General features: G+C 32.1%; 1 protein-coding gene across 1 annotated transcript; it reads right to left on the bottom strand.

Annotated features, from left to right (window-relative positions):
- Positions 1 to 36,227: 36,227 nt before the first annotated feature.
- LOC124358894 lies at positions 36,228 to 56,734 on the bottom strand. Its single transcript, XM_046811143.1, has 5 exons — positions 56,587 to 56,734; positions 39,276 to 39,512; positions 38,106 to 38,226; positions 37,809 to 37,933; positions 36,228 to 37,311 (listed from the first exon to the last, which is right to left on the bottom strand). Exons 2-5 carry the CDS (start codon positions 39,493 to 39,495, stop codon positions 36,485 to 36,487), a joined length of 1,293 nt encoding a protein of 430 aa, XP_046667099.1. The 5' UTR covers positions 39,496 to 39,512; positions 56,587 to 56,734; the 3' UTR covers positions 36,228 to 36,484.
- Positions 56,735 to 72,089: the final 15,355 nt, after the last annotated feature.

Consider the following 72,089-nt stretch of genomic DNA (forward strand, 5'->3'; position numbering starts at 1 on the left):
CATTATCATACCGTTATAAAAATCCCTACTTTTCACGTTATAAAGCAAAAGAGTATTATCGGTTTAACTGAAAAGTTTAAATTGTATTTCGAAGCAAGTTGTATACCATGCATAGCTTTATTGGTTACGTTCCTCTGCTCATTTTTTAATTCATTGTATTCTGGTACAGTACGAAATCAATGTTATAATACGAGTCCGTACATATCATAATGTAAAAAGAGTACTTAATAACAAATGTAAAAGTAGAACAATAAAGGTAGATAAGTATAATCATACTTTGTTTTAATTAACCATTTTCATTTCATGTAAAAAAAGGAAACCCAATATACCTCCGTTTTTAACCTTGCCAATAGTGGTCTAGCTCATAATATTGTCAAGGTTAGCTACATCGCCCGTTGGTGCAGGTAAATTTAGATAAGAGCTGAACTGTTGTCATATGCGATCATGACCTCTTAGAGAATATTATTTTCACAAATAATATTTTGCACGCATCTTGACTTTAGACTAGATTGAAACTACCACTTAGTTATTTTATGTTTAAGGTTAAATTAAACCGATTCCGTTTGCTTATCCATGAGAAATTTAGGGAATTGACCACCTGCCTGAAATTTGAAAAAAAATTATACAGGTAAGTAATAAATTTGAATACACATATATGGGACAATAAGGTGTCAAAAGCATTTCATTTTTATTGAGTAGTTTATCAGTAAAAACTAGCAAATAATTTATAGTGAATTAAAAACCAAATATTACTTGTATAAAGTAATTTACGACCAAACAATAAAAAATGACTATATTTAAGAATAACGCGTTTTAATACCAATATATGTGACTTAAGTTATAAAAGTATTTTCTAGTGAATAGTATGTAACTGAGAACTACAATTACTTTACATTAAATTGAAAAGTAAATATTTACTACTATACAGTTATTCCTAACGAAGAATTCTATTCTGAAAGCACTTTGGTTCATTTTTGTATTTTAAACTAGTCAAATATTATTTCCCTGAGTCATAATTAACTCATGCATATAATAAGTTTGCTCAGCAGCTTTAAATATTAAAAGCATTTTATTTTATATCCAAATTGTGTTAACAGAGAAAGACACTATTTGTTGACTTTTGATGTCGTTCAGTGATACAAAAATCAGCAACACAGTTTCGAGATGAATAGTCTACTCTCTTCCTCAATTGAAATGTAACCTTGCACATAACTACAATGTAGATACATTGTAAAACAAACAAATCATATCAGAGCGTTGTAACAAGCATAAGACAGGAATCGCAACATGCGTGTTTATGTCAACCGCTTGCATGCTATATTTGCTATATTTAGCTTTACCCGAAACTAATGTTATAATTATTATACACTGAACTAACTAATATTTAATATTCACAATGCAATAATATACTCGTAATCACAAAAGCACTGACAATTTGTCAGTTGCCTGTAAAAATGCTTAGTCATTACGACAGAAACAAGTTGGTGGTAGATCAGGGAACGGTGGTCGGACATTTTATTATTGTTTAATTTTAGAGGAACTTTCTATAAAATAAACATAGAAGCCTATTTTGGTAAAAATGTCTATTTCCAACGTTATTGTCTGAGATATTTCTTGTGCCCTAGTTGAGTTTGCCTTTTTTTCCTGATATAAATCTACTTGGGCATACACAATCATATAAGAATTTACTTCATTCTGCCAACTATTTTGCCCAAATAATTTTTTACGTCGTCAAGAATACAACCATTTTAAATTTTTGTATTTCTTAAACATGAATATAGATCTTAAAATTTACACGAATCGTTTGAGTATCGAGCAAATATTTCTCAGATGAAAGAATATCTTGAATACCGTATAGCAGAGAGCAGTGAACCGTTTGTAGGGCTATATTGCTGTCATTGTCACCACTACTGCGGTTGCAGTGGACAGAGTGAGATATTGGAATTTGCTTCTGTGTACACTGTACCCAAAGCTCGGATACAAAATATAATATTACAGGATTCGTAGAATATATTACTTTGCCAATTATTGACCTTATTTGTAACAAAGGTGTTTTATACATCAAAATGAAACAAAAATGTAAAACTTCTCAAATTGGACTTGAATCAATTAAAATAATCGAAATCAAAATTTCTACTAAAAATGTATTATAAATCTAATAATTAAGTAAAATATCTTTCAGGCAGTTTCTCTCAAGCCGTCTAGTAACTTCTGATCTCCTCAACTTCATAGAGCGGTATTCCAATAAACGTTTTGGCTGCAATGCATACTACTTACTAAATCTTATTTCTGATTTATTCTTAGTTATTTCTGAATTATTTCCTTAAGTTACTAAGGAAAAAAGAACACATTCAACAATTCTACATCAATATTGTGTTATGTGGAACATATTTTTTGAAATTGCAAGCTACAAAATTTTGAATTTAGTTTACATAAAAACCTGGGTAACTAAATATATTAAAATGTGAGGCGCAATATAAAATTTGATAATACTAATATGGAAATTGCTTGTGCGGTGATGTTTAGCACGGTCAAGATGTCAATCAGAAAAGAAACAATAGCAAGAGACAGACTCTGAGTCTTCTTACTCAGACTGATTGCCCCGACGCGCCTTCCCATTCCGAGAAAGTTTTAACAGGGAACCGAGCTACAAGAACCAACAAGATCATCCAAGCTCTCTCGTCCTAGATCTCGGCAGCGAACAACCACAAATTATTTAATTTTAATATTGTCTCTTAGAGCCTATTTTTTTAGGGGAAAACACAAAGTTACACGATGCGTCACAATTACTTTAACCTGCAAATTGTGCAAAACTTGTTTCTATTTGCACTGAATATACTGTGAGATTACCTTATACTGGTTAACATCATATGTTACAACAATAGCGTACAGTGATCCTCAAAATTGATTTATAACATTTAATGAAATTACATTTTTATATGCCAGGATCGCTGACAGAATTAACTGTGGTGACTGTTAGTAATTATGAATAATTGCTTTAGAGCTGTATTTATTTGTTGTTTTATGTTGATTATTGGCTATGGTTAATAAATCAAAGAATTTTTTTAAATTTATAAATCCACAAGTTATAATAAATTTGTTATTATCATTAGTTTTCTTATTTTTATACCGGTTCTCACACTCTCTTTTACTTCCCAAAATGTTTTGATCTTCCCAAAATGTCTTGATTTCAAATCACCATTGAGATCTTTACAAATTGATTTCCTAATCTTGATTTTCTAATTCTAATTAGTACAGTTAAAACTACGGTTTATTTATAAATAACATTTATTTTCCAATGTATTTTTTTATCTTTGGGATGAGGCTTTCCATAACCAATAAATCCATCGTCAGGCAACTCCACGCTGGTTTTGCTTTGTTGAATTTTGGCTTGTCTCCCATCCAAAAATCATCGGAAATAGTTTTTATTATAACTACAACTAATTGCTCGATGGGTCTTTAGATAGTGTAATCATTTCAATGCAGCTATGACTCATTAAATACTACCATACGTCTTATACCTACATCTGCATTCCTTAGAATACATTTTATATTGAAAGAATTCACAAAATTTAATGAATTGAAGTAATTCTAATATTTAAAGTTGGAGGTGTGTAAACAGAAAGTATAGAGAATTTCCAGCTAATTATTATAAACAATATAATCAAAATTTATAAATGCTGATTACGTATGTTAATATATAAATTAATTTACAAATATAGCCAAGCCTACACAAGCTGGATAGAAGTAGACTTAAAAAAACAATGGTCTAATTTAAAACAGATTTTAAATTAAATTGAATTCGTAATAAATACGGTTTACTGTTATTTATGGGTGGCCTTAATGAATAGCTAATTTACGAGTATATGAGATGAGATTATTCAACTGTTTAATTTAAGTTACTTGCTTGGAAAATTTTACGCTATGTTAATTTAAAAGAAATTTATAGCGGGTAGAAAGAAATTCATAAAACGAGGCAATTAAACTGTCAATGTGCTAAACGTTATGATGTAAAGTAAGAATAAACTCAACTTACCGAAGTCTAGAGAAGTGGTTACGAAAGAGAATTGACAATCAAACAGCAGCAACGCTCTGTGGTGTTCAGCACATTAATGAGTATTTGTTGGTAATCGTGTTCCCTCTCCAGAATTTGCCGAGTACACTTCAGCATGAATAAGCCGATTATTGGGCTATAGACAGCCCACACAATTCGTAATTGCCGATAATATTGTTTCAAGCTCTGGCATCCACCCATACGTACTCTGAGACACTAATCTGAACATATTGTGGTAAATAACGAGGCGTAAAACAATTTTCGTTTCAGTCAGTAATTGAAAATATCTCATTCACTATTCACAATTCATGAGACTAATATTGTTCTTAAGTAACTGAATGCGTTTGTATATTTTACTCGTCACATTGCTTGTAGTCTTAGCTTTTGATGAATAAGGTTACTGCAGCAGTTACAACGTTGTATTGCTGAAAGTAGTGCTACCACAATAATGTTGAAATTTCCAAACAGCTATTTAACTGTAGTTTACAGTAAAAATATATTTTTTAATTTTTAAAACATAGTTCCATAGTGTGGGTGAAATAATGTTACAAATATCTGTGATTTTCAATTTCATGGTGTGTTATCGTTACTTCAACACTGTTTGAAACTAACCTACGCCTCAAAAAGCAATATGGCATTGAGTTACTATGGAAGAGGTTTACTGTTTTCGAAACTACTACTTTAAAATTGATTTTTAATCGGAAATTTTCGATAGAATTATATTGGTCACCAAATTTACAGTAGTAGTTTTACAAATGATATCAGCACAATATTCTGTACGTAAGCTCATTAAAGCTAACAAATCCAAACAGTTAATTGATACACTTTACACTGCCTATTATTAAAATATCATTGTATCATATTAAACTGATAACAATTAATTGTTGAATCGCCCAACTAGTTGTTTTGGAACGGTAACTTTATAAACTGGTACTATACAATAATAATTTTTTAACTAATGAGGTAAATAGTTTCATTATTTAAACGTTCAAAAACTACAATTACGAATAACAAGGAAACTATATATATTTGAATTTTACACTTGATGGGTTGTTAGATAAAACTAGTTAGATCAATCCTGGCAATAAAATATGTAATAAAACTAATATAATAGTATTTTTAGTTTTATATTATTTTGATGTTTATTCTATATATTATAAAATGAATCTTTTTATAAAATTAAGTACGAAATGGTTCAAATTGAACACTATTAGGATAAGGGTAATCTATTACATCGGGAGACGAGTGCTGATTCTCATTGTATAAAACGTAAACTAGTTTTTCGTGGAACTGATAGAGCAATTTCCTCTACTAATTTTAGCTGCGCTAGTTTTAATGAGAGGGTAGCGTGTGGATTAAACAGTCTTTAACAGCCTCAATTGTTTCAGCTTTATTAACACAAATTTGTTTGCAAAATTAGTAATTTTAGTAAATTATTTATTAAAATTAGTAAAATAGAAATTTCAACAACGTTCAACGCTTATGTTTCGATGACATATAACGTTGGCGTTTCTTTTCCTCATGGGTATAATTTTAAGCAGAAACAGTTTTTTTTTTCATCTTCTTGAGTTATACGATGTTACAATGTTTCATTATAAATATAGATTGCGTACGTAAGCATTCCAAGCATTCATTATATATTGCAATAAATTTGGTAGAGGTTATAAACTTCTGTTGTACGTTGTAGTCTATAAATATTTAAACCCCCCATATTCATGGTGAGACGAGGTTCTTGGTATTTAACAATGAGTTAAAATTAATTTGGGAATACTTTTGGGAAATAAAGATAATGTTAAAAATATAAATTTTAGAAAGATATAACTAGTTTGTAAGTAAATGTATTATAGATTGGATTTTGTAGCTTTGTATTTCATAATAGTATCTAATTGCAAATCGAGATAAGTTACACAGATACATGGAGGGTAACAAGTGAGGATAATAACTAGTAAATACCGCCCAGCTAGAGAGACGCAAGATGCAGTACAAGAAAGTTATTAACAGAAATATCTAGATTTATATTTACATAGAGAGAATTTGTTTAAAAACAATGTCATAAACAACTGTTGTCATATCAGTTCTCTACTATGGTACGATGACTATTAATAATGGGATAATTATAGTTAAATCTCTTAAAACATATTCCGGTCTAGAATGTCTATCAGTGATTTACAGAATTAATTTCCAAGCCCATGCACTCTTTAGTTAAAATTTTAACGTATACACCATTACGTTCTGATATGTATGTGAAGTTGATTTTTCAAATTCAATCCTGATTTTTCAAATTCAATCCTGATTTTTCAAATTCAATCCTGATTTTTCAAATTCAATCCTGATTTTTCAAATTCAAATTCAATATTTCTGTCTTCGATAGTAAATCATAATTTTCCTTAACCGGTATTTTAAAGCTTTGTTGGATTTTCTGCATTTAGTGAATTTTACCGTTCGTACTCCAAAAAGGGAATCGCAGTTAAAACGATTAGATCACAGCACAGAATTTGAAGAAAGAAAAAGGAAGCAATAAAACTAAGAAAAACCGGAAGAATCCAAGAAACTTTGAAACTATAAACCCACCTCAAACAGTGTCCAAACTATTCCTAATAATATTATAAATACGAAAGTGCCTTTGTTTGATTTGGTTTCACGCTTAGACTATTCAACTGAGCGTACTGAAATTTCTCATGAGCATTCTTATAGTCCCCGGTGTGAGTTTGGGTTTATTCTTATTTTGAAATATCCCCTAGGCTACGCAGCACTAATCTTTAAAGTAGAAAAAAATCCCATCTTGTTCACCCAACCTATAGGATATTAATTGAAAGAGCCTGTCAAATGTAATCAACTGTTCTGTAACAACATTATTAATGCCAACAAAACTACATGTTTAATTCGTTTAACCACTATTTTAAATTTGTTTACATTCATATTGAGTACATTTTCTAAGAAGAAACCATTAGTTTTAACGTTTTTAGATTTCAGCGATTATGTAAGTATTCATGAACCTTAGAAAATTTCTTCAAACATAACATGGTCAAAATTATACTTCGAAGACGCTCTTTGAAGTAGTTGGTAGGAACTATGCTAGATGATGCTAGATGAAAGTTTTCTGGAATGTGCTTTTGAAATTATTTACCCAATTCCAGTTCTAAACGTTCTAATCTAGTAAAAATCTTCTTTTTATAAAAAAGAAAACACATAAATCGTGTCATCATTATGATGACAAGATTTTGGACATTATACATCATTATATGTTATGCCTTTTGTAACATACAGTTATTCGAAACTACTACACCTAACGAAACAACTCAGATTTACCTCTAGCTGATACAAGCTAATTGCTTTCTAACCTCATTTTGACCGATAGTAATAAGTTATTCAGCTATGAAAAAGTAATATAAGAGACGTCTACTATGACGGTTTCATTACAACTAATGAATTTGCTTTATAAGATATAAATGTATCATATTATATTTCAAAACATTTGATGACTTAAGTTCAATATATATCACCATAAGTTTTAAGTTGTTCTTGAGATCGATTTCACTAAGTGTTATTCTTATATTTTCTTTAGATGTTTTCGGAAAGTATAAAGCTAGTAAGCTATAAAATGTATCGAAAATCCACTTCAGATAGCAGTTTTACTTGAGTGATGAGACTCCAGAGCACCATTTTATTGTGTATCTTGGCTTTTTATGGATAGGAAGTTCCACATTTCGGTTTCTGAGTTGTTTTCCATGCATACATTATATAATGTATTCTCAGTTCTTGTTTTATACAGTATAAAACAACTTAATGAAGGAAATTGAGTTTGCATTTCCCCTACCACTATCATATACTAGATAATCTACTCATAGTTCACTATAAGATATATTTCCATATACTCAGAATACTAAATCTATCATTACGAAACCGATATCAACAGTATAACATTTTTATTTGACGCATTTAAAGAAAATTACCTCACTGTTAACTTCCCCAAACCTTTTGAAGTAAATTTATCAGTTAAAGGAAGTGTCAATGCAGCTCCCGAGGTTGCGGTTACGGTTACAGATGTGGTACAGAATGTGGTTACCATTTCCACGCTGCCTTTCAGCAATTATATGTCTTTGAGACTCCTCTCGCTTAATGAAATAACTGAAACACATCCTGGGTTTTTGTGTGGAAAACACATGTTATCCAGGTATCATTGTGCCAAACAGTGTGTTTAGTTGGACTATAACTTAATTTTCTTTATAACTTCTGATGTTTTAAATTTTTTACTTAGTTTTTTAATTTAACGTAACACTACGTTTATAGAAACAAACATTTTTAAACTAATAAGAGGTTGAAATAATTCTTGCTTACTACAAACAAAATTCGCATTTGTGAAACTTTGCAGCAGAATAGAACACTTTCAACGATAAATTGTCTACAAGTTTTAGGTGCAAGAGGTATTCTCTTTGTTTTAAGGGTGTAATTAACGAGTTTGAAATGTTTATGTCTATATTAAAACGAATACTGTAATAAAACTAGACAGTGAATAATTTTCAATACATTTCAATATAGTAATCAGATCAAGCAAAATTTAAAAAAAACTGCATAAAAACTAAACCTGTATAAAAAGTCATGTAAATGACGTATAATAAAAAATAAAACCTCATTTTCACTGTTAAATTGCTCAATTACACAAATGTATTGCCCATTAGTTCTGAGCTAGACTACACTCAAAATTATAAGTCTCTCCTTATTTTCAAAATTAGTTAAAATTAAATTACTTAATTTCACTAAAAAATTTTAAAAGAAATACATTTTATTAAAAAACTTTACTTTTGGAAACGCTGTACGTGGGACCCATGATCAATTACATTTTGAATCATTAATTACAGTGAACATTATACTGTAAAAATAAATTTTTGCGGTTGGATAATATTTAAAAAGTTGCAATTTTATCCAATATAATCCAATGACGTTGTCGTAGCCATTACAGCGTGGACTGAAAATATAAAAGGATAATTGAAATATCAAGTGAAGTAGGTTAAATAAAAATATTATATTTCCTTATTTTACAGTAAGAAATGTAATTGTTATTCTAGGAGCACGAATTCTACTTGAGTTATATTTGATAGTACCATTACACTATGATCCAGAAAACAGCATATGACCATAATGTACAGTGTCCACAACAGAACAGCTTAGACACATTAGTCTCCCACAACTACGCCATATCACGCCACTTCTTTGTCACTGGCAGATTTAGTGCTAAACTTGGGCCACTTGTATTTTTGTAGAGAAAGAAAATAAAATTTATGACTAGTACTTTGTATTAACTGAATAACGTGTACTGACTGTTTAAATTTGAGTTGTTGCCTAGCAATCTTACGTACTACAAAAATTGTTTTTATTTTTGTTTATTTATGCTGTATAAACAATATTTAAAAACTTTGCATGAATCGTTTCTCTAGAATATATTTCAGAGTGCTGTGTCCAAAACATCTGCCAGAACTATTTTGTTCTTTTTTTGACAATATAATTGGTTAAAATTTTTGCTTCAATACTCAAACCACTTAATTTTAACTGAGTTTATTCACTACCTATGAACAAGTCTGTCTCTGTACCAAGATTACTCTGAATCGGTTAAAAACTTTAACAGTTATCATTTACATACATTTCCACGAAATTGTTCTATATTAACCAAAACTTTACACGACCGCTATCCGGAAATTTCATGAAACTTCAAAACAAACATAAACAAACTACTGTAATTAATTTTCTCACTGAAATATGAATTTGAAGTAATACACTCACTGCAACGTAAATGTCCATCAAATGTTATGGGATGTGCGAATACTGATTAATATTTGGTGAGATCTGCAATTCATTGCGGTATTATTAGGATTTCATTTATTATTGTTTCAGAATATTAATGTAAAGCTCCTATTATACGCATATCTGTTAATGAATAATATTATTAATGCGAAAGTGTCGTTGTTCGTTTGTTTTGCTTTCATGCCTAAACTATTAAACCGATTGTAATTAACATTTACAAGGACTTTCTTGCGGTTCTGGTATGAATATATGCCTATTATTATTTCAAAACCCTTCCAGGCTACGCGCCAATGGTATTTAAATTAGCAAAAATCTCATCTTGGTCTCTAAAACTGCGAAGCATTAATTGAAAGAGCCTGTCAAATTTATTCAACTGTTATTTGTAAACGTTGTTTTTTAACAACACAACCGTATGTTTAATTATTTATCCACTATTTTCAATCTGTTTACATTTATAGTTTATCCGTTCTCTAAGGAGTAACCATTAGTTCCACGCCGTTTTTAGATTTCAGCGATTAGGTAATTATCATAAAATGTCCTAGGATATGAGATGATCAGAATTTGACTCCGCATATTCACCTTGAAGCAGTAGGGAAGAATTTTGCTAAATGAATTCGCTTGACTGTTCTTTTGAACTAATGTACAAATTTCCGCTGTAAATGTTTAAAAACGAAAGAAATTGATCATATTATATAGAAACAAACGCTTAAATAGTCAATAAATAGCTTTAATAGTACCAATGCACTTCTAATTGTGTATTATTAGCAAATATAGAATATATTTATTTTATGAGTATATCCAATAGGATAATCGAAATAAAAATTGAAAAAGTTAGATTGTCTGCCAAATTAAATATTATTTTTTGAGAATTGCTATATGCATATTGAAACCATTTGTAAGTATTATACAATCTATAAGGTCGAGTAGAATAAGCTGAAAAAGATCAACCTCTCCTTAAAAATCTATGCACAACATAGTTTGAATCAGTTTGAAGCACTTTTTAATTTTGTTCCTAAATTCCTTAGATCCGAAAACTATCACGCCTTTTCATTGAATAGCCACTGTCTTAAAATCTTTCCCGATACTGAAAAAACACGAGAAAAATTTTTTTAATATCCTGAGAAATTAGAAGTATTCCTAATATTTCTTTACGTTGAAAATTGTTTATTTTTATGAACAGCTATTAATTTTTGTTTATTCAAATATTTGACGCACACAGATTATACTAAGAGATTGGTTGCAATATACATATCTCTGATAAATGCACCTGAAACCTATAAGAGAAGTGTCCGTTTATTATTTAAATTATTTAACCGTAGCTTTTGGGAAAAACTGAATATTATTATCATTTTCAAAAAATATTTCAATAGAAACTAAAAAGTAAATTAAATTTAAATAATTATTTGAATATGGTGTGGATCAAAAGGCTTTCAAACCAATTGCTGAGAACTAAACCTATTTATACACCTAGCTTACTTTGAGAGTTCGCAAAATTACTCACACAAATATACTATTCGATCATGTATACGTCGTTTCACATGAAATGTAGCTTTCAAGTGACGTAAAACTATAATAAAGCTACTGCATAATAATACTTCAGACGATCTACCAATAACCACGCAGCAGAGAGCGAGAGTTAAGTGCCGGGTCTATTAACTAACAATACTAGCTGTTGTGAATGACATGCTGTCTTCAGTATATTGTTTTACGCCTATATTGTCGACCACCGAATACAACACCGATAGAGCGCGAAAATCGATTTATCTCAGTTACTCCAACACGGTTCAAAAGGCAGCATCGTTTCGTAGATAAACGTATTTTGACGTTTTTTGTAACAATATACGACGTTTCTTTGTTATAAATGTCTCAAATTTTTTGAAAGGAGTGACCATCTCTGAGAAAATCCAATTGCGTGGTCTCGACGATAAGCCATTAGTTATTTTAAGAATATGGTCCTCTAGTATGCCTTAGTAAAATTTGTATTAGTAACAAAGTAAGGTTACATCACTGTCACCTAACAGGCTTCGTTAAGGTTTCGTCTACAATCTGGATTTAATTTTCGAGAGATCTCACAGTCAAATTGAGAAACAGGTTGTAGGTTCTATAAGCTCCTGATCTCACGCAAAACTGCCGTAAATTTACCTCTCCCATGCACTCCTATAACTTAAATCTCTAAAACACCCATAATGTGAGTGTCCGTGGTCTTTAACACGCGTTATACCTTCTTTAAACCTTAGACTAAATTCTTACGAAATTTAGTTAAAAACTAATTTATCTCTGTGTGTACATTTCATAAGTTTACAGAGCCTTTATTTTCATTGATTGATATATTTGAAATTTCCTTACTAGTCATTGAGTCCCTTAGAGTCTGGAAAACTTTAAAACACCGTAACTAAATAAATATTAATACATAAATAAATTAAATATAATTTTCTTTTATATAAAAAATTATGGTAGATTTGCTACAGGCTACTGGAACACATACTCTTCAAGGCTGCTTGACTTAATAATTCTTGTTGAAGCACATCAATACTTAGGGCCATGTCATGGAGTAGGGGCGTAACGAAACTGGAGCCACAGTGTAGTAACCAACGTAAGTGAATTGATTGCTCTTTATATTGCTTGCTATCTGTATAGTAATACATTACATTTTAGTTTTAATTCCTTGGAGGAAAATATAAGGTAAAAAAATTACTAACGGTATAAAATTGAGATGATTCCCTGCAATAGTTTCAGGGATAATAACTACTTCTAGGGATTATGTAATTGCAAATATATTACTTTTGACTTCTTAGGCATTTGTAAAAAAATACGTTACCTCATAGTGCAAGACATCGCGTTCTGCGCCTTAATTAAGGTAGGATATATGAGTCCAATTCGTTAAGATTTAAAGTTCAGCTATTTAATCAGCGATCATATAATTTGGATGTTTTAACAATGTGCGGCTTTCTTCATTACACACCCGACGGCACAACGCTAGATATCATAAATGAATTTTTACGATGGTGGTAGTGAACTAAATCTCTACCTTTTATTCCAAAAGAAGAAGAACCCTTACAAATATTTGATAAGTCCTACGGCGGCTATCACTAAATAACCAAATCAGCAATATCGAGTGTGGCTGCTGCTTGGAATGGAGACGACCGCTGAGCGATCCTGTCCTTGCGAGCAGCCTGCCTGCCCGGACATTGTTGGTGGTGAGGAAATCACCTCTAAGCCGTTGGTTTCCAAGTAAAGTGTTAGAGAGGACTTCTTAGTCCTAAATTTGCTTTACACTTCTCTTAGGTGTATCGTAAATGTACATAATCACACAATCGCACATACACAATTAGTGCCATTGAATCCCAAGGCAATTCCCTTCTCAACCGATTCATTGTAAAATAAATTTGGGTGCACCACTTCCAGACATAGGTAAAGATAAGAATACCAACATTTCATTCCTTCCCCACATTTTACTTTCATATAAATTGTTTGGGAAGTATTCATACGATATATTTCTGAAATATACTGTTGTACCTATTTTAAAATAACTTTAACAGTATTTTTTAATTGATGGTTATAATAAAAACAAATAAAGAATTGAGTTACTTCTTTACTCCAGTTAACCCTAAGTCTTGCTCTAGTTCCTAAGAGATTTTAAACAGAAGAAATAATCTCCCCCGTAGAAACTGAGTGATACCTGTGGAAGCATAAGAGATGATAAGGCAGGATGACTCAACTGTACTAAGAAATCGCCGTCACTTAAATCAAATATGTCCAAAGACTAAGGAAAAGATCTACCCCCCCCCCCCCCCACCCCCCCCCCCCCCCACCCCCCCCCCCCCCCACCCCCCCCCCCCCCCACCCCCCCCCCCCCCCACCCCCCCCCCCCCCCACCATATTTGTACTAATAACTTGCCTTAGATATCAATTACGAATTACATTTCAGAAAAGAGGTTTTTTCTGGTCCAACAGAAGGTGACCAAAACCAAAATCATCCATCAATACGAATTTCGGCAAAACTTTTTTGACTGAAGTTTTTACACTATAGCAAAGCGTTTAACAGTCCCAGCAAAACGAAGACAACCTCATAATATTTGGCGAAGATATTCTTGTGTTGTTATAAATTGCACCCTGTGCTTGTGAACCATATATAACAGAATTAGAAATCATTAAGGTATGATTTTTTATTTATAAATACAGTATTCTGGAATTTATATTATATTCTCACCGAGCACAATGTGCAAATAGTATTATTTTAATTTAAGCACAAAGCTGTTATATAATTTTTGTCTTTATCTGTGTAATTAGGGATACATTTTCTTTCTGGGTTTTTCTTTGATGAGTCATATCAACTGGGACAGTATGGAATTAAAATTACCCACAAGAGCTGAAAGGACTAAACAAGTCTTATTAATGTGAGCAAATCTAATATGTTGTATCACCTTTTCAAAGTTTTAATGAATGTGTTATACCGAGTAAACACGACCATTATTGAATTAGTCCTATAAAACTTAAAGTTTTAATCTATAGGTGACTATTACCACCGAATTTTTAAACAGAGCTGTAACTTTGATAACCTTTGTTAAAAACAAGATTTCATTCACAGAAAAAGGCCTTAAAGAAGTCTGTAATGGAAAACAAAGGTCGGGCCAGACTCCCACGTCAGAGGGCTCCCTTCGCACCCAACAAAGTGGTTGGGGAGATTATAAAATCCCTTGATGCGCCTATTGGTCTCTGTTATTCTCCTCACTCCTCCCCATTACCTCTATCAATTTAGTGTGCATCTCAGTAAGTAATAGCGATGTATTCATTAATGACTCCTCTGACCTTGCTCATTAAATGTAATCAGACAAATTCTACCTTGATTTTTAAACTGAACAAACACATTCAAATAAAGACTTATATACTTGATAAGGCTATAAAATGTGTAAATACCTTATTCGCTAAAGTTAATATTTTCTGTTGTCATAGTTAGTACTTTGTTTTTTACTAATCAATTAATCACGGTACTACCCAAACCCACATTTCCTATCGTTACTTAACGTTTGTGTTAGGGGTGTAAATTGAAGAATGCCTTGTCTAACAGCTAGGTTCGAATTAAATTTTTGACAATATTTTGATCTAAAGCAGATGTTTTGATCATAAATACAAAAAAATCAAACGAAGTAACAAAAAACCGTAGTAGTAACTAGCACTATCTGCATTGTAGAGAACAAAGATGCAGTTCAGTTGGTGATTTTAAAACGCACCTTATGAACCAATTCAGGAGTCACATTGTAATATTAAACTTCACTTTATTGCCTACAAACATATATATTTAAATGCCATCCCCTGAGGACTTTTTATTCGTTCCGTTTACGTCAAACACTGCCCTTTCTTTTAAAATGCTTAGTATATTATTCAGTCAGTTTTGTAATACGAACATAGAATTAACAAACTATATTAGAAATTGAATAAATGAATAAATGATTTATTCCACCAAAAAATATCTACAAATATTACAAGGTACAATGACGTGGGAAATTTACCGACCACTGTTTCAAGTAAGTGTGGCCGGTGATAAAACATAATGAAAACATTATTATCATCCACAGTCCAGAGTACAAAATTATAAAAACACGTTAGCCTGCGCTCTGTGACGTCTGTCAGACACAGCTTTTTTGAACCCCACAAAACTTACACTGCATAATACATATTATACAAAGGAAATGAAAAAACTAAAGCATTTACTTGTTTATTTTTTACACATTTACTAATACTAAAACAATTTACAGAAAAGGAAAAAGATCTCACTTACCAAATATACACCATAGACAAGGGAGACTACAATTTAAAAATAGAATTAAATTCTGCTGAGTAAACAACCATACTCTTTAATCTGTTACAAAATTTACTAATATTGCTTAAACATTTTATTTTTCCAAAGGCAACTTATTACAATAAATGTGGTCCTGCGAGATAGACAAAAAGAGTGTTTAAAAAAATGATTTGTTAACTTTAGGCATTCTGAAAATTCTACCGGTAAATATTTCTTGTAGCATGATAGTCAAACCAAAGTTCCGTGGATTCCCGCATCTTGAATAAAAGAGTCTTAAAACTTTTGAACACAAAAAGATGCTTGAAGGGGCAAAATTTCCCTAACTCATAAAATATAGGGAAAGAGCTATCCCTTCTAGTTTTTTTTTGAAATTATTCTTAAAAAAGTAGTTTTGAATAACTCTTATCTGTTTGAATTAGGTACCTAAATGTCCGCGGCCCCATCAAACAAAACCGTATTGTAATGCTGAAGTCAATTAAAGCAAAATATCAACTTCTCAACAAATCTTATTAGGAACAAAAATTTCGGTAAAAAATCAAAATTTCCTAATTGAAGATTAAAGTCTTAGTCTGTAAAGTTGTTATGTGTTTATTCCAAGTAAGTTTGGCTGTCCAAAAATACGCCAAGATATTTGAATTGTGAGACTTTACTGATCGTTTCACAGTTGCATATAATTTCATTACAATTTAAGAATGTGATATTTAATTTCTTTTTCAAGTTTAAAATTTTTGAAAATCAAAATTGACATATATTGCGTTTTTTTTTACATTCACTTTGCATTTTATTTAATTGACACCACTTTCTTAGAGTTTTTTCGGCAAATCTTCTTCCTAGTATGTAATTTAAACAAGGTCATTATATTTTTGTTGTGAATAAAAAAAGGACTACGACATCAGCAAACGCATTTGGCATGCCCTTTAGGTTCATTTCCAGGATATCGTTTATATGAATATCAAAAACATGGTTGCAGATATGACGGAGCCCTGAGGCACACCACCCTGACTAGGAGCGGTCCGACTCAGGAAACTCGCCAAACCGCACCCGCTGTTCGCGGCCCAAGAGGAAACCGCGAAACCAGCTGAGAGCAGGATCCCCACTACCCCTCCTAACAATTCCAGTCTTGTGTAGCACAATCACATGTTATACTAAATCGAAGGCGGATTTAAAATCAATAAACAGTCCTGTTGATTTCTTCCCTGAGTTTTAAACTTGTCGTAAATCATATTAGAAATGTTTTAGAAGCTCATCTTCGGTAGATTTTCCCTTTCTGAAACCGTACTGAATTGCCATTGAAAAACCCTATTGTTATTCAAATATGCAAGTAAGTCGTCCATTCATTAACCTTGTCAAATATTTGTAGAAAAAAACTGTTAACAAGCTGTATAGGTCTTAGATTTTCTAATTTAATCGAAGACTAAACCCCTTTTTAAGTATATGAACTTACACACTGATTGTTTAACTTATCGGGAAAAACGCCCTGAAATAAAAGTTTAAATTAAATGATGTGTGACAATATGGGTGATAATTTACTTCTGCAATGATTGTGTTTTTATAAGTAGCTGTACTTAAACCATCGATACCAAAAAGATTTTCTTGTGTTTTTAAACTTTTATATTGTTTTTAAAACTTCTACATTGTCTTGTGGTTAATTATGAGAAAAATGACGTGTTTCCTGTTTGCCGACAAATATGAGTGGGATCTAAGTTCGGAACACCGCCTGTCCTGACCCGACCTGTAACAGCGATAAGATTTATTTACTTCCTTCCGCAACAATATGAGGTTTTCCGTAATGACTGTACCATTGTTTACGTCAAACCCCGTACAACTCCTTTTTCATCTGCGATTTTTCTGGTTAAAATTATTTATAATTTTCCACTGAAAGGTTTCGTATCACCTTGCCAATTTGAAAGTTGATTTGAGATAGTATGAATGTTTTACGTTATACTGATTTCATGCTTTTAAGTTTCTTGACAATAAACTATGATTAAAAATTTACAAAATGTCTGTCATATACAGTCTCCTTCTAAGAATATTATAACAACCGTTTCCTTCGGTCTATTGTTGTGATAAAAGGCTTAATTTATCCAAGGGCTTTATCGATTTAGGCTTTAGATACTTACTATTGTTAAATTTCTACAGACTTTTTACAGCTATTAACAACATTACAATAACATCTCATGGAAATATTAAAACAATAAATTAGCAATCTTCCAATTAAATAAAAATGATTCATATTTGGATTTTTGAAAGACTCTCTTTAAACTAAGATTATAATCAATAAATGAATTTTGTTAGGTTGTTTCAAATTTACATTTTGAGTTTAAACATAATCATTTTATATTTAATTTTTATCCAAGTAAACTAATGGTCTGTTAAACCAATGTCAAGATACTCCTGCATTAAATATCAGATAAATCTTCGATGTCTTACGAAAATATGATCCAAACAGGATTTAGATTCATTTGTAATTCTTGTTGGAGAGTCAAATAAATTGGGTGAAGCCGAAAACCACTCCATTAAAGAAAGATAGTTTTGTGTGTTTTGAAGACTGTCCAATATATTTAAATTTCACATCTCCTATCAATTATAGAGTTATTTGGCAAATTCAGAAAACTTTAATGCTTAACTCATTAATAAAGTCCTGTTTCAGAATGACTATGCAGCCTATACTTACAAATCAAATTGAAAAAATAAATCCTTTAAGTCGTTACTTTTAGAACGAGTGCACTCGGCAGGTTAGTTATAAGTTATAATTTAGATTTATGAAACATCTATATCATTATGCTACAAAACAACACACACCACCTGACCTATAGAAATCGTTACAACAGTGAATAAGCAATTATTAACCGTCAATATTATTACATTCCTAGCTGCCTTGTCATTGCTGTTTATCCAAGTTTCACAACAAAAACTAAAAATATCAATTTTTGTTTTAGATTTGACTCAACTCTAAAATAAGACCTATTATAAATTCTGCACGCATGCTTCTAATTTTTTGCATAGAATTATTTTAATAACTATTATTCTTATCTTTGGAGGGAAAAAAACTATTTAAAGAATTTGAATCTATGAGTTATGATGTATTAATCATTTTTGAACGCACTAAAAAACTAAAGGAATTATTAGTTTTTTAAATTTTTAAATGATGTAGCTTGAACTATACTATCAAAACTAAACTATATTTACACCAACTTTTGTACATCCTCGAAGCGGTGATTCTCTTGGCCGCCTCGCCCCCTGACTTTTCCTGGCGAAGAATCTCCCATCACGTGACCAGGCAAAGCGTAACCGATTTTTTTTTTCTCCTTACACATCGCTGCTTGATTTGGAGAGAAGTAGTTTTAGTATCGTGGTACAGAGGTGGTCATTGATGTACACACGCTGTGGCTGGGAACTTCTTGTTCACGTCACGCGGCTGTCAGGTCGTCTTGATCTGTCGATAATTCTGCCTGATCCAGTCATCTCTCTTAGCTCTGTTGACAAACTGCACCGATGACGCTGGTGTCCCGGTCTCTCATCCAGAAGGACGGCACGCGATGTTGCTGGCCGCTAATGGTTCGTGGTTCTCATACATGTAGGGACCAAGTAGTCTTGTAACCAACATCTCGCAGTAGGTCAACCGGATGTTTTCCCCTGCAGTAGAGGGTAGACCGTTGATCGTCAACATTATTGTCACGAGAGTATTGTTCTTCTGTAGTCGCATCCTGTCGACGAAGAACTGTGAACTTCCATTCTTCAGAACCGCCTCACGGTGGATTTCCAGGTTTCCTCATGTTTCTTTCCTCAATTCAGCGAATTGAACAGACCACACTTTCCATTAATTTGTTTAAGAAATCTCCGATTTTTATTTGAGGATAAACTGCACCGAGGCTGACAATTCGATTCATTTCAGACCGAAAGTACCCCAACTCCCGCAAACACGTTCTTTTTTAAATCCGTCCTAGGAACTGCAATAATAGAATTCTTTGGTGAGAACATCAGTCTACTGGAAGAAGACGGAAAAACCCCCCCCACTCTTATTTACGCTAATCTGTTGTCGAAGGTACCTGCTGCACATTCGTTGCACTTGAAATCCCTTCCAACCTTTGGTTTTCTTTTCCCTTCTAGGTCGGTTTTGATACAGGATGCGTGAACACAAAACCGCACGTACCCGAACAACTTTATGTCAGTCGCTTCGACCAGAAAATCTCTTGCATGACGCCACAATATTGTGCCCTTTGTATCACTTAAAAACGTTAAAAAATTCACTTCTTTATTTTAAAAAAAGCTTTGAAGTAATCACGCAGATATAGGGCAAACTATCCACGTGCACGCACGACCTTGAAACTATAGATACGGAGCGATAAGCAATGAGAACCTATCGGCTCGGCTGAACTGAGCTGGACTAAGTTATTTATTACTTACATCCAGATTTCTAAATAATTTAGTTGAATAATTACACATTATTTTATTCCTTTATAAATCTTATTCTTAAGTATAGCCATATTGAAAATCTAATTATATCCTTGTATAAAACAGTTTCATAATAAAACGATATATTTCAAACATTACGTTTAGCGTATTCGTTTATTTTTAAACTCAAATTTAGAAAATATGTCGTTGAATTGTTGTATTTTATAAAATTTTAAACTTTTAGTAATAGTTAATCGCTAATAAAATGAAAATTATTTGAGATTGAAGTCTTTTATATGAGGCAAATTCAGTAATAAACGTTATATTCCAGTCATTGCGTTTACCGTGTTAGACCAGCTGGTGTGCTCTAACCATTTAAGAAGTTATTTATTACTTACACCCAGATTTCTAAATCATTTAGTTGAATAATTACACAAGATTTTATTCCTATATATATATATATATATATATAATATATATATATTATTCTTAAGTATATCCATATATACTTAACTCTTACTCCCAGGGCCATTTATATCGGAGGTGATATTTAGCCGCACCAACAAAGCTCCTCCATCTTGAACGGTCCTCTGCATCTTCCTCTGAAGCGCCCACCTTCTCCATATCAGCCTTCACCTGGTTCCACCATCTCACTTTCGGTCTCCCACGGGGCCGTCTTCCTTCTGGGTTACCGTACATTACCCTCCTCAGTTTGCATTCCTCTTCTCTTCTGAAAACATGGCCTGCCCAACGGAGTCTTCTGCACTTTATTTCTCCTATTACATCCGTACTATTGTAGAGCTCCCTGATTTCTCTATTATGTTTTCTTCTCCATACCCCTTGTTCATATGATGGCCCATAAATTTTACGTAAAATTCTATTCTCGAAAACTAGAAGCTTTTTCTCATCCTTCTTATTTAGCCTCCACGTTTCGGATCCGAACAAAAGCACAGGACATATAATTGTTTTGTATATTCTAAGTATAGCCATATAGAAAATCTAATTATATCCTTATATAAAACAGTTTCATAATAAACGATATATTTTAAACGTTACGTTTAGCGTTATTCGTTTATTTTTAAACTCAAATTTAGAAAATATTTCGTTCAATTATTGTATTTTATAAAAATTTTAAACTTTTATTAATAGTTAATTGCTAATAAATTAAAATTATATGAGATTGAAGTCTTTATATGAGGCAGATTCAGTAATAAAACGTTATATTCCAGTCATTGCGTTTACCGTGTTAGACCAGCTGGTGTGCTCTGGTACCTAACGACACGTGAAACGTGCAAATATAACGACTGGTATGATGAGCTGTTGCTTGCTGTAAAAGATGCTATAAACAAGATATCTATAACTCTCACATTCTCTGACCATTAACCTCTCACATTATTGGAATATTGATGGCAACTCTAGGAGTTTTCATTTTAATTCTATTTTCATAAACCCAGTGTTCAGAATATGTTGCATTATATACATATAATTAATGTACTATACAAATTTTGCTTATCCTATATTCTACTTACTTACTTCTATGTAGGAAAAACAATATACTAGAGCTTACCATTTTACGCTTTTAAGGTTATATGTATGTCAGTACTACACACTCCCATCACTATATTTGGATGAGATGATCGTTTCCCGTTTTCTGCCGCGATAACACAGTCTATATGCCCCCATTCCCCTACATACCGCGAGTAAATAGTTATCTTTGTCCCACCTGTTCTCCATCTATCTATCAATCATCCTCAACCCTAGATCTGTAAATTAGAATTTTCTTTATTACCAGAGCACTTTTTCATGTGTTTGAAGTGTTCTTTCAGAATTTTTAGTATTGTGTATACTAAATTCAAATATTTGACATTAATGTTTTCATAACACTCTGAAATATGACGTATATCATATTAATGTCATGGAAATGATCGTTGCAAACAAAAACTTAATGTTTGGGCCTTGGGAAAAAATGTATAAAAATGTCTTGCAAAAGTATTGTTTTTACATGTTTATTAAAAAGACACGAATAAAAGGTGAGAAACATTTCTTTATCAAATTAAAATCACCATCATTTCTTTTAACTCGATAATTATAAGAATATTAAAAGTTAAAAACTGATAATTATTTAATATTTTAAAAATTTAAAATGCTTTGTTCATGATTGGAAACAAATTTACTTGTTAAAATGGTGTTGTTAGAATAATATACAATACACTAACATTGTAACAATAGTGGTAATGTCCCATAATTTCTGGCCAATTCTAATTAAAAATTAGTACACAAGCAATACTTTACATATTGCTTGGTTGAGTTCTTCTCCAATAAAAAGGATAATTTCTCAAAAAAATGAAAGATTTTAAGAACTTGACTATCCTCATATGCACTAAATCACGAAATGATGCTAATTTACAAAATATATTTTCAACAAGATATTGATTATAAATTAGTGTCTAGTCAAACGCATTGAGCTCCTGTTGTATTTTTAAATCTGCCATCGACCATAGATAGTAATCAATTATTAACGACCAATTTAGTGCTTTTTAAAAAAATCCTGGTATATTTTGAAGCTGACTGAAATAATCTGTACGAATTAGAATGGTCACTATAATTTAACTTTCTATTGGGTGAGACTAGCTAAATAGTTTATCCAAGCAATATATAAGTTCATTTTAAATCCATAAGACATTGACACTACAACTGGTAAAACGAAATATTTACTACTTGGATAAATTCTCCACCTATAAAACGTTTACTCTCAATACTAATACAAATGTTCTAGGTAGTGGCAATTTGTGTTTGTGAACGATTTCACTGTAAGGTATTTCAAAATACAAACCAATATTTTAATATTCAAACATTTTAAAGGTTTAATTTGATTATTTCAACACATTTCTTTTATAAATATTAACATTACAAAATGTGAGCAATATAAAGTTTGTAAAATTACTGCTAATATATCAGTTGTCATCCATTACACGTCCAAACATTTTCAGAACATTTAAGTATTTCAATATTTTGAGTAGTGGTAGAATGTGTTATAACCTATTCGTTTCACTGAAATTTGGTATTTTGGTTTATAACAATTATTGTACATCTTTGTATGAGTAAAAATATTGATATAGCTTTAAACCGGTAATCCTGAGTGGGTTTTAATCAACACTATGGTATAAGGATATATAGTTTACATTATAATTTTAATTATACCAGTCTCCAGGATCAACATTTATTTTACCATGAAATAACGAGGAACTTCAATGACGCACAGTCAAAACCCCATGCATTGATATGTCACTTTATTAAAATAATTCCTTTCTATGTAGAAATGAATTTCATACAAAGCTGGTTTAAAGATTAATTTAGTCTTGAGGAATTTTCGGAAACAGAGACACATACAGAGAAACAGAAGAGGAATGTTGCTAAAACTCTTATTCTTCATAAACAATATACAACATTTCATGTTTTTAGCTCCATTCGTTCACGTTCAAGATGACGTTCAAGATGACGTTCAGAAAAATTCTCTTGAAGGATACCCACCATCATTGAATTTTATCTCGTCGGCTGAGCGTTAGCAAAGTTTAATCATGTGATGGAGGATTTCATTTATGTCAGTATGACTGTTCACAGGATATGTGAAACACGAACTGACAATAGACTTGAAAACTTTCCATAAGGCTTCATTTCAAAATAAAAAACACTGGATTGAGTGTAACCATTTTAAATTTGTATTTGTGTATGCCACTCCATCGGAATGGGCTGAATGTTAGCAAATCTCTTTACATTGGTCTCATGGGTAACCAAGATTGCAACGAGGAAATAGCAGAATAAATAACTTTGTAAACAAACTGACTATAACCACATGACATTTTAACATGTGACATATTAGTACATGTAGATTATTCATACAGAAATGTGAAAAAATAATATAGTGAAAGCAAATCTTAAGAGTTGCTGACACGATCTAATTTCAGCGCCCTCTTGTGTGGTAATAGCCTTTCTACCTCACAGGAACGTTTTATTTGTAATCACTGCTCTAAAAACCTAAGTAGTAAACAAAACTGTGAGCATGTGGCAATAAGTGTCAATAAAGCTCATTTACATTCCTTAATACTTGACATTCCAGATAGACAAGATTAATTTCTATTACAATTCATGGCCAAATATGGAAATTCGGCCGCGCGTCATACAAGCTTTTTAACACAATTTATTGTTGTCTCCTATTAAGTATTTAAAATCTGTCTGTATGGTGTATGTCAAGACGTCTTGAGTATGAAATGAGCCAGAGGTATGCAATTTACTTAGCATGGTGTACTTCTTCCATCTATATAAACAAAGTAGGATTACGCCACACCACGTGTCGCACATTAAGCTTCGCTGAGATTGCAGTTTAAAATTCCATAGTCGGTGTCTCATTTCATTTTTTCCTTGCGGATAGTCAGACAGGCAATAATACAGAAAATAACTTTATTATTCATTTTACAAAAGGGATATTATGTCTACCTACTTAGTGATAGACTTCAATGACGCTCAGCCAAGGTCCATAATTGGTCCATAACTATGCATTATCGTAGAATTGATACGTATGTATCAATACGTATGTATAAATAAAGTTTTATGCTCAATTTAAAGTCTACAGATTAAATCTATCTTTGCACATTATACATTTCGATTTTCAAATTCGTTCAGTTGGGATTATTTGTAACGTTTAAATAATGAGATTAAGATACCAAATGATGATGTGTGTGTTGGGGATATAGTTATTAAAATATCTTGATTGTATTCAGTCAGTTTACAAAGTTTGGTTAATTTATGATTTTTTCATTTCCATTATGGTTACCTACCAGACCAGTGTAAATACGTTAGTTATCTCAGCCAAATCTCTTGGAACTACACTTATCAAGTATTCATTGTCAAGTATTCATTTTAGCCAGGTCATTTATATTCAAGCAAATAACTATTTTTTTAGGAGTAAAAATAATAGCATCCTTCGGAAAAATTCTGCAATCCTGTGTAATTCTGGAAATAACCAATTACTACTTAACGATGGCTTCTATTGAACATTTCACGACACAAAATTATAATTAATTATAAACAAAATTATAATTTCAAACTGCCATAATCACCCATAGAGTCTATCACCTCGTTTACTTTGATTTTTGTGTTTATTATCTTCCTGGATAGTTTTATCCGTTTAAAAATTATAAATAATCCTGTAGATTAGCAATTCTAGAAAAAATTCAGAAAATATTTCCACTCCTTAACGCCAACAGTTGTTGATGTTATGAATTGTTTGTAAAACGCTGTGATTTTAAAAGAAAAACTTTCTTTAAATACCTGGAAAACCATGATATGCACTTTTAACTGTTATTACAACCACCCTCCAACCCATATCCTACAACTGTGGCAAACTTTATTTAATAATAAAGATATAAATAATTTATTATTCAAGCTCCATATGTCTGTACTTGCTTCCTTCTTAACATACAGGGTGAGTCAGAAATATGGTATAATATTTTAAGACGTGATTTTAGAGCTAAAAATAGGAAAATAAATTATATAAAGGTAGGTCCGGAAACGCTCCATTAGTGAGTAATGTCTGGCGAAAGATTCTGCTTTGTTTTCAGTTCACCTGTTGAAATTAAGTGATTCTGAAATGTTTTGTTCTTACATTTTATCTCATATAAGGTGGATTTATAAGGAAAATCACCGGAAAGATCAAATAAAACCACTCTAGAAGTTGTAGTATGAACAGTTTTTGAGAAAAAGTATGAAATTTGCCTAAAATCTAATAACAAAAATACCTTCTTAAATGCTTGTTGTACAATAACATTGTAAAATACCAATACACAAATTGTTTTTCCTAATACAAATTGTAGAAAATTTAATTCTGAAAATAACCACAATAAGCACAGTTAATTAAATGTGTAAAGAAGTTATGAAATTGACTCCTCACGTATTACACTACGCACCAAACTTTTGCTGTTTTATAATAAGGAATGAGTATCTGATTGGTAACAGCTGGTGAAAAACAAACATATTTTTAGTTCAATATTTTAATTTTAAATACAATAAACATATCTACAATCGCTTTAAATCTCACCGGAAGATTAAAGATGATGCTCAAAACGACCTGCGTTGTTTAAAATGCACGCTTTCTTCTCATCGAGTTTCGGACCCGTTCAAAAACTCCAGGTGTCTGCTTAATGGTTTCTATTCCATTAGAAATGTTTAATCGGAGTTCTTGAATGGTATCTATTGGGGAAGAGTAAACTAATGTTTTTAAAGTCCCCTAAGATAAAAGTCCAAAGGATTTAAGGCCGATGATCTTGCTGGCAATGAAACTGGCCACCTCGGCCTATCCATTGATTTGTGAAACTCTCATTTAGGTTTCCACGAACAGCCAGAGAGTAGTTCGCAGGTGCCCCGTCATGCATAAATCACATGTTTTGGCGTAAATGCAGAGGTACATCATCAAGCAGGTTAGGTAGCTCGTCTCTTAAAAAGTTCAAGTACACCACGCCATTAAGCCTGGGAGGAAGCAAGAATATGACTTAATGATCTGCTAAGATTCCAGCCCAAACATTTACTCAAAACTGATGTTGTGGCCGATTAGGTTTGATAGCATGAGGATTCCGGTCTGCCCAAGTCTGGTTGTTATGGAAGTTAATGATAGCTGTTCTTGTAAAGTGAGCCTCATCGGTAAACAAAATTGTATTTAAAAAGTTTGGATCAGCACATTTTCCCAGAAGCCATGGACAAAAAGCAACACGGGGAGCGTAATCTTGTGGCAAAAGGGTTTGGACATGCTGGCAGTGGTATGGGTGTAACTGGTACTCGTGTAGTATTCTCCGAATACTAGATTGGCTGGCATTGAACTGTAGTGACAATTGTCTAGTGCTCTTTTCAGGATAATTAGAAATTTCATTAAAAACCAACTCTTCTAATTCAACAGTCCTACATGATCGGGCGATGCCTGCATTACTATGCTCCGAAGACTTCAAAGAACCTGTTTCTCAGACAGGCGTTGATGAATAGTGGAAAAAAAATCTTACGTTTGGACACCTGCGGTTAGGAAAGTTCTCTTGATACAGACGTCTTGCTGCAGTACTATTGTAGTGTCCCAAACCATACATTAAATGCATATCTGCTAATTCAGAGGTTGAATACACATGAATATTAACTTCCATTTTTAATACATGAAACACATCACACAAAATCACTAGTAAAATGGATGAAAATAACTAGTTAAAATACTTAACACAAACACACAGTATCTTTACAGTTTGTTATTTTGTTCAAAATAGAGGTGACATATGTCATCTAATAATAAACGCCCAGCTGATTATGTATTATTTAGAAATATTTATAAACATCTGTTGTTTAAAAGATTAATTATTACCAGCTGTTACCAATCAGATACTCATTCCTTATTATAAAACAGCAAACGTTTGCTGTGTAGTTTAATACGTGAGGAGTCAATTTCATAACTACTTTACACATTTAGTTAACTTTGCTTATTATAGTTGTTTTCTGAATTAAATTCTCTACAATCCATATTAGGAAAAGCAATTAGTTTATTGGTCGTTTAACAATATTATTGGAGATCAAACATTTAAGAAGGTATTTTTTGTTATTAGATTTTTGGCAAATTTCATACTTTTTCTCAAAAACTGTTCACACTACAATCTTTAGAGTGATTTATTTGATTTTTTCAGGTAATTTTCCTTATAAATCCACCTTATTTGAGTTAAAATGTAAGAACAAAACATTTCAGAATCACTTAATTTCAGCAGGTGAACAGAAAACAAAGCAGAATCTTTCGCCGGACATTACTCACTAATGGAGCGTTTCCGGTCCTACCTTTATATAAGATTTTCTTCTTATTTTTAGCTCTACAATCACGTATTAAAAATATTTTACCATATTTCTGACTCACCCTGTATATGAGGAAAGAAATGGATTTAAAATTATGAAATTTGATTTATAAATTATAAAAATACGATATGTAAATCTTTAATGCCGGGTGTCTTTAAAGCCCCCAACCTCCTATTAACGTTCTTATGAATAGATATAGAGTGACTTATTTTGGGAAATGTTTTCTATGACAAACTGAGGAGTCTCTTTTGAGGTATGAAAATGTTTGACCCTCCCCTTTCAACAAATCAGACAACATTGAGACAGTTACTGGATGAGTCTCACATACTGACTGGTAAACAACAAGAGATGACATTGCAAAACCAGCTGGTATTGGTATTCCCAGGACTTATTAATGGGCGTATTAAGAACGGTGTGGAACATGGGTACAGCAAAAGAGTTGAAATGAACATCCATATAAATTCGTAATTAAATAAAATAAAAAAAAAATTATAATGCTTCTTTCTATACTAAGAAGAAAATTAACTACCATTTCTATCGCCACTAAGATTACTAGTTTCTCACACAGGTATGGACTTTTGGAATTTTACATGAACTAATGACTCAAGTAAAATTAAAACAAAACCCAGTAGCCTATGTGATAAAGAAGTGTGAACAAAGTAATATATTCCAAGCTCCTCTGTCATCATCTCCACTCCTTCCCCAACCGGCACTAGGATGTTGGTAATGACCATTCCCTTCACCCCCCCCCCACTATTTTACGACATTTTAAATGTGTAAATTATAAGGCGGTAATGTTGGTAATGGAGAACCGTCCCCTCCCTCAAGCTACTTTTTATGTAGTGTGCTTGTAATGTCCCAGAACGATGAAGCAATTTACCATTTTTTGTGAAGCAATGACACATAGTGTACAAATGTCGCTACTAATTTTGTATGCAATAGCCAGGTTTTTATCTTATCAGTAAAAAGGCTGGTAATTTTTCAGAAGAAAATCTAAAATTAGAGCATAGGTTTACATGATCATCAAATAAAATGTCTGTTTTATAACACAATACCGCAGAATGGACCCAAAACGTTCATCCTATCTAATAACATGGCGGCGTTTTAAGTTTTCTCATAAATTAAGAAAATTTGTATTACTGATTGTGTTGTAGACAAAAATGCCTTTAATTTGATTGATTTTGACCTTGATCTCAATCTATGCTCTAATTTAAGATTATATTCTGACTCTTTGTAGCCCGTCACTCAACAAATAAGATTGTTTTTGATAAAATTGATACTCATAGGTCTCATTTCTTTCCAAGAAATCGTTATAAAAACTATTTAAAAGTACCGGGACATTTGACGCACACCATATAGGTAAAATCCATCAGTACTAAAAAAACGCTATAATCACAATATTAATATCAAAACATATGAATTGTAAAACTTGTCAAGACATTAGTGCAACCTACCTCTCGATGGACTTGAAATAAAAATGTCTCTATGTAAGCCTGTCCGCACGATATCTCGTAAAATGCTTGTTACAGATTTTAAACCGGTTAAGATGCTTCGATGACATAAATCGGGAGGTACACACGAAGCGATACATGACACCTGATATGGTATACCATTGGCTGGGAGCTGGAAAGATTATCGCTGGAAGACCTTCATATACATATGTCTGTCTCTCTGCATGATATGCCGATAAAAGGCTTGAACTTTTCCATGAAGTTTTTTTATATATAGGCGACACTTAATTGAGTACAACCATTTGAAATTTCATAGGATATAGTGACATATATAGCATTGCAAAATGAGCTATAAAATTGAAATTTTTCAGGCGACATCAGCGAGGCTTGTTACGCGACAAGTAGTGAAGCGTTTGCCTACCTTGTACGTATTTAAAATGGGTTTAAATATTTTTTTCCTTATAAGAGCGCAAAGTTTTTACAATTTGGTAGTATTCTTTTCAAATATTATTGATAAAATCTGTACCGTTTTGCAATTATTTCCGAATTTATAAATCTAACTCTATAAACAGGATATTCAGAATTAAAAACTTTAATCAATATGTTTACATGCAGCCAAAGCTCGTAAAATACACGAGCATATGAACACTTTTATTTGTCATTTTCAATTTTAACGAACACTCTTAAACCTCATTGAAAATTGCTACTCCTCATTTAGATGATAACTACGTGAGTATACTTAACTTAAAAATTGAATCTATATTCTTAGACGTGTTAGATTGGGATACAAAGAACGGAAGCGAGATACAAGTAAAATTCAATAACAACCGCGAACACCTTTGCAAAGCGGCGCCGCATAACTGACTGTATACAAAGGTGAACCGGAGTCCCACAAGGTTCAACTTTTGAGGCGATTACATTTCCATTGCAAACACGAAAGGGTGTTGAATACTGATATCCTGTAAGGGAAACTCGCTTCATATAAAGCGTTCTCCCTTTTTTCCAAAATGTATACTAATAAGCTGCAATACTATATTATATTGAACATATTACGAAATATTATAAAATATTATTAAGCTTTGACAACTTTGACTATTTACTTGGCAGTACGTATTAAGTGTGTTACACAATTGATTCTTGGACCCTAGACCCAGTAAGGATATATAAATGGATACACACTTTGTGAATTACACATTATTTAATTTAGCAATTCAGTTACGAAAATGTGTATTCAATTATTAACTAAATTACAATCCCAAATTAATTGGTGCAAGATACTGTTATTGCATGCATACATTATTTTACTAATTTTTATGGATAAACTTTTTTATTTTAACAATATTAAGATTCTTTATTAAATTAAAAGAAAGCTAGAAAACTGTTATATGTAGTATGGCAGATATTTTTATTGTATGATAAATTAAAATAATTTAAGTTTTTTTGCTCAAAAATATTGCAAATTTGTTTCATATATTGTATTAAATATGCAAATAAATGTTTTAAAGATATTATTGTTTATCAAAGTAATGAATTTATTAGTATATCGACAAGACTGTTTTCGTGGACTTCTTTATATTTATACCATCATATATAAACCATTGGTTTTCCAGTGGTAAAAAGTTAACTCATTACATCTTAAGTTCATATACACATCTCAAATTATTAGGGTTCATATTGTGTAATTAAACATAATAAAAAATCACAGCTTGTTTGAATTCTAAGATTGTTACAATATACTTCGTTACTTTATGTTTTCATAAATATATACTCAATGTTAATACTGTTGCTATTGTGTACGATTTTAGGGGATTGAAATCTGTCATGCATACTTTTCATAGGTTATCAATCCTTCATGTGTTGTCTTTTAGTCTTTTAAAGAAATTCCACAGCTTACATGTGGAAAGCACACAACTAACTTACTTTTGTAAAAGGAAAATTGTTTTAAGTAAAATTTGGGTGCAGTAAAAACAAATATTTATTAGTGAAATGCTTCATACTCGGCTGGTTTCATGAAATAAATCGTACTAATGAATATACCCACCATTAATAATTATGAGTGTTTAAAAAAGAGTTTGGGTCCGTAAAGTAGTAAGGCTAATGATAAATATTGAGAAATCTTCTGCACATAATTACAAATGGTGTTTACTCAACACTTAATAACACAGGCCAACGAAAAATTTTTTTGTGAAAACTTTTTTTACTTTAATAGCTGATTTTTATAGATTTTTATGTGCTGAATCCAAATCTGGCCTTAGTTTTTTTGTATCACCCATAGTTTTTCTGCAATTTTGGGTTTTTATGTAGTATATACATTTTTATGTAGTTTTCTTATGTAGTATAAATACGGTATATGGTGAAAATTAATGAAACACTATGTTACATCATTAATTATGAATATATTAATACAATAGGTTACTTGAAAGAGTTATACATGTGGTATAATACAGGTTCCATTAGTCCATCTGGGATTGGTTTGTATTTTCTTTCCCTCTTTTCTTTGAAACTTCTTGTGTAGCTTTTTCTACGATGAGTCGCCTGCTGAACTTCTCTGTGAAGTGACCAACAGTAGTCCCCCATCATGTTAGTGTTTCCAGCGGCCCTGATTAGCGTTTTTTCCATCAGTTTAATGTCCTGGTGAAAACGCTCTCCTTGCTCCTCACTTACATCGCCCAAGTTTTCCGGGAAGTAATCAAGATGACTGTTCAGGAAGTGAACTTTCAGGCTCATCAAACATCCTAACTTTTTAAAGTTCTTTAACATGTTAGCAACAATAGCAACATATTCTGGATCTTTTTTATTCCCCAAGAAACTTGGTAACCACTTGCTTGAATGACACCCATGCTTCTTTCTCATTTGAGGTCATTGTCGATTCAAAGTTAAGGTCTAACATCATTTTTCTAATGTCTGGTCCGACAAAGACGCCTTCTTTCAGTTTAGCTTCTGAAAGGTGTGGAAACTTTAGGCAGAGATACATGAAACATGGCCCATCTTTAGGCAAAGCCTTGACAAAACTGTTTTCATGAGGCCTAACTTTATGTGAAGAGGTGGTAGGAGCACTTTTTTTGGATCTACGAGGTTTTTGCGAAGAATGTTCTTTTCACCTGGTTTTAAAGATTCCCTAGCAGACCAGTTCTTTTTGCACCAATGTTGATCTCTAGCCCTACTGTCCCATTCACACAAGAAAACATGAAAACTTGGTAAAACCACCTTGTTGACCAAGTAGCATACATGTTACTTTTAAATCACCACATATCATCCAACCATGATCACAATAGCCTATTTTATTCAGCACTATTTCTAGGTTTTTCATAGCTTTCTTTCATGTGTACAGAATGACCAACAGGTATAGATGCGTACTGGTTTCCATTGTGTAATAAAACAGCCTTTTAAACTTCTTTTGGATGAGTCAATGAACAGCCTCCAGTCTTCCTTTTTGTACTCAACAACAAATTCATTCATCAGACCTGGAATGTCTGTACAGTACACACCAAATCACCATCTTGTTCAAAAAACTTTGAAAATTGTTTGCTCTCTCTTTCTATACACATAAATGCTGGTTCCAGCACCCAACAAGTTCTTTTCTTTTAGTCTAGAGCCAAGCAATTCAGCTTTTTCTTTTAGTTAAGCCTAGATCCCTAACCAAGTCATTAAGTTCAATCTGAGTAAACAATTTAGGCTCTACATTTTCTGTAATACATCGAAATTCTTCATCATCTTGTTCATCTAACTCAGATTCTACATCATAAGATGGTTCAGTTTGAATGGAATCCAAATCATCTGGAGGTTCAGGGACCGGCAAATCTTGACCGTGTTTCACTGGTCGGATGGCAGACATAAGGTTAGGGTAGCTTATTACCTTCTTATTTTTTGAGTTGTGACCAGTTACATCAACACTGCAAAAGTAACAATCATCAGAATGATTTCTTGGCTCTCTCCATATCATAGGAACAGCAAATTTGAAGGATTTTTTTCTCCTTTTTTGACCATTTTCTTAGATCTTCAACACATACATAACACATGACCTTATGTGGCGCCCAATATTTATCCTGATCTCCAAGTAAAGTTCCAAAGTATGATCGATAAATTCTTTTTCACAAAGTCCGTAATGTTTCTTTGGTTGTTTTTTAATCACCAAACTCACCACAAATATAACAAAAACTGTCAACAGAGTTTTTACAAACCGCGGTTAGACATTGTGTTGAGCACGTGTAACAAAAACCGTGAAAGTGTGAGGTTAGATTGACAGTAAACAAACATCAGCTGTTAACGTTTCAAATGGAATCTACCTTTTTTGATCTTTTAGTGTGTTTCAGCAGTGCTACCAACACAATTTAAGTCCATTACCTCTACTTTTTTGATTATATTCAAACTCTGTAGAAATCGCTTAGTTAAAAAAATGTTACTTCAAAATGTGAAGAAATTGTGGGTGATACAGCTTTTTTTAAGCATCATATTTGGATTTCAGCGACCTAAAAAACATTAGAATAAGGTATTTTTAGTAAAAAAGTTTTTTCATCGTTATAATTCTTTAGCTAAACTGAAGTTGAAAACTTTAAAAACTTTCACCTATCATTTTTTAAGTTGAAATTATCTATCATACGGAAGTAAATTATAAACAAGCAGACATTTACTATAGCAGCCTACACCAAAATAGTTAGATAGTGTATTTTACGTTTAAATACCCTAGCCCCCCTTTCACCCAACGCTTAACACGGTTGCTAGTTTTACTGTATGGAAATATAACTGATCCGTATCAACGTCAGGGAACAGTTCATGGCTATCTGCGATTTGCCAACACCGCCTTAAAAGTCTATTTTGACTATTGCCAAACTATTTTGCGATGGACTTCTCTTTTCGAATACTTCTCTGTCTATCGTTTTATAAGAGTACTCGAATGAGTGCATGATAATTTTTTCTGTAAATGTAATGTTAATATGCATTACGAAAGAAAATAATATATTTTTCTAGAAATTTTTGAAGTAAAACCGAAGTCTTGGGTGTTGTATTTTGAGTCTGAATTAGAAATAGAGCTGGTTCAACTCCTGTCTGTATCCTTGCACTTTTTTCTTATCAGTATTAGCGTAGTAAAACTACTGTCGTATACTGTATCGACTGTTCCTCTTAGGCTGTTTGATAAGATATTTACATAGGCAAAACAACCAATAAGGACTGACAGAAAAAGGCTAAAAACAGGATTGGCCTACAATTAGTCCAAGAGAAATCAAATAATCTAGACTACATCATGGAGATATCTGTGGATGTCAAATTGCTCGAAGATGAGCGTGAATGAATATCCAAGTTATTGTGAGATGCGTTGGATTAGGACATCTGAATATCGATATTTCTGAGCGTTGATTTTTATTTTAAACCTTAATAGGTCCTCAGAATACTACAAGTATAGTAAATAACACTTCCCGAATTGCCATAGATCACTTATTTTACCTCCTGTTGTATTTTAAAACTGTCCTCGGTCAATAATAACGTGTATAGAATGTGTTTATATGATTCTAGTTTATTCTTTCGTGAACTATATAAATATAAATATAAATATAAATATTAAAGAATGATACCTATTATATTATTAAGAATTATTATTATATATATATATATATATATATATATATATATATATATATATATATATATATACATGTATGTATGTATATTTCAGTGTTACATATTTTTTACTAGTTAACATAAGCATTACAATTAAAAATATTAATAATTTATATGTATACTTTTTAAGGATAGGGTAAGTAATAAAGGGAAAAGGCCATACTGAACTGAAGGCTACATACTACATGCATACAGTAAAAATTATTAACATTTTTAATTACAGTGCTTATATTAACTAGTAAAAAATAAGTAACACTGAAATCTATTGGTCAAAGAGATTGTACTGTAACTAAATAGTCGTTTATTTACAATTGTTTTATAAAGTATACGCATTCAGAGTTAAACATAAAGCCGATTCAATGCAATGCAAACTGACGTTGGATTTCCTTTTAAAATTATTTTAATCCAATAACTTTGTTTAGACTCATCCAGTTTGAATTAAAGCGTTGGAAAAGTGCTCTCCGCCGTGAAATCTTGTCACTCATGCTGCATTTTACTGCTCGAGTTAAAACTCTTTTCAATAACTTTGAGAAAAACCTTATTTAATTTATTGCTTTGACATCACACGTAATATTAAAATTCTAAATCTGTAAAAATTTCAGTATCCTTATTAACAATTGCTTAGGTGTTAAATTATTTAAAATTTAACAAATAAAAAGTATTAACTACTTGTTTTTAAACTTTTCACTTCAATACAAATTCAATTAATGTGAATGTCATAAAATTATACAAGATATTTTGCAACTGTTCATAAGAGATGTATTAAAATAGTTACAATACTTTTTTATAACATGTATATTAAATTTTATATTTCATATTTGTTCAGTCATATAATAAATGAAATGTATGAATACTGAAAAATTAATTCTTGTGTAATTGTGTTAGGTGTTACAGAATATATATTCAACTAAATAATAAATATATACCTTATAATTATAACCTTATGAATATTTGATGAACTTCCTAGACCTATCCTGTCACTATAAGAATTATTTTAAAATCAAGAAAATTAGAATATAATGGAATAAAATTGTTAAAGTGTACATATTAGAATTACGGAATATCTTGTGATTATATTGAACGCCCTAAATTATTTACTTTATTTATTGCTTCGTTATTTCCAGATTTGCGATAATTTTTAAGACCCTTTTTTAGCTTATAGAAAATTGATGTTGCATATAAGATCAGTGTTCAATAACTTCAATATTTATAACCTCATGGCGTTGTTTATAAAAAGGCATAATGCAATTTATAAAACATATTTTAATACAAATTACCCATCAAACACATAGCAAATAACAATTCTTGCTTACAAATTTAAATACAATTACTATTAAATTCAATAATATAGATTCATGTTCAACCCCAATATTTTGTTACACTTCCATCGGTTAATGTAACAAACTTTTAATGTATTCACAGCAATAACACTTGATTGTCTCTTAACAACTTTTCCCTGTAGATACACTTAATTGTCACATCTGTAGTGATAGAGACACATTACACGATCTCCTCATCGGAATGAATGATGATAGGTTGGCCAGAGGTGCCGCCGGAACAGTAACCCTGGCTGAGGCTGGATGGAGAGCCACTCCGTTTCGTATTCAGTGTGGATGGGGTGGAGTGTTTCCTTGTCCTGGGTAAGGATTGGAAATTCCTACTGCACACAGAACTTCCAGAGGAGGTCACCATTCCGGCCGAGGATGCGGAGGACCCAGAGGAGGAGGAAGTTCCGGTGCCTTCGGAAACTCCGAGGACCCCTTGGTGAACAATGGTGCAGCTACCGATGGTAGCGTACCGCGGGAAGTTGGAGGTCGGGAACTGGAACGTGATCGGCTGCCCGGGATAGGCACTGTTTGGTGGCCTCTTGTGCATGAGGGTGATAGGGACTGTAGTGGCCGCGAGGTGGAAGTTCTTCTCCTCGGCCAGAATGTTTGTGGAGCAAATGTCCGGCGGTGTCTTGTTGGTGAGAAGAGGACCGTCACAGCCTTCCTGCTCGTTAGGGTCCGACTCCGACTTCCTCAGCATGTCTGGGTTGTTGGCCCTCTTCACCAGGAACTCCTTGCACAGTTGTCTCTCCTGGAGCCGACGGTCGGCACCGGGTACCATGGTCCTAACCATGTCTTCCACTGTGGGAAACCGCTTCAGATACGCTGTCATCGCAAGCAGTGCAGCCACCTCGGACAGCACGAATGCTACTCCCGCCGTGAAGAAGGACCAACCGTAGTGGTAGTGGTACGGGCTGGGGGCGGGCCTTGGGGGTCGCTCTGTGTAGGCGTCACTCAGCACCGACACGAACACCACCAGACCGCTGGCCAAGGTAAGTCCTGTAACACGTAACACATTCAGCACAATCATTTTGATCTTAGTGATTTGTCACCTTTAAGGTATTGTAACCATCATAATGAATAACTATTTATGTACTAAGTATTTATGTTAACTAGTACTAAATTACTCAATAATAGTAGACTAAATGTAAAACTCCTATTAAAGTGAAGCCTACGACATTTTCAGTATACATGTCTTGTGGGAAGACAGGTATCTTAAGGATTACTGTATGCAAAATAATATTATACCTTCGGAAAATTCGAATATTTCTTAAAACAACTAGTAATAACTATATTATAAATCACAGAAATCTAGTCAATTCCTTTACAACGAAGGAAAGTAAATTAAATTATAAATATCACATAATTATATTGAAAAAATTATACAAAACAATAGATTTATGTTAAAATTCATATTCGATTGTGACTGAACCCACAAAAAATGTAATAAAAAACTTGTATTTATTAAAGAGCAGATGTGAGAGTGACTGGCACACCTGCCAATGTGTAAAGGCCGCATGCAACCAGAGTTTTGTGGTCAGAGTTACAGTGGCCCATCAGCGCGAACATGGAAGCAACCAAGGTCAGCACCAGTGACATGGCGGCGAACGGCATTGAGAACCTGGCAATAGCAATACATTAAGCATAAAAACAAATTTGATAAAAGTACCCTTAAGAGTGTAGGGAAAATATCCTTATATCTTCTGCATAAGTCGTATCGATAATTCAAAGTTTGTACAAATGTAAATATTAATTCAAGTTAAAGGCTTCATCTTCTTTCTCTTATCTCGTACCTCATTTTAGAGACAAAAGCAGGGGTAAACTCTAGCGGTGCCCAGAGAACACCCAAGTCTGAGCTGTAAATCTCATCCCATGGAGAGTACTTGATCAGCTGGCAGGCGGGTGACGGCATGTCTAAACAGGTCAACAAGTTTATTTTAGGTACGCACAAATAGAGAGTAAAAACCAACATATATTTTCTAAGGTTCATAAAATTTATTGGAAAATTACGATTAATCATAGTATAACGGAATAATAGTTTCCTTGAGTAGTAACTCCATATTTTGAGAAACACAATTTATTAAGACGTTATTATTGGTAAAATATAAATATTGCAATGTTTGAAATTAAATGTTTTTTAATTCGTTTCGATAATATATCATGTACCACCTATCATGTATAGAAATTTCCTAAAATGATTATGAATAACTGAATAGAGAAATTTAAGATAAAAATTTGTTTACTTAAATGTACTTAAATGCAACTTCTGGGAAAATTAAAAGGTCTTCTGGGTTGAACACTATTATTTTTGTCATTAGGTTTGAGAACTAAATTTCTCATAACTTTTTTTCTGTGCAAATTTTGTTTAAGAAAGATATCAATGAAACAATGCTAAATCGGAACATAAAAAATTTCAGGGAAATAGTTTAATAGATGAAGGTTCAGTACCAAAATGAAAAGTTTAGATTGTTTTGAAATATTAACCAAAACTTAAAGAAAATAAGAAAACGTTTCATTTAAAAAGTTCTTCTAGTTAATTGAGTTTGAAATTTCCGATATCCTGTGAATCAAAGAGATGGATGGCGCTGCGGTTGCGGTACATGGATTACAAGGGAGGATGTGAACATCCCAGCAGTTGTTAATCTTATTTTAAACTCTACCCTAGTCTAAGTTTAGGGCGTCCTTCATTACAAGTGAATCCATAAATAGTTACAATTTATGTATTGTATGTATCTTAATTTATTATAATCCGATGTCTTTTTTACAATTAAAATTCATAAACATTGTTTTGTGTTTAAACTAAAAAAAAACAATAAACTAAAATATATTATTCCCTAAAAATACTAAAATTTAATTACTGTGAAAAGCAAGATTTGTAGAAAAACCTTGCGAAGTGGTAAGGAAGGATGTATCCATTATTAAACATTGTTTTCTCAATTAAATACAAAATTATGTCAACGTACGCCCAGTAATGTTGACTTTCTTAACGGAGGGGCAGGCTCTCCAGAATCCAATCTTGAAGGTGATGGTGGTCGAGGAGTGGGTGTTGGGGAGAGTGACAGGCTCACGTGTGAATACCCACACGTTGCTGACAAACGCTGTGACCAGTGTAACCAAGGAGAGTAGACCCACCGTGATGCTGAGACGGGACAGCGAGCCACTGCTGCTGCTGCAGCACATCATCGGCTGATGATACTAGTCTGCAACAAAAATTAACGTTAGTGACAAATGCTGGGTCTGGAATAGATTCAACGTGATGCTCAGACGGGACAGCGACCTACTGCTTTTCAGCAGCATATCATCAACACTGACACGTGATTGTAAAACTCATCGTAACAAATATCCAATAAGAAGCAGGGCAATTATCCATTTCTTCAATGATATACATGATGATACCATTCTTGACCAATAGTAACATAGAAATACCCGATAAATTATATTCTAAAGTATAGTCTAAAAGGCCCTTCATACATCTTTCAAATAAAAAGGTAACGGTGTAACAGTTCACATACATATGAGCTCAATAAAGTCAGACATTTTTATAATTTTAGTGTTTAGACCACCCTTCCTTTCTGCCTGGTAAGGGATCCGCTACAATCAACGTGTTAATCATTGTTCCAAAAATTAGAACCAGTTTGAAATAAAAAATCCCCTTTAGGGTTCAAATATTTTTTAAATTAAATATTTGTTATGGCTTTTTTCAATGATTTTTTTATTTCAATAACTTCAATGATTTACTGTTCCTTAAAATTATTTGTGCACAGGAAATAATCCTTTGAATTTATTTATAATTCTCGGTAGTCTAAATTGGTCTAACCAGTAATAATTCCTCAACGAATGGTGTTAGCTCTATGAAATACTCGTAATGAAGGTAAGGTAAGAACACTTCTCACAAAACCCTGCACTGTGTAATGAAACTAATTTGACTTTGAAAGACGTGATGCACCTGTAGTACAAAGGCAAGTTATTCATCAAAGGCCGTGCCGTGATGCAGATCTGATCAAGTGATATCAGCTGCAGATATCAAAGGAAAATGAGATGTTCGCTCAATAGAATTTCAATATAGAGCGAGATTGCCTTTTAGCGTACGGTATATTACATTTCTTATTACACTTACCTTTCAATATTCTTTTGAAAATTAAATCGTAATATTTCATTATAAAACAATGTGTATATTAATTATAATCACAAAGTCAGCAGTTATTTCTCATTAATAAATGTTACTCTTATAAAATATTTCTATATAAAAGAGTTTTGGACAAGTTACTTTTCATTTTTATCAGAACGCTTCAAGAAGTTTGACTTTTTCTTACATTCATCGTTGTGAGCCACTTTTTGCTGTTTTTAAACACTTGAGAAAATTTGTGAAATCTGTGATAATTATGTTAAAGCAAGTTAGAACTGAAGTTGATTAGTAATTGCCCTGAATTTTCATTGAAAATATAACCTGAGAATGTACCTATTGTACTTGAATCCCTTTACTTCAAAATCATAGTTGCCAGAGAAATATGATTTGTATTTTAAAACCTACAAAGTTTCTTTACAAGCAGCCTTTATCAAAATAAGTAGTAGAAATATGCAAAAACTCGTACTAACATGAAACGGATGTTTGTAATATACGAGCAATATACTCGTATTATTAAGCAATATAAAAAGTAATCTTAAATGATTGTACTTATACTTAGCACCGTAATGCCTCAATATAAAAATTTGCAATATTCTAATGTTTAAATCTCGTTGCTCAAACAGAACACTGCAATTTCGTTACACAAGGCTTGTTATACAATAAATAATCAGTGAGAAACCAGGTGTATCCTTAGTAATTTTTGAGTAGGCAGGAAGGTGGGCAAATGGAAAATATTGGTTCAGTAGATTGCAATATAAATGACCAGGTTCATTCTAACACAAATAGTGGAAGTGCTGAAAATAGCATGGAGACAGCTGGAATATAAATTATGGTTAGATTTGTAAATACAAACTAAAATGCTGACATACCATAGCTGAATACTTAAACAAAATAATTATTTAATAATAATAAATTGTTAAGGTTTTAGTACGGCAGCAATCATGGTAGTACCATTCATTGGGTTGAGTGTCTGAATACTATATAAGTTAAGAACAATGCCGCAAGATGAGACTCATGTAGTTATGCCACATTCACTTGTTAAACCAAAAAAGTCAATACAACATAATTGTGCTACATGTAATTATAGAATACAATTATAGTTATAATTTATTGCTATATTTATCCAAGATATACTAATATATATATATATATATATATATATATATATATATGGGTTTTATAGCCAGCTTCTGTTTAAAGGCAACATGAATGTAAGGGAAAAAAGGGATTTTTATCTTAACTAAAAACCGTTACGGCGTAAATGCCTTTTTATCATTCTTGAGCTATTGGGAAAAAACATGGTTGGTTTGGTTCTTGTATTTTATTTAGTACCAATATTGTATAATGGGTAATATAACATTTGGGTAATACAATATAGGGGAAATATACATCCAAAGTTTTCGAAATAGTTGTAGTATTTATTTATTTGTTCACTAACGGACAATGTTTAGTTTGTATAAAACTATTCAAATAAATTAAGTGCTGTAGTCAGCATCAACAACTAAAGACTTAATTTATACTTAAAACTATAAAGCAAAAATTTAAAGTAAGTGTAAAGCTGACTATTTGTCAGTAATAACGTGCAGTTTTGCCCTATTTAACAAGGATACTCGACATGCAGAAAAGTATTTATAATTTTAATCTTAACGGCAGAATGACTATTTATGCATACAAAAAACCATAAATGCCAAAGGCGTAACTGATTATTAATAACTAAAGATAAAATATTGCAGCTGTTGAAGTATAATGACGCGTGCGTGGTCGTTTAAAACATCTTAACGTATGACATGCCAGGCTGCTGGGGAGCCTGTGGGGGTGACGGGTGGTGCTGCTTGTTGTGGTCATGTGGTCAATCGGTGTGTTAGACTGATTGAATGTTTCTTGCTTCTTGCTCTTCAGGCTGCTGGGGAGCCTGTGGGGGTGACGGGTGGTGATGTTTGTTGTGGTCATGTGGTCAATCGGTGTGTTAGAATGATTGAATGTTTCTTGCTTCTTGCTCTTAATTTTGAATTATCTTGTATATATCATAAAATGTATAATGCATTTTTCTGTATTTTAGGTATTAATTTAAATATATAGTTTTCATATTACAATAATTTACTTTTGTATAGGTAATTTACTTTTTCTGTTTAAAGAATAAGATAATAATTGACCACAATTTTATTAAACTATTGTGAGTTTTCTGTATACAATATGAGGTTGAGTGGTAGAGAGGGCTTAATAGCCCTAACTCCGCCTCTTTATTAAAGGGGTTTTTCATTCATTCATACCAAGGTGGCATACGTATAAGAAAAACTTGTCAAAACTAATTGAAAACAATATTTAATACCATCATAAATATGATTTATAAAATAAATTAATCCTTTGCTTATTTTATAAATAATGTCAATCTATAACCTCTTCACATCAAAACTTACTCAATAGCAGTAGCAGCTTCTAATTAGCAAGTAAATAAGAAGTAAAATGAAATACTAGTAACAACATGTTTCTTTGGAGTACACTTCTAGGCTGTACGGATATATCTAATCAGTATTATATAGTCAGTAAAATAATAAGCTTTTTAGCAGAATCTTACGTCCCATTTGAATACAGCTAAAACCCACGTAACTAACCCTTATTATATCACATAAACCTCTCATTATATTTAATATAGTTGTGCAAACATTCACTACAGTGAATGAAACCTTCCGGTTTATTATTTTAAAACTATTTACTACATAACTGCATAGTAATAACATTTCAATTTATCTTAGAATGTTCTTTAGACTTTTCAATAGTCGAAGTACGTACTAGTCTATGGTGGTTTGATGGTATTTTCACATAATTTCTCCATCAGAACTTTAATTCATTTAAAACCTTTACTACATGTAAATAGTATTAGTATTTGCTCTGGAAAACTTTCTTGACGCCCTTAATTCGGTCAGGCATCCCAACACAAAAAGGCAACATATCAATTTTAAACCCCATTAGCCTCTGCCTGACAAATGTTTAGAAAATATTACATAACGTACCACGTACAAATATAAAAGTAACATAAAATGCTACGAAATAACTAATGCAGGTTTTTAAAAGTATTAAAACGTCACTACAGATGCGATTAAATGTGGCAAAGTAAGTCGATGAAACAACGAAAACAAATGGTAACAAAAAACTGTAATTGATAGCTGTAAAAACTAAACATGAAATAAAATTCAATATTATTTTCATGATAGAAAATAGTTTCTCCAAGTTAATGGAACCAACAATGATCACAATCAGTAAATTATGGAATATTTCAGGGTAGAACATTGGTTGTGTAACTGTTTTTATGCAGATAACTTATTTTTGGTTTATTGTAAGGGGAGCAGGTTGCTCTAGGGGAGAGTTCATTTCTGTTAATTTATACCTTCCAGTATAACATACACTGGGTATAACAGCAACATTGTGTCAGAAAAATCTGGGCAACCTAATGGATGTGCAAGAGCTAGTTATACATAAATCGTAAATATACCAATATGGGGGTATAAGGTCGGATCGATAGTTCTATTCTACTGCGGAGGATGACGCTTAGATAAGTTGAGACTCCCTTAATGTTCATGGATTTTGAAAGGCTCATCATGACAAATATTGCATCCTCTCGTCTCAAATGCCCACTTTGCCTCAAAGAGCTAAGCACTCTAATTTCCAATATGACATGACTGTGATATAAAACGTTATCCTTGCTCATGGGATATCAACAGGAACGGCCTATCCTAATCTTAAGCGTTCTAAATATTTTGGCACTCATGCATCAGCGCAATAGTTCTTTTAGACTAAGTGCAATTATGCTGAGAGGGTTTAAAACAAACATAATAAACTCTGTATACCTATTCTGACGATACAAATATATCATTTTACCGTTTGATCAAATCAATGGCTGTTTTCAGACACCCTCAACACATATTTTAAAAGAAGAGAAGGTTCGGTCAGAAGTAGTAACTAAGTAGCGTTAAGTATTATCAAAACTACAGTTGTGGAAATTTCGTTAGGATAGAGAGGAAACACAACGTTTGAAGACTTTACACTACAAACCTGCATTGGTGTCAATAATTTCTGTTGCACTTAAAGGGTTCTTGGGCAGGGTAAATTAATATAAATATTAATTGCGATTACTGATAACAGGCTCATCTTCTTTAAACGAATAAACACTTATGTGTATTTTCAGTAAGTTAAACGTAGTTTATTGGCCTAAGAAGTGCGATGTCTTTATTGTTTAACTGCTCAATCAATCCTAGAAGGAGATGTGATATCATGGGAATGGCAACGTTACCCCAATTTTCTGGCTATCACATAGAATACTATCTAGAAGCAGTTCCGAGACGGTAGAACGTTTAATTTTAAGATATTTTTATGAAACGTGTGTTGAATATCAAACAAACGATTGAGAGAATACAGATTTGTAATTTAAAATATTTAAATATATTACTTGAACCGATATTACGCACATCTATTTGCCATCCCAGGCACCCTTAAGAGTTCTCTATAGAGAAATTTTTCAACAAAATCCAAATTCTATATTTTATCAATGGAATGATTGGAATCGGGAGGTGAAAACATAGATACATCAAATTCCAAATTCCAATTTGCCTTACGTATTTTGTAGACACCACAGCAAAGGATGAGGCGTAGCAATTTTTTTTTAATCAATTTTAATTTTCCATATTTTCAATTCAGGAAGCGGTCAAACGAGATTTAGAAGCAGTTCGTATCAAACTTTAGTCAGTAAATTCAATATTTTTTATCGTTGGAATCTATAGGTCTCCCAGCGGAATCTAAGAAATATTTTTTTCTAAATTATAAACCTTCCTTACAGACCTGACCTACCAACGACAAAAATTCGTCCTGACGGGCGACTTCAACATTAACGTGATGGACTGACAACAAACAACAAACCACCAAAACATTTATCAATTTGTTAACATATTTTGGCCTTGAGTTATTGATCACGACCACCACGCTAATAACTGGAACAAGTGAGACAGTCATAGACAATGGCATTTGAAATGTACGAAACATCGCAGTGTCAGAGATTAACACATCAATATATACAAAACAAATCCACTATGGCTACGAGGTTATAATTAGTGAAAAGAGAAAAGAGGGAGACCAAAATTACCAAAACAGTAAGATATATAAGGCATAAAACATTGCTGTTCTCAAACACTTGCCTCTCTAAAGAAAAATGGAACTGCCAAATTTAACTCAATCCGTAGAACAGCAATTTAAAACTTTTCACGATGTACTGCTTCTTATAAGTATCTAACTATCTAAATATATGCTGTCCTACAAAAACCATCAGAGTTTTTCCTAAAAGGTAAACAAGTGGATCAGTAAAGGCATATTGGTTTCGAGAGAAAAACTGAAATGTTTCTCTGAAATAAAAATAAACCTCTAACGAAAATTTCAAGTGTTTTTTTCACAAAGTATAATAAAACCTACGAAACAGTGATCCAAGCTGCGAAAACGTATGATCTCTATATCAATAATTTCTTCAAAAAACTAAAGAAATTACAATTAAAAACAGGGCTAAATTGGTTGGAAATCAGCAATTTCAACATTTCAACACAATCTTAAAACAAACACACTACAAAATTCAATGTCATGAACTTTGCTCTGTGGACGGCTGACTCAGATGTGGCCCTGCCTTCAGATAAACAGATTCATTACTGGAAGATTTTTACTGAACTAAATTCCTTGGAATACACCTAGATCGAGGGTTACATGGAATTGCCACATTGACTATGTTTGCACTCAATTATCCTCAGGCATTTATGTCTTGATATCTTTAGCTAAGTATTGCCCACCTCAGGTTCTGATGACGGCGTACTATGGATTTATTTATCCCCACCTTACCTACGGTGTGGTATTGTGGTGTTCCTGTACAAACAAATTGTTGACGAGTGTTCAAATTGCAGAAGCAAAGCGATTCAAATAATAGCTCATTTGAATTTCAGAAAGTCTTGTAGAGAAACTTTCAAAAGATTTCGGCTGTTGACTCTGCCAAGTCTTTTCATTTTCGAAATAACTCTGTTCTGTATGTCTAAATGTGCCATGACAACTGGCCAAGACATTCATTCGCAACGGAGACCAGAGACAGAGGAAAACTACCGGACGGGTAAATACAGAACGGTGGTTTATGAACATCTGCCCTCACAGGCAGGTGTTCATTTTATCAACAAGCTGTCCGATTTTATAAAGAATTCCATGACATTCGTTTAAAACGCTTTTTAGCGTCAAAAGCATTTTATAATGTTACCCAGTTTTTGGAATTTGACTGGGAGATCACCCAAGTAGGATATTGACTTCGGCGCTGTAGATAGAAAATTGGCAAATGGAAGAAGGATGCATGAATGTTGAATTGTATGTTTGAGTGTGATCCTGATGTGGTAAGAATATACAAAATTTCAGCTCTGAACTCGAATTGACTTTTACATGTGCTATATCATGTCTTCGCAATAAAGCATTGATTGATTGATTAATCGACATACGTATTGAAATCGTATCGTTTCCGTCCGTCTATACGATTTTTCTTAATAAAAGGTCCTAGAGACTTGATAAATCATAAAAGATCCTAGAGATATTGGTACATAGGTTCCTCTTGTTCAAAGGGCCAGACCGTTTGTATCCATGTATGTGACAATTCTAGAAGAAAAGGACCCACCCACAATCGTTAAAGTTAGTTAGTATATAGATTCTGCTTATCCAAAAAAAACGATTTATTTGTGAAAAGGTGAAAGAACAGTCCGTTCATCTTTCTATTTGTCATTTTTATAAGTCTTTTTTCCTGCATGTGATTTGCGATGAGAGTATCGCCTGAAAATTTGGGTTTGTACTTTTAGTGGAAAAATAAAAATCTAGTACAATATGCTTCTAGGTCAATTTGACTGTAGGAAAGGGAACCGGTGGAGTTGATTATGACTAGCAGAGTATGTGATAAGGAATTGTTGTCCGTCTCTTCGTTACCGCTTGCTAGCAAAAAACTGTGTTCGATTGGGCCATTATCGTATAATTATCTGTTTTATTAGTTATCTCATATAGATTAGTTTTAATTTTGAGTCTAGTATAGCACTCAACCTTCCTACCAAGCGTTTAGCCTGCAATAGGCGTATTGCATTGGTTAGAATATAATAAACTATTTATATTAACGTATAATGTGTAGTGTTTGAAATTAACTGTTCTATTTTCTGCATAACATTACAATTGTTTGACTTGGTTTCTTGTTATTTTCATAATTTTTTATTTTACAATCTTCATCTAAAGATCTTCTTAACTTTTGTTAGTAATGTGGTTCTAGGAGAGTGTTAATGATACCAAATTAATTATATTTAATTTGTGAGCTAGTTGTGTAGTAAGGTGTGAAAGGTTACGTTAAGCGACTTGTCACGGATATTATTTAATTATTCTATGCTCTTATTATGTCCCTAATTATTATTACTTAAGTATATATTGAACTTAATAAACTAAGTACTTTTTCATACTATAGTAATTAACACAAAACCTCATTATTCAATAAATTAATGCTTTATAAAATTAATTACTTTAATCACACTCCTGCTCACGGGAAAGCACAATAGTATCATAAAATCTAGCATAGATAGATAGACGTCGACTTCTATTAAGAACTAAATATGTAATTAACAGATCTTTTGCTGTAGTTCAAAATATATTCACGATATTTAAGTGGATTGATCAGGAAATTTCCTCTTCATGTGAGATAAAAAAAATTATGGTTGCCTGTAAAGTCGGTTTTACGGGCGAAGATTTTACGTGACAACGTCTTTTTCTCGGTAGAATATTTATTGATATGAATATTATTAAATTGCACAATAGGAACAAGGAATTGAATGAAAATAAGAATTGCACAAATTTTAACTATAGAAATATATTTTGTTTACTAAAACATTGTACATAATTTGAAATTAATTAAAATTTGTTATTGTAAATGGTAAAGTTGAATAAAACATTTACTAAAATTGGAATTTGAAATTCTTGCTAAACACAGTTAAATTCTAACTCCGCGCGTGGTGATTGGTCGGTTTATTTCGTTTGTTTGGTCACACTGTTATGACAGGTTAGAGGTTATAATTTGTTATTTTAAATGTTTGACTAGCAATACGCGCTGTTTCTTCTCAATCGACTGAATTACGATTGATTGCAGAGTGATTTAAACTAATAATTTACTTAACACTATAAACATTTGTCAATAGTATGACATAACCTATAAACTCAGTTTCTCAACTTTTGTGTCAATCTAACAATCAATCAATCAATCATAGTTTACGATAATGAAATATCAGTGTACAATTATTTACCTTTATTGTTGTAGTTGTTGTAAATGACGAATGTAAGCACTCCACATTTTCACGAATAAAAATAGTTATCTGCTTTATCCCGTGCGGCAGACCCACAGTTATCTGCTTTATCCCGTGCGGATCCCGTGCGGCGGACTCACTGGACGGGCATCGTAACGTTACCGGGCTTTACACTTTTTCATGAGTGACTCCGAGCCGCAACCTAATTTAAGACTTTGTCACGTCAAAATAGACATATTGTTCTGGAAAAGAAATAAATCTAGAGAATATAGCATCTTACACACAATCGAAAGATGTATAATAGGATTTATAATTATATAATAGATTGATAAAACGAGTTATTCACATCTTAACTCAATCAAGTAACTCGAGTGCCTTATTGGCCTATCTTAAATTACTAATCACTTGCGAGGCTGTACTAATTTCATTTCTCTCTGTCGACCTAACTTCGACTATCTATCTGTATGTCCGTATAATATCATGAAAACAAACTGACCCAAAAACTTTATATTTTTCACGAATCTGCATTTCGGCACAGGCAACATTGAGTACGATGATGGTGCATATCACTCCATAGAAGTTAGTTGAGCGTTAGTGAACATTTTTACGTTGGTCTTATGGGTAACCATGAGAACATTGAGAAAACGGCAGATATAAAACCTAAACACAACCTCTCTCATATGAAACTGTAACAGGTGACATAGTAACACGTATAACCATAGACTTCAACTTATACATACAGTCCTGACTCTACCGATGACTATTTCGCGACACGTGGTTCGTCGTATCTTTTCATATTTAACAAAAGAGAAGGTATCAAAACCTTACAATTTGAAAACAAACCTGTCACTGTATAAAATTAGCCTAACCTTTTCCAGAAAAAAACTTTAATCATGAGAACTTAACTGGATGTTAAAGCTCTCATTTATTCAGTGCAAGAAGTTTCCATTAGTCCTTTATAGTCAATGTAAGACATATCCATTTTCTTCCATAGCCACATTATAGTCCACCAAGTCTGGACGCAAATGTCATAAAGCAATAGTGTCATGTGGCCTTTAACTGCACGTGGGAGCTCGCCTGATATCAGTACTGATAATTATTGACAACTCTTCACCTCCACAGCCTATCGTGTTTCATGGATAGGTATCGTACAATGCATCTACAGAACATTGATAGCCAAATATCCCCACCCATTCCAATGGTATGTTATGTACATCTTTGAGTACATAAAACACACATATACCCACATTATGGCATATTACATAATTTATCAAACTTCATTGATGGATTAGTGAATACTTGTGACGTTTTGAAACTTATAACATAGAGTTCTTTGGTTAAAGTTTGTTTTTGGCGATAGAAGGATTGTCTAGGAAACAGGATTTTCCGAACATTTGTCTAGCATGAAACTACAACACATTTAAACGTAGATTATAGTTATGTGTTAGGTTAGATATTCACCTGACGAAGAGATTAGATACACATCTCGAAACGTAGTGTTACTGATATTCTGAACGAAAGAACAAATATCTGGGAAGATCCTGTTTAAATGGAACCGACCTTGCATTGTGATTAGGAAGTAGACCTGCAATTTCATTAATTAAACTGGTGAAATATAAATATTTTGAATGTTAAAACATATTTAAGAGAACACATGTGACCAGAGTGGCAGAATCGAGTAACATTAATGCCTGATAAACAATATTTCCAAACATTTACTTGAATAAAGTATAAAATATAAAGTACCCTCTCGATAGTTCCAGCAAATTTTCATACCAATCATTGATAATTTTGAGTTTACTTATCAAGATTAGAAAAATATTTTTTGTACAAAATCTATTTACCGAACACATGCTTAATTCACAAATATAATTAATATAATAGCGTAATAAATTAAATTCAAGGCGTGAGCTGAAAAGACTGAACCTCATTTACACATTGAATTAAACGTGTCCAACAGCCGTGTCTGGTGATGTGATGTCGATCGAGCTTGCTACCATTCACGCTGCGTGTTTGCCATACCTCTCTCATTACGGTCTAAATGATCTGCTCATTAGTTTAAAGACTCACACTTTAACAACGCAACCCGTCGCTTGTAGGTCTCGCTGGAGGGTGGAGTCATTTGTAATGGACTTTCAGTGTGAGAATTGTAATATATGAACAAAAATAAACCTTCTAAATAGTAGTTATAACTTTATTTTAATCAAATATATTCACTTTAACAATATTTCCTCTGATTTTATCAAAATTAATTAATTGTTGTTGAATCGGGAAATTCGATCTTTTAAATTTATTCTACATAATTTTAACACACAAGAAACGTGGAGTGTGGATATATGACGGTTTTAATGTCACTATTTCCCACAAATCAAATCCTCAACTACTTCTAGAAGGTGTATAAACGATGAAATAAATACATGACAGAATGCAATCGTAGAAAATCATAATCAGTTATAAATAACTGGTAAGATAATCTAATGGCGTTTTCTACAATTTCAAACCACTGTTTTTCCAGTTTATAAAACATGATTCAACGGTCATGTAAAGGATTATTAGACCTAAAATTTCCCAAAGTGATTTATCAGTTTTATGTCTTAAATAGATATTGAATACATTTTAATGTTTGTATTACATTAGTCTCTTCAGTAAGTCATCAAGTTAAATAAGCCCGAACAGGAACATTTCTGTAATCGTTTGTGAACTCCAAATATTAAGAAGGAAATTGTTTAACATCTTATCACAAATCAGTCTTGCCCATCCGCTCGTGTAACCATTGGAAGCCCGTTGGAGGAAGGTTAGATACTCTTATACAATTATACAATCAATAATAGAGAGAAACAGTAGTCACTGCACTGTACCCTATTGTACTAGGAAGCTATCGCCAACTGTGTTCCGATAGTAGCTGCATAGTCGGAAGCTTACGTGAGCATTCCCTACAATATATTATGCTAATTTGTCTTCTAACACAAATCTTGTACATCCCGCCGTCAGCTTGCATCACTAATGTGTATCATCATTTGAAAATATCATAAAATTGTATCATCTATCTCTCATTTTATGAACTTCCAATCGTTGGTCGTTCTGTACTTTACACATGTATGCTATACATTGGAAAATTAGTACAGTCAAATTCATTATTTATAAAATAAAATCAGCATTAGGCATTGTAAATTTTAATCACTACAAAGTTCTTTCTAAAATAAAAACATTAAGATAGGCGATGTTGTTTTTAATTTTCAATCCAAATTAATTATGTATAATATACGAACTTGCTAGCTACAAGATTTGTCTTGTAAAAGTTTCCAAACTGATTACGGTTAATTTAATGAGCTTTTGAGTTATTATTTAATTTAATAACTCAAAAGTTTTCAACTTGAATCATGGGTGGAGAACGGAACAAAAGCTACTTGTTTTAAAATGTAGATAGTAACGGAATCTTGACATTTTTATGCTTAGATTTACACAGCTCGTTACGTTATTATTAGTATCTTTAAAATTGTAACGTTATTTCCACAATCGAATTCTAAAATACCATACTTAAAGTTAAACTCGAATTCTTACTCATAAATATCTTATTTCTGGCATGAGCATAAAAAATATGATGTATAGTTGTATGTTGCAAGCATGGTCATAATTTTTATTACACAAATGTAGCATATTTTGAGATGGCAGGTATATATAGTATGTTTAAAAAACCCAGCAGCGATCACTTTTGGCTGGTTTATACCTTCCAGTTGAACCTACCTCAGGGCACAGCAAGAACCGATGTGTTACTCATGTTGAGATTCTGGGGTGAAAGTGTAATCTGACACGTCTAGTCTACTGCGGGAGATGACTGTGGAGTTGGTGGGGGTCCCTAAGTATCATAGATTCTTGTTAGCCTCAGCAAGGGTGTGCCACCCCTGCCTGCTTTGACTGGAGAGGCTGGTTCAGAGCTGGCCTCCCCTTCTTCTGGTGGGACATGACTTTGAGATTAGTACCATAATTCTTCCTCATGGATTTAGATAGGAGGCCGCCCCTACCCCCTACCATACCAATCCTGAATATCCTGTCTTGTATATCCATACGTTTTATAAAGCAAACAAATAATTTCTCATCCAAACTGTGTTATTTCCTGTATTTTTAGTCATACTATAAGAGAACACTGTTTCTCAGAAGGTATTTGCTCTTAGAGATAGTATGATCTCGAACATTTGCCATTAATTATTTGTTATAAAATGGAACATTTAAGTTTAGATAATACAAGGAAGGAGAGATGATCTATCATTTTCATATGGTCTCACATTTTTTAAAGTTTTTTTGTCAGACGTGTAAAATGTGATAATAAGATATTATATCATATTTGAATATAAAATGTTGTGGTTGAATGCGTGGTTGTAATAAAACTCGCACAACGCGCTACGGTCCAGATATCGCTGTCTTCAAGTGAGGTGCTGACAAGGATTATGGCTGCCGCCACCTAGAGTGAGACATTCATCGACTAATGTATGGACAGGCTAGGGTCTGCCACTTGAAGAAATGAAGAATTCGAGTGATTTAGAAGTAGTTGCTGTGGTAACGAGACATGGATGCCTACTCGGTAAGCTTGAATTTTCCGATAGTTGTTTAATATTTCGAGTTTAAAAAGGTAAAAAACCATTTATGCATAATGTTAAGTATGCACAGAAGATTTAAAGACGTTATCTTCTCTAACAAATAACGACATTACATGTTGGATATACTATAATTCTTTGCAATTATCTATCCGCCTATCGTCAGTAACAAAATTAAAATTAATTATCAGCTTATTATCAAGGATTCATTGATAATACAGTTTGATAGTATAATTTAGTTTCCACTTTGTTATCTTCTTCTTTGTATATGAGCCATTTCCAAATCAACCACAGGCATAGGATTGCCTAGAAAAACAGTCGCATAAGTGTAAAAGGTTTGGTTTGAATTAATAACAAAACTAATCAGTCAATTAATTTTTTTGGGTATTTAAAATCCTGATTACTCGAAGGGCTGGAATTATTTCAATTCTGTTTGTCCCCCTGCCTTTACGATATTTCTAACACGTGTTCGAAGATGTTGCATTTCTCTCCATTGTGTTTTGCTTAGCTTAGCAAACATTTAACACTGATCTTATGGTTAATCAGGATAGCAGTGAGATAATAGCAGAATAACTAGACTTTTAAACATATAATAATATGACATTTAACACACGTAGTCTAACTATCTCAAATCATTAACATGATCTTTTGCTTAGAGTGTAATTATTTATTATTTAAACACTACTATGGAGTATGAACCCCAACTTAATTAAAAAGGATAATGTTTAATTTGGCAAGATATCCAGCTTTATGAATAAAAATAAAATTCTGACATTCATAGTGTGGTATTATAAGTAACCATCGTGACGAAAATAAAGGTATATTCACGCAAACTAAGTGCAATGTGAATCATATAATCATATTTGTAATCATTTATGTTGTTTTCAGTAAATGACCAATGACAGCAATGACATAATTGCTTTCTTAGATTGGTTGTTTTCATAAAGGAACGAACATTTAAACTTTATCTCCAAATTTAATGTGAAAAGTAAAGGTTTTAATCTTTTACCAGGCGAATTTAGGTCTTATAAGCCCTCTCTCTCTCTCTAACACTTAAACTAGGAAATAAGGCTAGAAGGTACAGCAATACAACACATGTAGCCTAAAAATTTCAATAATTAGAACATCTTATGGTGACTTTGTGCGTAGAATTTCTCTTTTGAAACATCGTTTTGAATACTAACTAATGATCAAAAGCGTAAATGTACCATGTAGCTAGATATCTTGATGAAGATTTTATTTGTAGACTTTATATTTTGAATCAAACCTTTATGTACAGAGAGAATAATAAGTTTGATGATGAGCATCATTGAAGGCCAATTTAGTACCTTAATTAATAGTAAGCTGAAACAATTTCTCTTCGGTCTGCTTACTTTTCTCTGTGATTGTCTGTTTGTCTATCTGTCGCAAGAATAACCGGAAACAATATGACGTATAGACTTTATTTGTTTGTATGCAGCCCCAGCGAAGTCTATTACGCACCACGTGGTGTGGTGTACTACTACTTCGCTTCTAATATAACAACTATATAATTATCATAGTTAGTGTAACCACCATGGTACAATCACCATAACACATGAGTGTATGGACCGAGTTAAGGTTAAGGGCTCTGCCGTTTGCCATCAACTCGAACGACGTATGTTGTAGCTCATAACACAGAAGTTGAGTGCGTTACTTATTTTCGGCGTACTATTCCGATAACAACTGCCACAAACTAATATATACATCCAAGAACTGTATTGATTTAAGTATTTTTATGAGCTAATCTATTAAACATTACTAACATTAATGTACTTAGTTTTCTTCCCTCTACACTATTCGAGAGTCTGTTATAAGAAATATAGCATAAAGGCATAGATAAATAAAAAAAATAAACGAAGATAAAAAGCATTACTGGATTGAAATAAAAAAACGGCATTGCGCCATAGATTTAAAAGTTTCGGAGAACAACGTTATTGATTTATTAGGTGATCTACAATGACTGTGGTAAAATAGATCTATTAATGTTTCACGAAATCTGATCATATTTTAAACAATTTTACTAGGTTTATTTATTAAGTTTTATGAAATAAAACCAAACAAATATTGTTTTACACGAAATTAAAATTAAGAGAATGTGTTTATCACAAATACCGAGAATATAAAATAATGGAATACATTTTAATGTATTGTTATATATTTTCACTGTCTGAGTCCAGTCTTGTTTTACAGAATTATAATAAAATGTTCAAAGCTACGTTGTCTATTTGATTGTAAAATGCACACGCTAAATTTGTTCTTTCATTTTATCTTCATTACCATCAAAATTACATGAAATCTACCTCTGCTATATTTATATTGGCAATGGTTTAAATAATCAGAAAGATTTTTTATGTCTCTTAAACTTTTAGTTTATTTCATTTTCCGTAGGAAACTACAGATTTTCTAGGTGATATCGTTAGTTATTACCACCAATGAACGATGCTTTAGAATGTGTACGATTGCAAACTCAACAACAACAAACGAGCTACGGGGGTTGTAACCGGTCTTACTTTGTCAAGTAATAAAAGTTTTGAAAAGCTCTAAGAGTATTTAGTACACGTCATTAAAGTTAGCAATGTTTCCCTTCCTTAAAGGGGGCTATATTGATAAATAAAATTGATTTACAACAATAGTATAAAGATGATCTTTGAAGAATACGCGCTTCATTGTGATTATATGAATATTAATTACAGCACTGATGTTTAATGTGTATTATAACATTATAATTGAATTGTATAGTGTGATGTTAAATAGATATAAAAGGAAAACAAAAACGAAACATATCATAGAAAATGCACGTTATTAGACAGAAGTCCTATATGTGTGATACTATTCATGTTATTGTAAGAGGTAATATTAAAATAATTTAAAGATAAAAGAATTAAAATAACAAAAAACTAACTTTACACGTAGATCACACTTCATTTTCTCCATGTAAATTACTGCTTTCCTGTGAGATAATGTGTTCACACATAATTAACCTACTTCAAATATTCTTTTATTTAAAATTCTTTATATACTTAACACGTTTTTTGAAATATTGAAAATAAGAAATAAATATATTACACGAGTACCTAGTTCACTTATGTTCAGTAATCAATATCGTTTTAAAATAGAAAATACAACGTTGTGGTAATCTTAAAGTTAATAGGGCGTAACTTAATTGTTAATAGTTTTTTTGAAAATTTTAAATCTAGTAACTTACAGCAAATGTTAAACTCGCTTTTGGTGACGTATCCATTTCACAGTAACAGTCGCGTTACTCGGTGCTCATACTTGGTAGGGTGTCACCGCCGGCGGTACGAACTGACTGGCAGGGAGAGCTTGGAACAGCCACGTCCGTTCCCGAACGAGGCCAGACACCGACTGAGAGCACGAGTGGGTGGGGTGACAGAGGGGAGTCTGGTGACGTCACATAGAGGGGTAAGTGGGTGGGGTACTGGCCTTATCTCGAGAGTAAATCAAAACTAACAAGTACCTTACGCTGCGTTCTCTTGTGACAAAATTGCTAGGCGCTATTCGTGTACGTTACGGCATCTCAGACCTGTAAGTGATCAATGACAAAAGGTGCTTCCTCTCACGTACTGCTCAGAGTGGTAAGGATACTCTTATATTAAAACAAAACATTATATAATACTTTGAAACTTAAACGTAATAATACTAATGTACATATAAATAAGCGCTTATTACACTGTACTAAATTATGGTTTCATTCGTTCAGGAAGAACTTAGTTGAACTAAACCTAAACAGCAGAATAAGTAGTAGTGGTATAAAAAAAACACTAACATTCTTCGAACCTTATATGAAACTTGATTTTTTTTAATATTTTGGCCTTATTACAGATCCTATATTTAGTCAACCTTCTTTTTTTTAAACATTTTTCGGCTCTGGGTTTTCACGTTGCTGGAAGCTATAAACTCTATAAGGTGACAGCGCATTCTATAACGTGTAGTACTTTGGGATTGGGTAATTTACCCCTCTAAGGTCCAGTTTATCTTCGCTCCTTTTTTTTAATAATAAATTATGTAAACTTTTAGGACGTTGTGGGCTGGTAATACTGAGTACCTCTCGGTTTCCGGAAGATTCTTAGGAGATTCTAACCTGTGGGAGCTGCAAGTAAACGAGAGTTTTAGGCCATTGGAATTATAGAAATTCATTTGCCGCAGCGAGCTAACGAACACTGCGCAACGGATCCCTGGCCTCTAGGAAACTTCGATGTCTGTAATCCCTGATTGACTTTCGGTAAAAGCGTACATCATAAAAAATTATTTAAATATTCAATCCAATTTTTACAAAGAATATGAAGTAAGACTGCCTATTGAGTTGCTTGTGCAGGATTAATTTTTCGCACTTTGGAACTAAGTGTAGAAACTGTATTATTTTAATATTAGGTTACACAAAAAAGCCACCGAAGAAATTTTTAGAAACAAATAGAAGCCTTCATCAATTTAAAAATGTAATGATTACTGTGTTTTCCTTCAACCACAAAAATTGGTCACTTTGTTTCCATCTCTCACTGTTATTCAAAATTATAAAAATGGTTTAGAAAATTCATTTTCACTCTTTATTTTAATGATATATTAATAGTTACTATTGGTTGTAATCTTTTACTCCACAAGAAGGAAAGGAATTAAGAAAATTAACTGTACTTATGCAGTAAGATTTTATTAAGGCCAATTTGAATGAACATACATGCTCTGTAGTTGTAGATGGTAAATTTTATTGTTAATCAAAGAGTTGTAAATAACAAAGATGAAGCATTTGAAAATGCAAACTGTTCACTTAGAGATAGGACTGAGTTGTACCATTATAACAGAATATACTGGGTGCATTTCATCGACGATCAAAGAAGCTTTTACCACCGCTTCCTGTACTCTAACTGTTAAAATATAACAATGTTTATAGATACTCGAAACTTTGAATTTTTAAATACTCCTTTAAGTTAGTTGGTTCGCTTTGGTGATTAGTAATGATAGTTTTAGTGTATGTAATATAATCCTATACAAACTTAATTTGAGAGCATTTGTATGAAAAGTAGTCCAATTAAAATTGTTTTCTATACTTACGAGATAAAAAGTCAAACCTGAGTGAGATTAGAATTATGAATGACATCACAGAAACTGGTGACAATTTATGAGCTCTAGGTAGCCAGAGACAACTTGCCACAGTAAGCTTGTCCCAATCAGCAGGACATGTCCTACTTCGAGGGTTGCCGCGGAGCCAAGGACTGCGGTATACAATGGGGTGACGGCCATGCCATGTATTTCCTAATTGGCGTTGAGAAAAATTTACCGTTTACTCACTTGGTACCTATATATTGACAAAGTAACTTTGATGCGGGAGGTAATAAAGTTCTGATTTTATAGTATTTTTTTATTATTACATTAAACAATTTTAAATCGATTTTATACATTTTCAGGACATAAATATTTTGCAAAGGTCACTGGAATTTTTAGGGTAGCAGTACAGTACAGTTACCACGATCAGTGTACCAAATTATCGAGTAGAAATACTTAAGCTTTCGAATACCAATACATTGTAATTATATTTATTTACAATTAATTATTCCAGGCTCTTTTGAATGTACTGAATAACAATAGTGTCCCAAATTAATTAACAAAAAATACATTCATTTGTACGGTATTTGAGTAATGGTCACAAGTACAATGGCGATATGGATATGCTGTTTGTCACAAGCTGTCAGACACGTTTACCTACAAAATATTAAAAAGTGTAACTAAATATTACACTGTTCTGTATGTTACCTTTTATAAATACACATAACCTAGATAGTGTTTTATTTATCATTAAATTATTTCTTTTTACTTATTAAAATACCTGAACTATACTGTAATTTTAAACTTGTTTGTCGTTTTAATTTTTATTAGTTTAAGTAGTTATCAATATCGATGATTCGATTGCAGTTTTGGCTACTTATAAAACTATGTAGGAATGTTGCTAAAGTCCAATGTTTTAATCTTTACTATCACTACGTTTCGAAATCTGCAATCTAACATTAAATCCTTAAATAAACAAGCATACCAAAGCGGTGTGACACTGTTAAGTAAGTTATAACGAGATACGTACCTACTCCTTGCATACTGAGTCTAACACGTCCGTTTATGTGGAAATAACACACTAATATAGATCAATCGAACTAAAGAATGCAAGTCATAGGTCTCCTTGCAATAACATAGAAACCACGATACGCTCTACGCTGTACGCTATAATACTGTCGTTACCTTAATACGCTGATTTATTCAAGTATGTATCACATAGAGAGAACTGTAAGCCACACATAAACCAGAACTCTACCATAAATCGTTTCTATAAGTCCCTTTTTTAACCGGTAAATTATTACTCATACTTCAGTTTACTTAAAACTATCTTAGAGAAGATCTATGAACTGGGGTAAACATGTCAGAAATGGATGGAAATGCAATAATAATAATAGTACCACAAATACATATATTTTTGCCCACCATGGTAGGAGCAGGACAAAGCTCAAAATAAATGTATCTGTTGACACAGAAAGTACACTGTGACAGTGAATAGTATTTTTTTTATCAAATCTCTCTCTCTCTAACTCTCTCTCTCTCTCTCTCTCTCTCTCTCTCTCTCTCTCTCTCTCTCTCTCTCTCTCTCTCTCTCTCTCTCTCTCTCTCTCTCTCTCTCTCTCTCTCTCTCTCTCTCTCTCTCTCTCTCTCTCTCTCTCTCTCTCTCTCCTTCTGTAGACATTAACTTAACCCAAAAATTCATGCAAGTATAGACTTTATTACTATTTTGATAACGTATTATCTTACATGAAAATCCAAATTCTTTACTTTTTGATGCTTCTTCCAAATATTATACTTTTAATTAAGAGGTTTACGTTTGAAAGTTTTCATTTCTACCCTAATTCTCCATGTTTGGACAACACAAAAGAAAATTTTAAATCATTAAATAAAAATTCCTTTCTACATTGCACTACTACCCAAAGGATATCTCCGTACATAAACTTTTACAAGTGTCCAGACTCTTTATTCACCGTTTATATATAATTAAAATAGATAATAAAATACATCAAAACTCTTTATTAGGTTGTTCTGCTTCATAAACTGAAACATTGTGTGGCCAGGCACGTGTTAATGCTGCATGGTAAAGTGGACTCGAAAAATCTGTTACATATTTCACGTTTAACTTTTCAACTGTAAAAGTAACCCAATTACAATTCAGTGTTACGTGAAATTTAAGACAAATAACTTATTCATTGTACTGAAAGAATTGCATCCATTAATATATTCTTCTAATGAATAAATTTAAGACTGTTTTTTGGCTACTGAAGCATTATGTAAAACGTTATTACAGTGTTAAAGTTTAGTGTTATTGTTTTTCTTTTTCCTAAATTAGTTAAATACTTCTTATAATTATTTGTTAAATTGTTGAATTAGTTTTGTATCTTTTAGTAATACTAAAACTACTATCTGAGAAATAGTAAAAATGTAATAAATTACACACTGTCACATGGTTTTTAAAGCACCATTTAGCAGAAAAGTATTAATAATAGTTTTAATACCCTTTAATTTAAACAATTTTGGACTAACATATTAATATAAACTACTTGCTCCGCCCACATATATTTTAAGTGCACATTACTCTGTGTAAATTGTTACGCTTATTATGATTATACTAACTCAAACTCTCTATTTTAGCAATGTAAGTATTAATTTGACATAACAGTGAGCAGTGTTCTTGCAATTTCTCAAGTCTCCTAGCTTAAAGTCAAAATTTTTAACATTTCTATTCAGTATTTCTACTAAAATACCAAATTCTTACACAATTACCCCCATGAGCGCTTACTTTATAAGTTGCTTTAGAATTCGTTACGTGGATTTGGTACATTTTATAGTAATAATTAGTTTTGTGGAATACATTTGGCTACCACAAACATATAGGGTGAAACATTTTAACCTGTTCTGAAACTATAAGGACTTTTAATGAAAACCTGTACTAAATTTTATTTTTTCTCTTACCAAAGAAAATAAATGCATATTTACAAAAGGCAACAAATACTTCTTAACATTCAAAGGAAATATTTTATAAAATTCGATCGGTTTAATTAGCATCAATATTTTATGAGTTACAAGAATGTTTTAATTAGTTCAAAATCATTCGCATGCTTAATATTTCTATACTAAGTATTTTTAAGCTTGCATAAAACCTGACTAAATGGTGTTGAAAATTAACTAACGCAGTTCATTATTTACAATAAAGAGAGGTAACGCGGGAGCTCGTGAGATTGAAACAAACGATGTCCGCTGGGATCGGTCGTTTGTGTCGGGACTTGTAAGGTTTATACTGATGACTAAAGCTGTTTCATTTTTGTTCTGATGAATAAAGAATGATGGCGCTTGATTTTGAGTCCGCTGGGATCGGTCGTTTGTGTCGGGACTTGTAAGGTTTATACTGATGACTAAAGCTGTTTCATTTTTGTTCTGATGAATAAAGAATGATGGCGCTTGATTTTGAGTCCGCTGGGATCGGTCGTTTGTGTCGGGACTTGTAAGGTTTATACTGATGACTAAAGCTGTTTCATTTTTGTTCTGATGAATAAAGAATGATGGCGCTTGATTTAGTAACTTCTCATTCTTCAGGATGATAATAATGTAGTTTAATTAGTGAATTTTTTATTGTAGTTAGCTTATATAAACACTATAGGGACTATTGGATATTTTGGAATATTGCATTAGTACTTATATTATTGTTACCTCAAGATAAGTTTCTCTAGTTTCAAAAGTTAAAATACTCACTATTTTTATGAAAAAATGTCAATTTGTTTTCCTTAGAATAGTTATCATTGTTAATGGCTGACTTAGCGAAGTCTGTAACTCGAGTGCTTGAACAATTTCGTTTCTGTCTGTCCGCTCAATACCTTGAAGAAGAAGTGGCATGAATTTGTGAATTAAAGCTTCATTTCTATATAGGAAACCCCAAATTATATGAAAGTGCATTTCTCTCCATTGGATTTAGCTGGACGTTAGTAAATATTTTTAATCTTACACGTAACTATGGTAGCAACGACAAAATAGCAGAATAAATAAATTTTTGAACAAACTGGTGGCAATAATGTGATATTTTAACATTAATTTATTAAACATGTATTCTAATAACTTTACCAAATACAGCATCATAGTTTCGTGACTTTTTGTGGACTTTTATTCCAGGAGTAAAAACAAATATATTGCAGGGTCAATGTTTAAAGTAAGTGGCGAGATTGAATCTAGCGCGCCTTAGAGTTATAGTACTCTGTATAGCTCACCGACCTTTTATTATTTAAAAACTACTATAAAACCTAATATAATGTATGTGACAAGATGTTTCGGGGAAGATTAATTCATTCTTATGTAGAATTAAAATTTTACATTTAAACTTCTATTCTACATAGACAAGGATGATTTATGTGATGATACGCGTTCAACCATGTAATTAAGAATAGCGTCATCAAAGTCTATTTCATTAATTTCATATTAACTGAAAACATCAGGTTATGTTTATTAAATATGTCAAATATATATATTTTTTTTACTATTTTTTCTGTTAATATTGTTCTATTCTGTGATGTCTTTTGTTGTTGCAAGCTCTAATTATATTTTAATTTGCGAAACGTCAAGAGAGTGACATTTACCCATTGTTATTAAATCATATAATGCGAACGAAGCTAAAAGAATCTTTAATTTGGTAATTTTCCGTAATTGTGTTTATGATGTAATTCTCAATGTAATTTTAACGTACATCCAACTAACTACACTACTGATAGTGTGGCTAGTTTGTCTTAAGAATCTCACGTGATCTGAAAATTGAAGAATAAATCATTATTTCATATTCAGAAGTGATTTATAAATTATCAACCATAAATCCGTTAATTTTGGTAGGGAGGCATAAATCACAATAATAATTATTACTCGTGTATAAATTTTTAAAAACATCCTTTGGCTAAAAATTGTTTGCATAAGAATTTTACCTTTTGCGCTTGGCGGCATGATTTTAGACTATTATGGTAATTTATATAATGCAACTTCATACAGTTATTTCAAAATCTGAATAGTTGTCATTTTCAAGGATCAATCAATATAGCCACGTGTAGTAGAGTTACTAAATATACAAAAAATAAATTAATAAAAATATACGCGTAGACTATCATTAAACATTTTTTGTGTCATAAGTAAAAGTAATACTTGAGTAAACCATGTTGAAAAACGGTGGATATTTTGAAAATTGCAAAATATATTTTTTTACTTTTTAACAAGAGTTCCTCTATAGACTAATATATATAGCAACGGCTTCGTACCGATAGATCAAATCCCGGGAAGGTCCAAGACATGATATGCAATGTACAACGAAGCCAGCATAGGTGAATGCTGAAGCTGACCTTAAAAATACATATGAAAATTAAGTGCTAAACTTCGAAACATAATTTGTGTATTATGAAATCTTATTATTAATTTAACAATTAAAAATAGAAAATTTATAAGCCTTATAGATGGAAATTTCGTATAACGTATAAGCAAAATAAAAGAAGCATAGAGAGGGGGTTATTCAACTCTCTGAAATTGCTTAAAAAGACACTTTTAGTAAATTTCAGTTTCAAATCCAACTTACTACAAGGCAAGTATAGAAATTTCTTCATATAGAAAGATACATGTCATGTTGAATGAAATTAATTACAAACTTTAAACCACGTTTTATATCCAAACACGTGAAGGATTACAACACAACTCTAATTTAGTGTTATTTCCCTTGGCTACAATATTTAGTGAAACATTATTATGTAAACATAAAAGGCCTGCAATGTTACAAAAGTTATTCCGTATACTCTATCTATAATCACTATGTAAACCACTATTCTGATAAGCGATCCTGTCCTTGGAAGCAGCTCGCCTGCCCGGCCATTGGTGGTACTTCGAAAGTCAAGTTTAAGCCATTTGTCCCCAGGTTAAATGTTAAAGAGGGATTTTAAACTTCACCTAGTAAAATAAGAAATTACTTTATTTTACTCCTCCAGTGTAGTATTCAAATTGCAAGGTGACGGATGAGGACTTTGTCGTATTACAAATGGAGGCAATAACAATACAATATCTGGAAGAATATGTAGTCGACTTTGTATTCATGTATGAAATATTTATCTAAGCTGAGGTTTGTGTCAGCACTGCGATACAACGTAGAGTACTAACGTTTAAGTGTGTAATTAAGATACCAAGAAACAACGATAGGGGGGGAGCTTATGCGTATCAAAAATGGAGGCAATAACAAGGTAATAACAGCTAATAGAGTACGATAATAGTCAACTTTTTGCTCACGTCTGAACTCGTATTTATCGCAGCCCCGGCATTGTGTCAACAGTGCAAATAACATGGAGTGGTATTTTATAGAAACATGTTACAGCGGCGGGGGAGTACGGTCACGTACTAAGACGGAGACAATAGGGCAGTAATGACCACCAAAGTACGATATATTCAACATTTTACTCACTTGTGAAGTATTTATCACAGCCCCGGCATTGTGTCAACAGTGCAAATAACATGGAGTGGTATTTTATAGAAACACGTTACAGCGGCGGGGGAGTACGTTATTGTAAGTAGGGTTCTTGTGTGCGGGAGTAATTCAGAATGAATGGGAGTAATACTCGTCGACGCCGTATTTACAAAGTAATACTAACAACGTTAATTTTCGAAGTACATTTTACTTACTTATTTCTTGTTTAATTTTTGTTCTACTACTAGTGTACTAAAATACCACTATCTGATTACTGGGCTAATTAATTTTTCCTAAATAGCCTATCATCGAAGAGCGTCAGCACAAATAATTTCAAATTCGAATTAAAATTCTAATGACTTTATTTGTATCATATTTATACATTCTTATACATTTACACATGCATACACACATTCATTAGCACCCTATCCGTCCTCCACGACCTACCCCAACTAACCCGTCGCTGACATCGTTTCTAGCAATTGATCTTCCAGTAAGGCTGCAAACCGGTTTGGACTCCCTACTGACTTAATATGGTTAGGAAGAGATGTCCATGCTCGTCAAGCAGTAACAACAAATTATCTATTGTAAGTGGAGGTTCGGTGGCAAGGGATAAGAAGCATTCATGAGGCCATCTTGCCTCTTTTGCGCTTGTGAGATTAATTTTAATTTGACAGCCAAATATGCTCTCAAGAATTAAGACTAGAATATACCAAATTAAGAATTTTTAATAATCTTGTATCGGACAATTTTAAAATAGAATTTTGAATATAAATATACGTTATATGGTTTTCACGTCTTAGATCAAATACAAAACGTAAACAGTAATTTTGGGATCGCAACAATGTTTTAGCCAGAGCCACAGTCATATCATTGATTACACAGTTACACTATGAAAAATGAAGGGAAATCAGTGCTCACTATGCGTTGAATTTTCGTGTAATTTGATGGCTAATATGTTGCGTGTGATTGTAAACCTACTGTTGGTCTTGTAAACATATATTTGTATGTATCAAATACACATATTGTACACATATTGTATCAAAAGGTTGAAAGAAATATAGTTATGAAAAGAAATAGCTCTGAGGTGGTACCCTAAGCAATGATCTTTGAAATTGTATTGAAGTTTTATTTTTATTCTTTGGTGGCTATAAACATGCTTTAAAACATCTAAGTTACTTTGAGTTTTGAATATCATACGTTTCAATGTGTTAAAAATTAAATGTATTTTGAGCTTTATGTTCTGAGGTTACATATTTATTATTTTAATATTTTAAACTTTTGCCTATTTAACAGTTTTAAATAATGTTCGATACAATTTTATTATTGCTTGTGTACACAATCTTTAAATTTTTTTGAAGTAAAAGAAAAAGTAAGTATTTGTATTTAACAATATTTGCCAAAGTATTTAGTTTCTCCTAAAACATAGATATTGTGTTACGAGTATTAGAAGCCACATATACAGAATTAAGGTATAAAACATCCTTGGTCTAACTTTATGTTTAATCTATGTGGAATAAATCCAAGGTGTTATTGAATAGAACATTAAAGTACTAATTGTAATACATACAAATATAATAAGTATAAATGACCATTTGAAATTTTAGGCTTGACAATGGTTAGTTCTGTGGGAACTATAATTACAGTACACTTTGGATATTATTGTGCTAAGTAATACACAAATACAACTTTTGATCCAAAACATCTGCTCTTAATAACAACTAGACAATGTTTGATACTCTATTACGGTCGACAATTATATTTTTAATTGCGTCACTTTTTTCGGAAAGTTTTTGATGATTTATGTTATAAAATAGTGGTCAGTTTTTGAGCACCCTTGCCTATTGTAAGATATTTCAGTTTCTCTGCCCTTATACTATTGTATCTTAGCTGTCAAAAAAGTAGAAATATTATGTTAAACTCCAAATTATTGGAAAATTTAACTAGACTTCATCCTTGTATTAGTTACTGGAAATGGTCCTTATATCACATATTACTCTCCATATTTCAAAACAAAATATATGAGAGGGAGGAGGCAACCTGTATTACGGCCCGCAACTGCCTCCAGCACCGGGGAGCCTGTGTCAGCGTAAAGCAACATTTTAGCTCAGCTTTTACATCCTCGTTCTCAACTTACTTATTTTACGTCTCTATTTCTCAGTTCTATTTCATTATGATTTTTTATTACATGTTATTAAAATAAATATAAAAATTCGTAATCAATCAATTTAATATTTAATAAAAAGAAGTAAATATTAAACAGTTATATAACTAGAAATCATAATATAATAATCATCAGTGAGTAGGAAGATCTATATGGAAAATTAAATGAACTTCTAAATTCCGAGAAAACATCATAATTTCTGGTGCGAGAGCAAACTATGCCAATATATAAGTTCTGGAAACAGCTGTTACAAATAACAGTATTTTTATTTATAAACTAAATTAAAACAGTTAACAGTTCTATGCTACAAATAATTTTAAAATTTTCCCATTTACCATTTATATGGTACCGTGACAAGATAACTCACCTCCCAGTTTGTGCATTGAAACCGTATTTATTGCCAGCAGCAAAAACAAAAAAATTATCGATGTTATCAACAATCTTGTCTTGCTAGCGTCAATCAGGTATACAATTGTAGTTTGTCAATATGTACGATAGATGTCAATGCGTGCAGGGGACAGCACTCCCTTATGTCCAAGCTAAGTACAGCCTCTAACACAACACGTGATCCGTCCAGCGATTCTGCACAGTAAGATAGAATTATCGATCCACCCTTCCACTCCAATATATTGCCATTAGCAGATGTGCCGCTCCTGGACATTCGTAGGGTTTCTTAGATGTAAGTGACAGATTGGCTTTTGATGTGAGTCCTAGAATGTATTTTAAGCAACATATAAATAGTGTAGAAGTCGTACACATTGATCAGAAACCCAGCATTGAAAATACAATCACTAGAAGATATACGAATTAGCTCCTGCAGTAACTAGATTTCGCCAGCATATAGTAGGCATAGACATATACAAGTGTTATAATTTTTTCAAATATTTAAACACTTATCAATCGTATTTAAAAATGCATCCAAATAAAAACACCTATAACAATCATGAACTATTAGTGCAATTGGAATGAGGCACTTTCTTCTGGGTTTGTTTTCGGAAGAAAGCAAAAGAAGTTTAATGTTACCATGGAATTTAGGACCAAGAAGCCAACTTTCGTATTATTTTAAATCCAACAACAATTTTACTGCTTATCTAGGTCTATCTGTAATCTTTCCTTTGAAAATGATGTGCGAATTCTATGTTTTATCAACCAGCAGATTTATCAATGTACGGCTGAAGTAAATGAGATCCTTTATTGTGTAGGATTACAATAACTGCCATAACTGTCTATTGTTTACTGATTCTTATTTTTATGGAAAATTATATTTAAAATACAGGATTGAGCCTCATAGATTGCCAGACTGGCAATAGATGTTATCACTTTATAGAAAAAAAGAAAGATACAAATTGCTACAATACACTTCAGCTCAAACTACAGTATATACAAGGATATAGGAAAATGAAACTAACTTTATATTGTTTTAGTGATATAATGTAACACAAAAAAAAAGTTTTTCATTTAGAGACCACATAAAAGTATTGTGTTTACTGCAAAGAAACTTAGATCAAGTATATTATAAAAGTAAGGAAGTTGATGGCACTTTTTTAAAAATACGAAGTGTTTTGTACCAACATTACTGGAAAGAAAACAAATATGGCTGATTTTAACACCTGGAAAAATCTTATGGAAAATCCAATACGAATGTTTATCTTATATATATATATATATCACTTTCTTCTACTTTGCGTACATTTCCAAAACAATAATTAATAGCAACATTCAATGGAGAGACAAATTATTTAACTGTGTATAAATTAACACTTATAAATTCTGATTAAATTAAGAAATATTTACATTCATAATTGAGCCGTTATATCAACAGACTACCATATCAGAAACCTGTATAATTAGCTTATTTTGTTGATATTTTTAACATTTATGACAATTTTTTTATACTTGTACTATGTAGTATGGTTCAATACTACTTTTAAATCGTGTATTTAGGTAAACTGTGAAAATAGACAAACTGCAACAAAACTATAAATAAGGTGAACTATTTAAGAGTTTACTAGGGTAAAATATGAATTGGAAATTTCAGAGTAATAGGCAATGCACTTATGACCAAAACTTGTATATAAGCTTTAAATTGGGATATGGACATCTTTATTTATAAAAAGGACGTTTTATGTCGTAACTGAGTCTATAATTGTAAGTTAAAAGTTAATTTCTTTAAAAATTGTAAATGTGTAATTTAATTCTGCTGAACCTCATTCAATAACGCTGCCCTTTTAACGTTAGATTTTCTTAGATAACCTTTGACAGAAACTCTTTTTACGAACTTGGTGAAAAAACTAATGACATTAAATTATTAACTTCGCTCGTGAATAGATTCAATAAGCTAAAGCAGTCAGTTTTTATGTTTACTAAACGAACTTTGATAGTAAATGTTAATAATTGTTTTATGTAACAAATACATCTTGTTGGGTTTAGGATTAGTAGGCTAAACTTGTATGTTGAATTAAATAATTTAAATGTAGGTGTTAATAAGATCTATTAAATGACGTGTATAAAATACTTATTCAAAACCTATGAGTTCGAGCCTTCGATAAGACCTGTTAGATGTATAACGTATCTTGAAAATTCCAATGCCCTAATAAGTATAATTTTAATAAACCTTTATTTGAAAATGCAATGCTCTACATATTTCATTGCTTTACTAGTATACCATAATTACTTCAAAAGGCAGATATCTTATATTACTTGGACACTATTGAGTATGACAATGTTTAGTTGCTTAATAGATTATATATTATTTTAGAGATAATAATTTACAGTGTAAAGCAAAATATGTTATTCATCTTCACCATTTCATCTTATATGAGATTCAATAATTATTTTATGTTGGTTGAAAATAGTTGACAAAAACTGAAAAAATAGGTTGACTATGTACAAAAACTTCATCTTATTTTTCTTACTTATTTAACGAAAATGAAAAATGTTTCGTTTTTAAACTTAAATATTTTTATTAATTACGTAATCAAGGAAGTTGCAAGTAAAGGATGTTACCACTTACATCGCAGAGAAAAGTTACTTCAGTCAAAATTATTTATTTAATTGTTTTTCAAGGAAGCGCTGAAACTTTTAACTTAAATATAACTGCTTGTGTTTGGATTAAGGTACTCAGAATAAATCCATTGAAACTAAATACAGTTTGTGAAACCATAAAAGATTTTTAAATTTGTAAAAATTAATATTAATTCAGATAAATATTAGGGAAACAAACTAAATAAATTACGTCAGTTACTTTTGTATAACGAAGTAACCTATTTTACTAAACAAGAAATTACGTCGTTAGATATTACAGCAATTAAAGAACAATGTTTAATTAACGAGAACCAATGCCTTCCTGTGACGCACTGCATATCAGCATAGCTTCCGGTAATTACCTCATCTGTGTCACACAACACATACCTCAGGCCTGCATACCTAGCATAGTGGTAATATCTCATAACTTACACCTATACTTGCTACTCAAGGGCCAGCCTAGGTGTATTATAATAATATAAAAGCATAGATTTTCGTAATTACTAAAAGCCTATAAAATCCTATAAGATTTGTTATCTTATAAAATTATATGTCACATTTTTCTACTTTGTATAAATCGCTCAAAACAATAATTAGCAACATTCAATGAAGAAACGTTGAATGTTGAATGTTGAGACATTGAACTGTGTCTCGACCCTTATCCAATACTTTATTGGGGGATTTAATAAAGGAAATATTTACATTAATGACTGCCTTATGATGTCTTATCAAGAGATTGCCATATTAGAAACTGATCTGATTAACTTATTTCATTATTATTCATATCGTTTATGACAACTGTTTTATACTTGTACTGTATAGAAACGTTCAATACTACTTATAAATGTGTTTTTAGATTTAAACTGTTAAAATGGATATACTAAAATAAAACAATAAAAAGCCGAGCTATTTAAAGATTGCCTGTCAGGGTTTAAAATTTATTGAAAATTCAGAGATCTGTTATTGGGATTTGTTTATTATGCAGTAATAAACAAAAAACTGATAACCAAACCTTGTATGTAAGTGACCTTACATTGACATATGGACAACTTTGTAATTATGAAAAGGACGCTTTCTTTGATGCCTGTATATAATTACAGTAGTAAGATCAAGATGGCTCCATGAAACACTCAAAATGTTTAATTTCTTTCTGCTGAACTTCCTCCAATAAATCTGCCCTATGGACATAGATAGTCAATTTAATAATTTGAGACACAAATTTCAAAATAATAATGCTGTAGACTATAAATACTTAAAATACTTCATAAGGGCTTTTATTACTTTTCAGCATTGTTGACGAAGCGTTTTAAATATTTCAGCTTTTTTAATTAAAATTTGAAAGTTTTAGATGTGATTAGCTATGGAAACATTTCAAGAGAAACGTTTTGTTGGGTAACCTTAGACAGAACTGTTTTTACCGACATGGTGGAAATACTATTGAAAAGGAATTATTAAAACTACGCTCGTGACTAGATTCAATAAGCTAAAGCAGTCATATTTTAGCTTTATTAGACAAAGTTTATTGTGTATGTTATTAGTAGGAACTTTGTTATATAAGACTTTTTTGTTGGGTTTATTATTAATAGATAAACTTGTATTCGGATGCAAATAATTTAAATAATGGTTTTAAGAATATCAATTTGTTGAAGGACATGTGAAAATACCTATTAGAAACATATTCATTTTAAGCCTTGATAAGACCTGTTGTGAAGCTAAATCTTATTGTAGATTGAATACAGTTTTTTAGTTTAGTTAAATAATTTAACAAAATCTAAAAAACACAAGTTAACTATTTAACAAAACTAAAACACAAGTTCAGTTATTGAACTTGACGCTGAATCTTTTAAATAATCACGTAACCGTGAAAGTTACCTGTAAATTGCAAGTAAAGTATTTACCAGTTACATCGTAAAGAAAAGTTTTTACAGTCGAGACTGCTTTTCCGGATGTTTTTAAAGGAAGGGCTGAGACTTTGAAATTAACTGAGTTTGATAATATCTCCTTGTCT

The sequence above is a fragment of the Homalodisca vitripennis genome, chromosome 4, assembly GCF_021130785.1.
Source record: "Homalodisca vitripennis isolate AUS2020 chromosome 4, UT_GWSS_2.1, whole genome shotgun sequence".
NCBI classification, from domain to species: Eukaryota; Metazoa; Arthropoda; class Insecta; order Hemiptera; family Cicadellidae; genus Homalodisca; species Homalodisca vitripennis.

What these genes read in the sequence shown, in the direction of transcription:
- LOC124358894 (XM_046811143.1), bottom strand. Translation starts at nt 39,495, where the DNA reads ATGATGTGCTGCAGCAGCAGCAGTGGCTCGCTGTCCCGTCTCAGCATC. An exon ending in GCTTTTGTCTCTAAAATGAG is followed by an intron (nt 37,934 to 38,105) that starts GTACGAGATAAG and finishes TGCTATTGCCAG; the next exon opens with GTTCTCAATGCCGTTCGCCG. An exon ending in CGGCCTTTACACATTGGCAG is followed by an intron (nt 37,312 to 37,808) that starts GTGTGCCAGTCA and finishes TACGTGTTACAG; the next exon opens with GACTTACCTTGGCCAGCGGT.